Genomic DNA, 60,948 nt, shown 5'->3' on the forward strand with positions numbered 1-60,948 from the left:
CGTTACGGTTGCCATGGTTACAGGGTGACGATCTCTCTCTCTCTCTCTCTCTCTCTGTTTCCTGGGTGAGAGAGCGCCTTTTTGTTGTTGTTGTGCTAAGCTAATAGGCAGAATGCTACAGGCATAGCTCTAAAGAATGTAGCATCATAGGCAGCGTAGTCCGTGCTGCAGGGAGAATGGACTGCCATACCCGTTATGTGTCTGTGAGCGAGGGAGGGAGAAAAAGGAAAAGTACGAGTTGTCATCGAGCAAAAACGGGAGCTGGAAGCATGTAAATATAATAATAACCACTGCAGCCAAGAAGAGTGCCTGACGAGCCCAGTTGTAAGTAAGCTATTAAGACTCGACTGTACACCGTGTTCGTGTTTTCCTCCAAAAACAATAAGTTCCGTTGGAGCAGCCTTTCAACGCCTCTCTCTTTCTCTCGCAAGCAAAGTTGACCCAGACAACAAAGTAAAACTAGTTTTCAGCTACTAGCCCGACACGGAACCCGACGTATTAGTCAGAGGTCCCTTTACTACGGTTCGGAGCCGCGGACCTTCAGTAACAGTAATAAATCACAGCAATAGTACATTCACGTAGTTGTAAACAGCATGATAATATATTGTTAAGAGATATATTCTAAAACACTTCTTCAGTAGAGAATCAGAGAGGAGAAACACACAGAATTTCTTGCTAGCAAGGGCATCTCTCAGAACTCACACCCCAAGAGTGAGTCTCAGAGAGTGGCCCTGAGGACTTGCCCTGGTCCTTTATTTATACACTTCAGTGGGTGCTTGTGTGGTGCGTGTGTGTGTGGTCAGAGTGTGACCCCATAAATGACTTCCCTAAACCTGCTGTTCTGGAAGTCCAGCAGTTCATCTAAACAAAAGCACTTAGACTAAGACAGATATAACTACGTTAATCCTACCGTAAAACAATAAGACAAGGTACGAACTTTCCCATGCTCCTAGGATGTGGGGGTGAAAGCCAGAACACCCTGGAATGTTACAGACTTCCTAGGATGAGACCAACTACATACTTCTAAACACAAATGATTACATGCAGTATTCTACCATATACAAACTTATATCATTAAAAGATTATACTGACTACTAAGTACAATTTTCCATTGACATATATTAAGTAATCCAAAGTATTCAGAATATGTTACTCTCATTGAGTAATGTAACGGAATACATTACAGAATACATTTTGGGGTATGTATTCTGTATTCTGTAATGGAATACATTTTAAAAGTAACCTTCCCAACACTGGTAGTCTCATACTTGCAGCTTTTATATGCTGGTGACCACTTAAATTAAAGGTATTGTAGATGTTCACTGAAAAAAAACCAGACTCCAAAAACAGATATGTTGTCTGAACAAGACAAAGTCCAACACTAGGTTAGTTGTTCATATGTGTTGATTAAAAATATATTTAAATGAACACAATGAAATATATTATAAAGAAATCTTCTTTAAATTAAGTCATTTATACTACAACACAGGTGAACACTTGTTATGTTTATGTATTCATGACAAACCGGCTGTACACGTTCTTATTCAGCTTACCTTTGTATTGATTTTGGCAGTCAGCAGTTTTTCCACATAATGTCAGTAACACAAGCAGGATGCATCCTTGGATCCAAGCTTTTGCTGCCAACATTTTAGTAAACTCTCAAAAACTTTACATAGAAAAGAAAAAAGGGAAATCATTCAAGGAAAATGTTTCTAATCAGATCACAAGTAAATGTTGAACTACACTGAAAATATATGTTGAATAAATCATGCCCCAAATTGGTTGTTTATACAATTAAGCACTGTAGACTTTTTACAGAAACTCTATCAATAAAATCCGTCTTCTATTAAAAGATTTAAAGGTTCTATTTTGAACGTACCTGTGCAAGGACTTTCTCTTGTGTACAGTAAACTGCTGGGTCACTAGAATCTTTAAAAGCAGACAGGACACGCCCACTTTGCATTTCCAAGGAAAACAATACTTAAACCAATGCGGAATGGTCGGCTGTGCAGCACCAGCCAGTGGTGACAAGAGGAATAGCATCATGTTCAAGTGAAAAATGTGTTAGTGTGACGGTACGTCTGCTTTCTCCAGAAAATGAATGCATTGAAACAAAAATAGTTTTGCATATGAAATAAAAAAATATATACAGTCATTTAAAGAAAAACATACGTTGACCTCTATAACTTGATTAATACAGATGTGAAGAGCAGGTTTGTGGTTAATTACTTTTTTTTTCCCCACAAATACCCTTTTAGTTTGTCTCACATAATTGATAGTGACTATAGAACACCAACAAAATAGGCAAGCATTCAGTAGGTAAGTAAATATATAAATTATATTAGAACAAGAAGTCATTAGAAGTAAACTGAAAATCAGCCTTTATTATTTAAACAATGATTTTATTTTTTGCACAATTACACACAGAGAAACTGTTGAATCAAATAAACCCCTGCACCAACAGAGAAAACACCCGCATTTTTATTTTATTTGAATATTAACACACTAGTAATTCAAGTAGTGATTACTGAAAACTTTTTATTAATTTATTCTTAGATCTTTTTTGAGCGTTTAAACTTGTTTCAACCTTAAGAAACAACGTTCAACTTTTTTTTTTTTTTTGAAAACTAGGTCACATTAAAATCCAACATCAGTTCCTCGATTTCAGTGAAGTCATGCTACAAACATGGTTCTATAACTACAGGAAAAAAGTTTAAAATTACATACAAGTATGATTTCAAATTCAGAACCATAAGCCTGACTCCGGAAAACAGATTTGCTGGATGAACGAGGAAAAGTACAACACTAAGCTATTTTTAATGTCTTTTCATGTTCAAGTATTCATGACAAACCAGTTGCACAAGTTTCTGTGCCACTTACCTTTGTATTTATTTTGACAGTGAGCATTTTGTCCGCAGAGTGTGAGTAGGACAAGTAAAATGCATGCTTGGATAAATGTTTGTGCTGCTGTCATTTCAGCAAACTCTCAAAGACTTTACAAAGACAAGACAAGATACGAAAAGTATCAATAAAAAGGTATCAATAAAATACATTTTCTGGTAAAATATTTAACCTGTGCAAGTACTTTCTCGGGCATGCAATAAGTTGTTAGGTCAACAGATTCTTTTCTAAAAGACAGAACACATCCACTGTTACAGTGAAAACAATAACCAATGAGGAATCACCAGCTGAGCAGCCTAAGTAATGAAGAAGCCAGCCAGTGATGAGAATAATAATAATGTTTAAGTGAACACTGTTTTAGTGTGTTTGTATGTGTGCTTTATCCAGAAAACATCAGAAATTCATTAAAACAAAATCATTTTGCTTATTAAATTTAATAAAACAATAATTTAAAGAAAAAATAGGTTGACCTTTTTTAACCTGACTCTTATGGACGTGACAAGCAGGTTGGTGAGTATCTACAAGTTGTTTTAAACATAACAGCTGGTCTTATTTTCTTTCTGCAGGATTTACAAAAAGTTAATAGGGAAATAACAAATTTTAGACACAATAATTCATATATATTCTTATATATAATATAATGTACAAGAAAATCTGAGAAAGCAAAACTCTCTTTCCCAGAATGCCCTGGGCTTTTCTTGTTTTCCAAGGCGGCAAACTGGGAAAGTGGAATGTAGGAGGACAGAACTCAGCCCATGCAGATCAGATGCACCTGTGTCTCCCTCACCAAACAAAGAAAGAGGTTGGCTGTGGGTGAGTGCTTGTACTGTGCCCCTTGGCCATTTTATTAACACTTGCCCCATGTGGCCAAAAGAGACTGCTCGTCAGTAACGGTGGGGATACTGACAGGCAATGAAAAAGATCCTCTCTAAACTGATCCCCTCTAAACTTGATTCCCTTCACCCTCCAAGCACTTATTGATTATGGTTCTGAGTAAAACGTCTTTTATTAAACCCTGGCACAATCGCGCAAAATTCCTCCCAAACCCCTTCCCAAGGTTTTGCAATTCACCACCTTGAATTTAAATAGACTGCCGGATATCACACACAAAGCTCAAACCAGTCTCACTCGCACTCTCACGAAACACGTTGAAAAAATATGATTTGTGTTCCAGCCCCAATTACTCCAGTTATACTCCGTCACCCCGGCTACAAACTCACACCCTATTCCTCGATTGGTAAAAGAATTGTGTGCCAGGGTGAAGTTGGTTTTGTCATGAAAACTGTTTACGATCCGCAGCCCCCAACTTACCTTCCTGTACCTTCACTGTACAAGCACCACCCACCTAATGTCTCATCCACGCCCCCTGTGTACCAGGATTTAGCAGAAGTTTTTCATAAGGATCTTGTCTTGTATTTCCTTCCACACCGACCCTATGACTGTGCTATTGACCTGTTACCTAGCGCACCACTTCCCACATGTAAGCTGTAGAGTTTGTCAAAGCCCAAACGTGAGATGATGAAAAAATACATAACAGACTCTCTGGCCAAAGGTTTCTTTTAGCCGTCTTCCTCTCATCTCTGTGCTGTTTTTTTCTTTGTGGAAAAGAAAAATAAGTCCCTTCAGCACTGCATAGATTTTTGAGGATTAAACATGATTACTGTGAAAAATAAGTACCCTTTGCCACATCTCTCCTATGCTTGAGAGTTGTTACAGGGCGCAACCATTTTCAGCAAAAATGACTAACTAATGCACCTGCTATTTTTCAGGTCCTGGTAACAAAGTCCTGCGAGATTTCAGAAATCATTTTGTGGTTGTGTATCTGGACGACATCCTGATCCTCTCCCAGTCCCTTAGTCATCATGGAGATCATGTAAGGTTGGTTTTGCAAAGATTACTAGAGAACAAGCTGCTCGTGAAGGTTGATGAATGTGAGTTTCATACAGAGAAGGTCTCTTTCCTTGGCGAAAAGGGACATTTCCATTCCAACTAGTCTTAATTACAAGCAGTAATGAACTGGCCTATTCCAGAAAACCACAAACACTTGTAATGGTTCCTTGGCTTTGTTATCTTTTAACACAGATTTATCTGTGACTTCAGTAGAATTGCTTGCCCCTAACCCAACTTATCTCACCCTGGTTTCAGTTCCAGTGCACCACCATGGCACAAGATGCCTATGATAATCTCAAACACCGCTTCTCTCAGCTCCCATTTTGTCTTTACCGGAACTCTCCAAACAATTCTTCATGGAGATGGATGCAACAATCTGAAGGTTAAATGCACCCTTGGACTTTCTTTTCTCATCGTCTCTCATCCACAGAACAGAACAATGATGTTGGGTATCAACCAAGTCCATGCACAAAAATCTTATGAGTTTAAAATATCTAAAAATCGCATAGATTATAGTGAGACACTAAAGGTTTAAGCAGATGTCACATTAAACTCACTACATGTCACATGTTTTTTACACCAAGATCATCTCTTCTTCTGATCATCATCAGCTTTTGTGATCTCATCTTCAATTTTTTTCTGATCTCTTGTAGTCTATTGTCATGCAGCACTTTTCTTTGCAGTCTTCTTTCATTACTTTCTCTCTGGACCATTGGAAATGTATTTTGGCCCCTTGTTGTAAAACATAACAAAAGGTAGCTCATCTGTGTGTTTTTGGCTGGTTAAAAAGCTAGGTATTTCTCCTGATTTTGATTCCATTAAAAACTGACCTTTAAAAAAGAATGCAACTATGTGCACAGCCCTCCCTCTAGTGAGCATTAGAAAGCATTGCAACATATATAGTACCAGGGGTCCAGGTGTCATTTGAAAACTAAAACTGAATTGGAGACAAAGCATGGGGGTGGAGATCCCCCATCCAGATTTATTTTTATTGTTCTACATTATTACACCTCTGTGTGTGTGTGTGTGTGTGTGTGTGTGTGTGTGTGTGTGTGTGTGTGTGTGTGTGTGTGAGAAAGAACAAGAGAGAGATTTTGTTAGCAACAGCTGCTGAATAACTTTCAGAGCACAATAATCTGAGAAGCTAAACCAGAAGAACTGAACAGAGAAGAGAGGCAATGAGTGTCTGTGTGAATGTTTTCGCTTGTTTCAGTGTTAACATTATGTTTCTCTTCCATGTAATTGCGTGACAAGCTGCCAGGCTGTCTCCATCCTTATCTCCACGACATGATCTTGCTTTAGCTGCTGTGAATTAACAGCTGATTAGACTGTTGACAAACACAGTCCCCCATGCATAAGGTGTAGACAGCCTTACATTTCCACCTCATGTCTGATAATAGTGGTTCTTAAGGTCCGAACCCATATAGCTCGTTGTAAATGTAAAATACAATAAAGGACTATTCTATTCTATTCTATTCTAAGGAGAGCAGAAATCATACATTACACGAATATATATGTAAGCTACAAAAGCATAAATGGGCTTTGCAGCCTGCATATTTTTTATTCCTATTCAGGGTTTAGGTGTTGAAGTGCTCAGCAAAACATCAGTGAAATAGAAAAAGATGATTGAAAATACATTCCTATGTTGTGCTGCGAAGCTGAACAAAAAGGAGTATCAGCCCATTTTCCCCATGAGCTACTAACTCAAAGCTTCTCACTTCCAGTTTTAAATTAACCTTAAATTGGCTCTATGCTAATAAAACAACACCTCTCCTTTACTGAGTTACAGTCAGTTCTTTTTTTCAATTTCAATTCAATTCAGTTTTATTCATACAGCACCAAATCAACACAACGGTCACATCAAGGCACTTTATATTGTAAGGTAGACCCTAAAATAATTCTTGCAATAATAATACATTTCCTGTAAAGCTTTTTGGGGGGAATGTAAAAATGTGAGAATAACAAAATGGATCCACATGGTAGAAATGGGGACTTGTGATTGTGAGCTGCCCTGAGTAGAATAACAAATGTGGAGGACAAGGCTGAGTAGAAAAACAGCCTCACGTTTCAGCAGTCCATGCACTTAAGCAAGCCGTTACCTTAAGTGTGTGTGTGCCCATTTGTGTGTCTATGTGTGTGTGTCAGAGAACAGAGACAACAACAGGAACATATGTCAATGCTCCTCACGTGTAGGGACAGGAGCATGTGTTCAGATAAGTGTTTGTGATTGTGCATGTCTTTATGTGTGTAATGATGGCTATACAACAACAAAAAAGTATCACTCCACGTGCAGTAAAGTCACTGGGACCCAAGCAGGAGTGAAAATTGCCAGAGTTTCTTGCAATATGAAGTTCACAGCACGTGACTGCTTCACTGCAAAAATACAACCTGACATTAGAAGCAATCAATCAATGTTAATGAAAGATCATTTCTATATAATGCATTTCTTTTCACAAAATGTTTATTTCACTGACTCACTGGTGTTACATGCTCTCAAAGATATTCTTGCAAAAGTAAAAGATAAGATTTTTATTATCAGTCTATCTTTGAAATGCCCATGTGGTTTAGCATATGCAATTTCTGAACATAAAAGTAATTTCATTTGAGCTGATCATGATGTTGGTTGTCTTTCAAGGCACATACATTTTACCAACTCCTAACAACAGACAAGAGTTTTTCCCCTATTATATATATGATGTAATTTTATGTAAACATTAGGCTTACGGTATTTTCTATCATATACCTTGTGCAGAAATACCAGTGATGTTTTGAATTGTGTGTTGAATAGTGTAATGTTGAGTTTGTGATCAATGTATTTTTTCACTGATGATTCACTTTTTCTTGATGTGGATGTTGTCATTTCCTATAGTGTAGTATAGTGTGTGTGTGTGTGTGTGTGTGTGTGTGTGTGTGTGTGTGTGTGTGTGTGTGTAGATAGATAACCATGGCCTAATCCAGGTGAATTAACATGTGGAGCTATTGGATTATCTTGTCCTGCAGTCATAATACATGATCTGCAGTGACTACTTATCAGCTCAGCAGTAGAGGAGTGTAGGGGCAATGGTGGCCAAGAAGATGTTTGTGTCCACTTAGATCAGAAGTCAGAGAAACATCATTAAAAAATATAATGAGAATTTCAGGTAGTAAATGGTTACCTCTGAAAAAAGTACAAAATAAATAAAATGAAAAGTGGACTGCAGGTTTAGACTACAATCTGCATCCACCCAGTCACACAGCGCTTTATCCTACGCTTTTTACCTGTCATCTTGCCCAAGGACACTTTGACACTTGGGTTGGAAAAGCGGGGGCTCCAACCATTCAGTGCAATACAACCAGCTTTATCTCCTGAGCCACAGCCTCACAACTGCAAAATAAAAGAACAAACAAAAATAAATAAAAACAAGAGTCAGGTCTTAAGCAAACAGTCATTTGTAAATATGACTGTTTATTTACAAATGAACAGTCATATTTGCAGGTTTTAAAAATATATTCATCACCTATATATATATATATATATATATATATATATATTTTTTTTTTTTTTAAATATAGGTAATGAAAATGATACACTATTCTCTGGTGGTAGTTGTGAATGAATACCTTTCAGCAAGCAGTTAAAGAATTTAACTTGCAGCTTCGAAAGCTGTGAAAACGACGACATGCATGTCTCATAAACCTACATTTTACTCACAGTAAACCATATTAAATGATTACACCGAGACATTTTATTATTGCCTGGAAATATTAGCTCATTTTGGACATTTTGAACAAAAAACTGGGAGGGTCAAGAAAAGGTTGGAGACTGAAGAGGCAGTTTTACAGAAGTAAAGATGAGTATTGGTTCATCAATTTGTGTTTATAAATTGTGAAACAATTTCCTTAATGTAACATTGTGAAGACTTTTAATATCTTTCTTTCAGTATTTAATCATCTGCAATACATGATGTCATCAAATTCTCAGATATAGATTCTCAGAATCTGGAGAAATCTCTGTGCGCTAAGGACAAGACCATAAATCACTGTTGGATACCTGTGATCTTCACTCCCTCGGTTAAAAATGTAGTAAAAACAGGGATGATTCTGTCATGGTAATCACTGCATGGTCTCAGCAGCACTTTCATCATCTGTGAAGACAGTTTGACGTGCCATCCACAAATACAGGGTAAAGCTTTAATTGTGAAAAGAAGAAGCAACATGTGAATCTGATTCAGAAAGCCGCAGTCTCTCGCGGCCAAAGCTCATTTTAAATGGACTGAGGCAAAGTGGAAGATGAGGCAAATTGGTCATATGCATCAAAATTTGAAATCCATCTCTAAATTTATGGGGGGGGCATTAATGTCTGTAAGATTGGTCATTCATACATCTAGATGAAAGGTGCTGAAAGGCATTTGCAGGTTTTAGAGCAACATATGCTCACATCTAGATGACATCTTTTTCAGGAAAAGCCGTTTATATTTTAGCAAGACCGCTAAACCACATACTGCCTCTGTTACAACAATATGGGTTTGTATTAGAAGAGTCTGTGTTCTGAACTGGCCTACCTGCAGACCATAACATTCACCACCTGGAAACATTTGATCTGTTTTCTATGCACTGTTGTGAATAAAATGTGGATGGGGGGAACGCAATACATTGCAATAAAACTTTTTGTCACTTGATTATGCATTTCATTAACCCACTGAATCAACATTTTAGCCCATAATAACCTGATTCTCTTTATCTGTTCTATATGTGTTTCTCCCAGATGTGTCAAACCGTCTGTATCTCTTTGGTTCAGACATTGTTCTGAGGCTTTCAGGCATCATGACTCACACACTCACAACACAAATTTCAGAATGGAGCCCAATATTCTTTTTCTTTTTTTTCCTTTTTTTTTTTTTTTTTGGGAGAAAACCGCATACAGAACATTACTGTGATTATCAAGATTAAAAGAAGTTTGAGAGTTCACATTTCAATCACTATTTTTACATGATGTTGTTGGAAGGGTGTTATTAATGCTTTTATCAATGGACATGAAAAGCAGTGTTTTACTTTGCTTGTTACAAATGAGCGCACAGGAAAATAAACCCCTGCAAGGTTAGGATCACCTGAATGTAAAACCTGAGTCATCTGTTAGCTGCAGCTCAATAAACTCAAAAGCAGTGCCCATGGAAACACATATTTCCGGCATGAGAAGTGAAAAGCGTTCTCCGAGTGCACACATAAAGAACCCAGAGATAAATCTTTGCAAGGTTGCTTTCTTATTGGCATCAACCTAGCAAAATATGTCATGTATCGCTTCTTTTAAAAAAACACCTCAGTAGCTTTGGAATCTGTGACTCAAAGCCTGTTGTTTGAAGGGAGACGTCTTCAGCTTCAAAATATAAAAAATGAAGAACAACCATGCAAGTGAAAGCTAAATAGTTGAGTTCATAGAAGCCCTTGAGTGGTAGGCTTATATTAGGAATAATTTATAGGGTATGATGTAGGATGAGGAAAGTGTATGCCAACTGGAAACCTTTAAGCTGGTTGTTTGGGATGTGTGGGATTCAGATTGTGGACTGCTGGCAATCACGAATCCAGTATTACACACAGAGAGACTCACAGGAAGCAAAAACAAGCGTGGGTGAGGAAAAAGAGTTGCCATCTAATAGATTTCTGAACATAGATTATGAAACAGTCATACAATAATCAAATAGTCAAGGTACTGACTCAGCCTCCTCCTACTTTGTCCATACTCAGAAAGAAAAAAAGAACACACTATAATATTAAAAATATTTTATTTCAAAAACATTTCAAGTACATGTAAACCCACAATAAGGCATTATTATTATTTTTAAATAAATATTGGTGCTTTATGAACTGTGTTATTCGCTCTGTGTTTCTTCTCATAGTTTGTGTGTCTCTCACTGAATATAACATTTCTCCAGTCCTTTGCCGGGCTTCCTTGTCGTATGTGGTCCAATAACCTGACGAAGGTCAGTGGTAAAACTCGGTCGCCGGGCCAGTGGGTACAGTGTGCCGCAGGGAACATCTCTATCAGAGACCTGCTTCCCCCTCCCCGCTACACGGCCGCTCCGCATTGCCTGATATGAGCGGAGAGAGACTTTGCGGTGTTGCGACGGGCCAGTTTCGGTCGGAAGCCCACCTCGCTTTGCCAAAGTCTCGAATACTTGTTCGAGATTAGTGCTCTCCTTTGCAGACGTTTCAAAATAGGCGCAGTCATCCCCGAGGGCTTGGAGAATCTCTGCCTTAGTTATTTCTCTCTCGGATTCCTGGAGATCCACCTTGTTGGCGCAGACCACCAGAGGAACCTGTGGCTGTGCGCAATGCTCTGGCACAGTGGATCTGATGAGCTTGGATTTAGCAGCCAGAATTTCCTTTCGCAGTGCGCACACCTCTTCGAAAGAGCTCCGATCATCTAAACTGAATACTAGAAGAAAAATGTCCCCTATAGAAGAAAAACAAAACACAAGTTTTTTTTTAAGACAGAGTTTTACACATTGCGCATACAGTTTCACATCCAAAATCTTTATTCTTATTCAACAAACACATACAGACATTTTTTAATTGTTTATTTTTAGCAGAACAGAGATTATAACCGAGAAAATACGTACCAGTGAGGATAGACAGTCGCCGCTTGGCTGGGAAGTCCCGTTCCCGGGATGCATCCAGGATGTCAATTTGGTAGCTCTCCCCGCGGATGCGAAACAGTTTCCTTAGGAAATCCTCGGAGGTGGGCTTGTACTCCTCCACAAATCCGTCTATCATGTATCTTCTTAGGATTGAGGTCTTTCCGACCCGTGGAGCACCAAGAACTACGATGCGCTTAGAGTTCTGTGGCTTGGTTAAGTAAAGAGGATCTTGTGGGTGCCCCTGACTAATCTGGCGATGCCGGGTTTGACCATGGAGAACCAGAGCTGCCAGCTGATCAAGTGGGGATCTCTTGCAAGGGTGGCTGTTGTTGGCAGCGGACATTTGCCTTACTGCTGCTCCTGAAAGCGTCTTTTTTTCCTGTTTCCATTGGGAGGTAGCGACTTTAAGTATGCCCAAGCCCGCTTTGATTCCAGACGAATTCAAGTGCTGCGATGCGTTTTTGTAAGCCAGTAAAACTTTTGATGAACCAGCGCACTGCCCTTCCATATTACCACGAAACTGAGGGTTTTCTCTTGTAGAGCGTTTGATCTGGTGGGAAACTGTGACGGGGGTGGGTGATGTGGCGGTAGAGATGCTACCCATTTCCATCTTTTTAGGATGGTTCCGGACGCTGACTCCGCGCTGTTGCAGCTAGATAGAATCAACGATCTGCCGTTTTATGGAGCTGCTCAAGCGTGTGTTTGGTTGGGCGGCTGATGTCACTTGTCTTTATATAGATATCACAGCCCCGTGGTTTGATGACGTCATGCTGATTGACAGGAACGCTCGTTGTGTTCTCCAAGAGAACTCCTTGTTTAGAAAGAAGAAGATGAAATAGGATGTGCAACCAAGCAGAGAAAACTCGACCTACTTAATGCATTAGTCTTTTCTACATGATATGGGAGACTACCAAAGAGAAAGAAACGAAAAGAAAAGAAAAGAAAAGAAGAGTTAATTAGCAGCTAATTTGTGTTGTTTGCTGCTAATAGAGCAGTGCAGTGATTTGATTTTAATTAATTACATTTTTAATTAAATCAATTAATATTTTAATTAATCAAAACACAAAATATAGTTAAATAAAATAAGGAATGGGGATACAATAAAAGGTGTAGAGGAAATTAAAAACAATACGTAGGTTAAACATTAAAAAAAAATCTGAATAGATCAGTAAATAATATAGCAAGATAAAGGGAAAAAAACTTTTATTCCCTCCACTAATATTAAATATAACTCTAATAGTTTGCTTTCTCGTGTCTGTGTAGCGACGCGTTGCGCAACGTAAGTTAGGGCGTCTGTTGCCATGGTTACTGTACACCAAACTGGAGCTTTAGCTTTGCTAATGCTGCATTGCCTCTCTAGCGCTACTGTATAAAAGGGAAAATGCGCTGCGGTAAGTTACCGAAGAAAGAGTTAAGAACTTGAAGTTATTCGGGTGACCTACAACCCCTCTGTATCAGTATTCACCTCTGTCTGCTTCTTCCTCTTTTCTATTATGTCAAGCTAAATTTGTGTCGCTGTTTGACTTCTCCACCTGTCAGTGCTTTCACTGGTGATTGTGGATAGTTTATCATATGTATGTAGCTACATGTACCTTTCTGTACTGTGGCGGAGGAAATACGTAGACTTTTTACTTTTGTAAAAATAATACAGATAAACAAAGTCAAGGAAATAGTTTACTGTTCTTCTCGCACATGTCTCTCCTGCATTCCTGTGCAGTTCTGTAAAATCAAAAAAACCTAGCTTCGACACATAGAGAGCAGATCCAAACTAAACTAGGATTACAATTAAGTACACATAAATAATTCTCAACTTCGGTCTGTTAACTTTTTTCGACCTGTTTTTTCCCCTTTTGTTGGTAAGGTTGTGATTTACCAGTGAGATTTCAGCCAGGATAAACATAAACCATAGTATTTCTTTATTATGTCTTATATTTGTGTACTTGATTTTAATCGGATCTAGACTATTGAGAGCTCAAGATATGCATTTGAAATACAAAGGAGCAATATAAAGTCATGTAAAGCTTTAAATTAGAGAGATAAAAACACAAAATCTCAGTCAGAATATGTGTCAGCATCAGTAACTTTTGGTTTCCAAACATGTGTAAAAGCACTGCAGCAGATTCTTTCCTCAAAGGACAAGGCCATCTTTTGGTTCTCATCAAAAGCCATTTGAAAACTGTATTGAACCTGTGATCAGAAGAATTGAAAAAAAGGAAGAAAACACTTACAAAAGCCAGAAACTAATTATTGTTGTGGCCATGGAAACTATAATAAGGAACTGTTGGATAAGGACAAATTAGCAGTGTTGCATAACCATGTCAGTGTTCCAAGGCACTCTTTGTATCAGCATGTGTACATGTGAGCATTGGACTTTATGTACAGTGAAATACAATCTGTTTTTACATTTTAAAGCCTTCAATTGTGGAATCACAATAAAACATGGCACATTTTAATTTGCCTGTTAAATTAGCCAGAAAACACAGTGTCATAACAACTCGTTTTTAATTTCCTCTTCTCAGGGACCAAGAAGCTGCAACGGGGCTCTTACCATGTATCCACAGAAGCTCAATAAAGTAAATTTACTTCATCAATATAGACGGTATTAACAGCTCATTAGCGAAACTTTTGTTTTAATCTAAATTCTCCTTGATGCCACTTAAATGTTTAACTTGGTATATTATGACTACAGCTTTGTATGCTGAAGATACCAAAGAGCCATCAGAAACAAGAGCTTATGGCACATGTAAGTAAAACATCAGCAGATGATGAAGTGAGAGCTAGGAAGCAAGAGAATTTGGATTCTGACTGCCAGCTTCTCGACTTCAGAGGTCAGTTGTTTTCTTTTGCTCTCATGGACAAATAGATTATTATGTTGGATATTAGATGAAACTAAATATATCCTGTTTGTGATATGCAACTTTTCTTTTTTTGTCCCTGTCCTTTCCACTCAGGATCAATGGGGGTTCGGTTTGATGAGCATGGGATGATTCTTCCACACACCATCCTGGGTAGCTTAGAGGATTACAGAAGTTATCTAGAGGCTAAAGGGGAGACAGAGGTATTTTTTAAATGTTCCAGTTTCTGTAGATGAACAAATACAACTGTAATTCTTTGACTTCACTGTGTTACTAACCTTTCCCATTGCCAACCAGTTGGTGAAGCGAATACCAAATTCCCTAGGAAATCCTCTATGTGAGGCCAAAGAAAGGAGTCCCTCGGATGCTGTAGAAACAGAAACTCTTTCAAGCCAAAGAAACATCCAGGGTAATGCCTTACAGAATTGGGACAAACATGTGAGACATCGGAGACAACAGCAGGACGTCTTATCAGGTGAGCTGATTAGAGACTACAACAGCCTGCACCGAAAAGAGATAAACTGTGCATCATTATTAGAGCCTTTACCCACAAATCTCTCATTAGAAGCAAATGCAAATTTCCTAAGTCTGCATTAATGTCTTGTCTCTCTTTCAATGGTGTCAAGATTTGCTCCATAGGCCAGTCGAAAAACTCCTGATGAATCAAGCCAACCATTATAGAGAAACTCAGGAGCAGAGGGAATTTCTAAACCGAGTCATGCCACTCATCCACTCAGGATATGTATGACACATATTTGCTTTTGCCGGTCTACTCTGTCTTTAGTCATCCATCAGATTGTTGGGTTTGTTTTTTTTTGTTTTGTTTTTTTTGGTAGTTCTCCAGTGACTAAAATCTCTAAAGCTGTTCTTTAACTTCTCTAGGGTTATCGTGTGGGCAGTGAGTTTTGGAGTCTCCCACAGCGTTATGGAGATGAAATGAGCGGTATTACAGCCACTCTGACTCAGACCGAGTGGGGCAGACAAAAACCTATCACACAGATGGGACAACCACAGAGGATATGCCAGGAATCAGGTAATCACAGACACCTATGCTATATTCCAATTTTTACCCCTAAGCCCCTGTTTTGATGCAGTTTTTCTCATTGTTTATTCGCATGAAATTGCATTTTCCCAAGTCAAAAAAGGATTTATGAAAGGACAGTTTTCTTGTAATAATTACGATTGGGATAAGAGAAAGAAAGCCCTCACATCATAAAATGTTTGTTAAGTGGTTGCATACAAACAAACAAAACAAGCATGTAAATGCAGAATGATCGTTCAGTTGGGAGAGCAGGAAACTCCTACACATGAGCAAATTCAGTCTGTAAAACTGAAATTCATTTTTTTGTTCCAGGAATCATTTGTGCTGAGACTCTACGGCCAGCTTCACGAACTTGGAGCCAGAGCACGTACCTGCAGCATCAGCGCCAGCTAATTAAGGAGGTTTTACAGGACATGGACATAAACAAACCAGTAATGAAAAATATCAATTAAATCTTTTAACCAATAAGACAAAACACTCCATAGGATAGGGTGGAAGAGGACTTCCCCAGCTATGGGGGAAAAGCTGTTCCTCGCTCATTTAGTGTATGTTCTGATGATCCTGTATCTTTTACCTGATGGGAGGAGGACAATCTGTGTCCAGGGTGCACTGAGTCTTTGATAATGTTGCTAACAGTGCAGCAGTGCTGTCTCTGCAGTGCAGCTGCTGTACCACACTGCGACACAGTAGTGCAGAGTGCTCTCTTTTGTGTACCTGTAGAAATTCACTAATATATGAGGTGGGAGTTCAGCTTTTTAAGCTTTCTCGATAAGAAAAGCCTATGCTGAGCTTTCTTTGCTAGAAGGGAGGTGTTAATGGTCCCCACCAAATCCTTTGTGATGTTGTGACCCAGGCATTTGATGTCACTGAACCTTTCTACCCCCTCACCATTTACATAGTGTGGGGAGAAGTCATTTTCCTGGTTCTCCTGAAGGCAGCAACTATCTCATTCACTTTAGGTGGATTTAGGACTAGTTACTCTACAAACACAACCCGCCTGGTTGTTGAACTCTTTTCTCTATAAATATTTCCTCAAAATTCCAGTAGTCTTAATTAGATATACCACATTTCCACATTAAAATGTTTTATGACAAATCACTCTGTCATCATCTTATAGCTTTCTTTATTAAATCAAACAGCTCCTTTATGATAGTAGCATAGTGTATAGTATATGTAGTATATAGGATCTTGTGCAGCACCCTTAGTTGCCTCCAACATATTTTCCAGTATAATATTGTGCACCAATACCGATGTTGTAGAACCCACTCCTGAAAACCTCTGATTATATCTAAAATCTAAACCACAATCCAAGTCACAGTAAACACTGTGCAAGAAAAAGCTGAAAAGTTGGACTTGGACAGTAATATCACTATGCGCTGTGTAGGAAACTAATTTGATATGCATAGTACAGTTTATCATTGCATTTAGTTTTTTGTTTTTTTGTAAGAAAGCTTCATTATTGGACAACTCTATCCTCAGAAAAGCTGCTCACTCCCTCAGGACACTCTGTCTCAAGCTACAGGTGCTGCTAGCTCATCATAATCAGTCTCTATCTTCACAAACAGCTTGTGATCATCCAGCATTGGGCACACTGTCCTTGTTTTCTGAACAAGGAACAAACTGCAGTATGTGAACGAGGCTGACAAGCACATGTACTCATACATCCACTCAAATCCACATAAGCCTGCAGCTTCGAGGGCATAAGCACACCTACACGCAAAAACTGTTCTCGTATTGCAAATATACAGTGAAACATTTTATATAAGTACATATTCAGTGCACTCGTGTAATAAGATTAATTAAGCTGGGTGGCCCTTCCATAAACCCTAACAGTTGTTGACATATATGCAAACACAGAAAAGGTACGATTATGAAATCTGAAGCGTGTCCTGTCATAGGGTAGAACTATTGAGACCTGTGAACTAACAGAACCCAAGAAAAGGGACTGAACATGCCTTACCTCTCTCTCTGCATTATAATTACTTCATCAGTGCAGGCTGGAGGTTCTGGGGTAAACACCTAAATAAAAATGTGCTTCTCTTCACAGCCAGTTCCCATTTAATCTTATTAGCTTAAAGTAGCAGGTGCTGAATATTGGAAGGTTTATTCAAATGACATCTTTTTAATTATTTATTTATTTATTGGTGGTCTCAGCTGGTACATTCCCCCTATGTTTTATTGTCCTCCCCCATCTTTCGCACGCACACCAATTGTGCAACGATAAAATTAGAGAAAATGGTTGCACTGTGTTCTGTCAGGCTGGTGGCTAATGTGATGCTCAGGTGATTTAGGGTCTGGAGTACCTTGTGGCAAACAGAAACTGCTTGTTCTGAAAGCATGAAAAAAAAATCGAGATGTGGGTAAGAGAGTGAAAGAAACGCCAAGCCTATGGAAAAAAATTAACCAGGATGAAAACAATACATTAGCAATTTTTGTTTGTCCTCTGCCCTTTCTGTGTGGGTCAGAAAGTAGCAGACCAATAGCAAAATAATTATATATCCTTCAGTATGGTCAATGACAACGGACATTGTGCTCCACAAAACCTGATATTCTAAAGCTGAAGGGTTTGTCACCACCTGACTGTCACCTTTCTGCCTGACAGGACATAATTGGCCATATCTGTTGGAGTGAAACGAACTTAGGGTGTCAGTAACAAGAACCAGAACGTTAGTTATCGTACATAATTAACCCCTACCTTCCAAAGTACCACTCTGTTGTCTATCTGTCTATTACAGGACATCAGTGAACTGGTAGTGATTGGCTCTGGCAAACCATCCTACAGTCCTTCATTAGAGAACGAAGAAGAAGAGATGGAGAGCAAGCAGAACCTGTAAGAAATAACTGCTTTTTGCTGCTTGATGATTAATTAAATGTTTTCCATACGTTTTCCATACCATGCCAGATTTTTCTACTGTTAATATCAAAATTAGGCAAAATGCTATCCCTATGTGCAGAGCACTAAGAGTTCATTGTGTCTAAAATGTAATTGAGTCACTGTTAAATGAAGTGTTAAGCCTTGATGTAAATAATGGAACCACTTCATTATTAGAACCTTCATTAGAACCATGGTTGGTTCTTGGATAGTTGATATCAGCCTGGGTATTGTTATTGTCACAGTGTTGCAGAAAAGCAATTATACAGTATTGTAACATGACTCATTTGTCCAGAGTGTGTTGAAGTTACATAACATGTATTAAAAACACACATTGTGTAATTGGCTTTTCAATACTGTATGTTGTCAGATTTGTTTTGCTGCAAAGCTACATTTCATGATTGAGAAGAAGAGTATGAGTGTGGCTTCTTAGGGAATGGCCCCTATAGTTTACACGGGGAACGACTCAAGGACTGAGAGTATATCCTTTCATAAGCTGCCCACTGAAGGTCAGGGCTGTGTCGGTGAAGGTGCATCACATTATTTGAAGTTATTAAGAAACCCAACTCAGTTGGTGTCAGCCAGACTACATTTACACCGAACAGTTGTCAGTAATATGTAATTATGTTGTATATTGTTTTCAGTTTTTGGTTGTGATGCAATTTCCTGTTTGCTAGCTGGACAAAAAAGAAAAGGTCATGTTGTTTAGATCCTTGGCTGTAAATACACAGCTCTCCACTCACTAGAACCTAGGACCAGGTGACATATCGTGCACAGATATGCACAAAAATGAAGTAAAGTGTTTATGAAATAAGAATCTGTTGTGAGAGTATGCATAGCTAATACATACATCAGACTATGTATCCACACAGTTTTTAGTCAGTCTTCATAATGTGAAGTGAGGTGACTATTAAGGCAAGACAGAACTGAACATAAAACAGTGTTTCACAAAGGTTGTATTTTGTATCATCTCTATTTTATATTTACGAGTTCACAAATATTAAGAAGTAAATTGTATAATTAAAAAAAAACTGCCCTCTAAATAATTTAGTGTACTACATTTTATGAGGCCTTTATGATTGATCAGTATTTTCTAATTATGTAATTATTGCTGCATTAAATAGCTCCCCCATACCTCCTTTCATTATGTGAACAGAAGAGCTTTTTTTGCGTCTCGCTTCTGATCCAACCATTCTTTTCTTTTTTTAATCTCTGCCAGCGTCTTTTACAAAATTACAGTGTTTATAACATCTGCTACACTTCCTATTTTGTCAAAGTGTAATTCTTTTTTGCTCTGTCTAAAAATAATTTTACAGTATAGCCAAACAATGTAAGGAGGAAATATCTTCACCTTTTAATGGCTAATGGTGGGACTGAATATCAAGTGTATATGCACATAATGCTGGTCTGGAATTAAGCTGTCCTCAAACAAAATATTTTTTAGCAATAACTGACTTACATTAAATGTAGTCTTAGTTATTCTGCTTTGTGATTGTCTTATACAGTGATCCACTGGCACAGCATGAAGATGTTCACTTAGATGTGCCTACCTTGAGATTCTGTGGTCAGGTTGCTACCTGGACTGGAAACTCTCTCTCAAAGCAGGTACAGAATAAATTCCTTACCTTAGAGAGAGCGAGAGAGAGGAACAGGTGCCTATTCAGTTTTTTCTGAAAAGTCTGTATATTATATTGATAAATTCAACAGAATAAGCCACTTTTCTTGCTTCTCCAAATACTGATAGGATGGAAACAGTTTATGTAGAGTACTTGCATTAAGGGTCTTGTAGTCCTCCCTATACAGTTAGACTTTAATGAGAAAAACAGCAGTTTTGTTGACAATTGTCCCTTAATAACCACTTTTTTATATGGGTTGTTACATGAGTTTTGACTTTTAAAAACCATGTTTAATTAATAATGCAGTTTGTATGATAATGCATGGGCTGCAGGCGACTTTGGCACAAATCTGATTGTATCTTCAGCACACAAATAACACATGCACAGGTATATAAAAACACGCAATGTAATGACATATTCTGTTTGATACCTTTGACATTTAACACTTAATTGCTTTTCTTTCTCCAATGCTCACTTATCAGGGAGAAGTAGGAATTAGTGCTACAATATTCTTTGAAGCCCTGACTGGAGAAATAGTCACATCCCACCTGGACCTACATAATGAGGGCAGCACTGTCATCTTCTACAGCTGGCAGCAGCTTCCCAAGCCATACAATTTTCCTAATCTGGGTTTGCAAACACAGAAAGTGCACTTCTACTTTAATGCCTCCTCTGGTAACCACACAAACATGATCCGAACACCTGCCGCCAACATTTGTACGTCATACACCGCTTGTCTATTGAACCATCACTCAACCGAGCTTTCTGTTTTCTCTGTTGCTTTCTGTTCCCTGTAGGTGTCATTCTTCCAGGTGAGACCCAGCGAGTGGAGTTTCTATTTAAGTCAGAGAAGCCAGTCATCAAAACAGAAATTTGGCAGCTCAGCACACATCCTGTGCTGCTGCAAGGAGCCTCCATGCAAGTTGTCTTAAGGGGAATATCTCTGTACCAAGACAGAACTGCAGATGAGAGGCTTTTCATAGAGGTAGTTTTACTATTCAGCTGAGTCCACGAAAGTGAGATAAAAACACAAATAAAGAGATAGCACTGGTATTTCTCTTAACACAAATAATCTTTCCTCTTTTTTCTGTGTTTGTTTGTGGACAAACAGACAAAACTGGAAAAGGTAGTTCAGGAAAAGATCTGCCGGTCGATTGTCTATGAGGTGCTCTACCAGGTCCACAGTCCAGAAAGACCAAGCTCACCTGCAGAGCTCTACATCACTACAGAGCAACTGTTTCTGAGCAGAAACCCAAAGGTGGAACATATGCGCAGAAAGAAGCTATATTTTTAGTGTATCTCAGTTAAACTTTTTTTAATTATAATTTTTTTTAGTTCAAATCAATATTAGGACCTCAGCATAGGCCATAGAGAGTAGATGACTTTGACATTTTTAACTCTTTCCTTTTTTTGATACATAGTGGGAAAAACATTGCTCATTGTGCAGCAGGGTGGCCCAGTTTCATGTAGCACTAATGCATGACACATTTTTCTTTTAGAGTGTTTTTGTTCGTATTGTTCAGTCTCAATCTTAGTCACGCCACCTGATTCAGTGTGAGCTGACCCGCTAATGTGTTCTTCTATTTGAAAATTCACTGTGTGTGCAACAGTATGATTAGCTTGTTATGACTTCCCCTCCTCATCCTATATTCTGTCTTTGTCCCTATTCATTCAGCACCAAGTAATTGCATTATTTATGGCAGGTCATTAACTAATAATATATCATAACCACTAATATATAGAACCATCCACTGTTGCCTCTGTACTATGCAATATGGTTTGTCTTCCCCGAGCACTACAATAGAAACCAAGCTTTAACTGGGCTAATTAGGAGGCTGATTAGACTTTCCAGTAAATATAGAGCATGATGGCCTCCTAAAATAATTCTCAATGGACATGGGACATTATGTTTAATAACAGACAGTAAGCTGTAAGCAGTCATTTGGATAAAAATGTTTACTTTTAAAGATTATTCTAATTTGAAATATTAGAAGACTTTTCTCATTAAGTCATGTCAGTTATTACCAGATGGTGATTGTTCTTCTTAGGGCCTTTCACATGGCCATGTTTTATATTGATCTCTTTCCTTTGCCATAAGAATAAATAAAAATGATGACATCCATCATTTTTAAGGGTGACTGTTGATGGTGATAACCTTCAGGTTTTGTGGCAGTAATTTCTTTTGTGTGCACAGGCGCATACACCTCACATAAACTGCTTCAGACTGGTGAACACGTTCTATGATTTTAGTTGCAGTACCGGGATGTGCCAGTGGAGGGCCTGAAGGCACTGTGGCAAAAACTGGATCAAGGAAGCACCTGGGACTACTCTGTTGATACTCTCCGACAGGTATACACATTATCTAGTAGTGACATGAAACCTGACACTACAATGAAAAGCAGTAAATTTAGTCTTTTTATAATACATATAGGTGAGATTTCATATGGTGTTGATGATAAAAGACATCATATTAGTGTGTTTGTTTTTCTTACCACATATTTAAGACTGTGTTGTCTCTACCTGATGAAGAGTCATCCCAGGGCTCCCTCACAAGAGAAGAAGGCCTGGCCCAACTCAACTCTCTGTATTTGCAGCTTTCTGAACCTTCTGGACTGAATCATCCCCTAACAGCTGGCACCTTAGGGTGAATTCATTAACTTCTGAGTAGTAATCTAGGAGTAGTTTCTTAATGTGTTTCTCTGTTGTACACATACCAATGTTCTATACTCTGCCTCTGTGCAACAACCCTTCAGCTTATGTTGGTGTGTGGTGCCCCCTGCAGGCGGCAGCTGTGGAGAAAACTGCTGGACAGAATGACTGCTGAGGCCATGTGGCTGCAGAACCTGCTGGGCCTTCCAGAGAAAGAAGCATGGACTGATAAAGAGGATAAACTTATAATCACTGATGCTGGGGAAATACAAGTACTTTGGCAGGACCACAGACATGTATATGTATATATTTATTTTTGTTTTGCATACTAGTGTGCCATTAAGCATAGATTTCACTAACTTTTATATCAAGAGTGATATAAAGGTCAGTGAAGCTGCTATTGAGGAAACTAATGGAGCGAGATCCAAATTTAAAAAAAGACAAGATGCCAACAACTAACAAAAAAGTAGAGGTGAGAAAAAATTGTATTTCAGCAGGAGAATGCAAAAGTGAGAGGTATTGTGCAGGAGTGTGTGTGTGTGTGTGTGTGTGTGTGTGTGTGTGTGTGTGTGTGTGTGTGTGTGTGTGTGTGTGTGTGTGTGTGTGGCTGAACCTTTATTCAAAGGTTTTTGTTTGTGATCATGAATAAAGTGTCATTTTGTAAGATATGACACATTACTTGAGCTGATACACACATGAGTCACCTTCACCACTTCAGACAAGCTGTCAGCTCTTCATTCATTCATCAGTCATGCAACAGATGCCTGTTTTGTTGTTACTACTGACTGCTTGTTGTCAGTAATACAGACACCTGCAGTTTTCTGTTCTATAGGGTAATTTCCTAAAAATACTTTTTATATGTGTCATAGTATGTGTGTTTGGTTTACAGTGCTTTATTTTAAGTAAGGAAAACATTTTAACCATTTCTATAGTTGCCTGCTGGAAGCATCTTTATGGTACATTCATTTTGTCTCCATCCACATTCTGTCTTACCACTAAAAAACTAGTAATACAGAATGTGAAATGGCTCTATTTAGTGTTTTGCTTCCTAGAGAGATTATTATAATGGATAAGCAAAACATGGTACTGGCCATTCGTGCTTTGGCAAATTGGTTAATATATTCAGCAAAAATTTTATTCAGTACTAATTCTAATGCATTTGATAGTTTTTTTTTGTTGTTGTTGTTGTTTTTGCATCTATCCACAATGCATCCTACCTCATTATAACCAGTCCTATTCACAAATTATGAGCTTGAGTGATGAAGTATTAGATTAGAAGCACGGCTTTGTCTGTGTGACTACATATTTTGCTGAGTGATTTTCTGCTCTGTATGACGGTTGAGTCATAGGTAAGGTGCAGCGTATTACTCGCAGGGTACCATGGTAACAGAACACTGTGTGAAAATGTGCACCTGCTCACCAACTGTGTGCCCAGGGTGTGAGTCCAAGCCATCTGTGGCAGCTATACATTAACTCAAAAAGGACAGGGCATCCAGTGTACAACATGACATGAAATCGTTCTTGTCAGTCGTTCTGAACTGGACAAGCCGTTTCAACTCATTGCATGGCCTCATTTCCACAGGTCTGCAAAACAGAATGCAGTGACTCTCGAGCCGTTTAAATCCTCTGTTAAAAGTACTTCAAAGACAACATGTCAGATTCTGAAATTCAGCAATTTGACTTAAACATATATATATGAAAATGTACTGTCTTTTATTATGTCACTTTTTAATATATATGTACAATTCATAAAAGTAGGACGTGGCTGTTTTTACTGCAGCATTCAGAAACAAAATAGATAAGTCACTGTGTTTGTCAAGTGTTTTCCCATTGTTGCTTCTTGTTTCATCCAGACTCTTCTACTGTCTGGTTTTGCCTTGCAGCACTTTCCCTGACAAAGACTCCTGTATAAAATATGCATTTTCGGTTCAGCATAAGTGGAGCCTGCATGAACATCCCAATATATAGTGGATTGTATTTTTTAATCGTGTGCCACATGTATGTTTGTGGATGTAGAAACGGGATGAAGAGTATTCACTGGCAATAGTTTGATGTCCCCAAACCCATGCAGAGATTTTCACGATAGAATTGTATTTGCTTTTAACACAGTGCTTCCTTGAAGAACACGCCCATGCAGTGCTGGTTTTAAGCCTTGTGCCTTGCGTGTAAAGAATTATTTTGATAGCTGCCTAGATATATTATGATGCTTAGATAGGAAAATTCCTCGTAAGTTTATGTCCAGAAACATTACAGAAACAATTTTTAAATTCTTAAATTATTTGCTAACAATATTATTTCTCTGTAAGCAATACTGATATCTTTCGCTTATTAATTTTAACTCTATCTTTCCGCAGGACAAGAAGGGGGAAAGAGAAAAGGAAACAGGAAAAGGGCATCAGGGAAAAACAACAAAGATAAAGGGAACCTTGGAAAACCAAGAAAATGAGTCAGAGAGCATCCTTCAACCGCCTCCTAAACAAACAAATGTAGTGAAGATGATGCCTGTTTACACGAGGCTTCTGCACAGCAAGGCATGTAATTTAATTGACTTCAAATACTCCACACTGATGTTTAAATTCAGTACTTGACAAGAGTTTCCATAGTTTGAGAAAATTACCATGATGACCTCATCATATATCTGGAACACTTTGGGAGTTTTAGACGGCATTAGAAACTGCCTGTGTTTCTTAATAGTGGGGATTTCGATAGGTAGAGTCTGCTGAAAAGACTAAACTGTTGTGTGATTAGAAATTGTGTGAGTCTGCATTTTTAAGCACTCTTGAGTCATACCCAGGAAATGTAGTTAGGTTAGAATTTATGCCATTGCTTTAATCTGTTTGGTCTTCCTCATACCAAATATGTGTCTCTACCTATCTGACAGGTTTATGCTCTGATGGAGGATCTAGTGGACAACCTGTGTGACCTGATGGATGAGCTTAATATGGAAGATGTGAAAGACACACATTATTAATAAGAAGTGAGAGGGGAGTCACAGCATTCTGGAGAATATTTGCAAACATATATAATAAAACCTGTTATAGAGGATGTATGCTATATTTTGTTGTGGAATTAATACACTTTATTCCTCTGACACAGTGAATTTGAAGTATTTTATGTATGTATTGTATGTATTTACCTGCCTCATTCACTCTTTGTAACTCCCATCAGTGGATGATAGTAAGGTAACCGTACCACTGAGTATGCAAACGAGGCGCCCCCGTCCCCGCCTCTTTTTTTACGCTCACCCACGTGACCGCTGTGTGTGCTATGCGTCCCTGGCCTTGCCGGTGCTGTATGAGTGTGTGGACGGTGCTGCCTGAAGTGAGAGAGACTGTGAGAGAGCCGTGTGCTGTGGCTTATCCTTGTCCTATGCGGATTTTACCACTGACTGTCAGGCCGAGCGGCTCGCGTCATCTAGGGCAGGCCCCCCGTTCAGACACCCCCTTTCAAAGATTCCTCAAAACGCGCACCGCTGGAGGATAATTGTGGTTGCCCTGCTTAGTCAGTTTTATTTCGGGGGAATATTATCGACGCTGAGGACTTGGGAGAGGAGAAAAGCGGAGAGGCGAGGATGCTCAGTGGGCAAGGCGAGAGATGAGCAGTGGGCATGGTAAGCTGCATGCTGTAGGGGTGATGATGGAGAGGGATATAGTTTCCCGAGGTTCTTGGAAAATTACTTTCCTCTTAAGTGAGTCCAAAAATTGATGCTATATGTAATGCTATATATAATGTTGCGTTTCTGATAGAAGACAACTCCAGCAGCAGTTGGCTTTCCTCAGGAAGCTGCCTCACATGGCAGCCCGCACAGGGTTTCCACCGCAAGAGGGGGTGTGTTTGAGAGTGTGTGTTTGAGTGTGTGTGTGGGTGGGGGGCATCATGCAGACCAACCACGGGCCCCTCTCCTTTGCCCCCTGAAAAAAATGTTGATTGCAGTGCTCGGGACTTTTCTGGGGGAAATGATGCCCGTTTCCGCTTACATAAATCTGAAGCTGTCTTTATCCCTAATCCACGCGATCATGCTTAATCTGACCTCCAATCTCAGCCTTGCTTTAAGGAGTTTTCGCCGTTTATTCCCAAACCTTGGACTCTAATATTCAGCCACAAAAACACAGACGTTTTCACCTGTTTCAACAGCACGCATGCGCATCTACAGACGTGGTCGACGGAGTGACGTTCGTGTCTGAGCAATTTGACGCGTCAGATGGTCAAAGTTAATCATCCTTGATTTTCTTTCTCCACGAGATAATTGTTCATTTTAATTGACATTTTAAAAATCGCTGATACATGCAGCTCTCGCCTCCAGGAGCTGAACATCACAAATTCACTTTATGATGTAATCAAGTGAATACTCTGGGTACTGGTTCCAATTTAAGAGGCTTAAGGGAGAGGCTCAGGGAACTTTTGTTTGAGTTGTACCTGCAGATGAGTCATTAGGATATCGTGTATACTGTATGGATATGGATCTAATAATGGACCAAACCTCCAAAGTGCTGTTATTCATAGATTGTCCCTGTGCTGAGACTTAATCAGATATGTGCATTAGAAGTGAGCTGTACAGACTTATCTGGGAAATACTAAACTATACAAATCCCCTGCTCTTTGAAAATTGGGATTCATATATAAATCAAATGGTGTATGTTATAGCAGAGTTAGAAATGGGTAAATGTATTTGTTAGACTCATGAAAGCTCCTCTCACTCGGCTCATCCTTTTGTCCAGGATTCCTTCCACTTACATGCTCTGAGAATACACACAGAGATATAATATTACTTCTACAATGTGAAGTTTCTGCTCTCAAATCTCCAGATAAGTTGATTTAAAGAGCTGTGGTCTAAAACATCTCATGTAAGTAGAAAGCACCAGACTGCAATAACCTGTGCTTGTTGGTGCATATGTGTGTTTGTGGATGTGAGCTGAAGATGATTGTGCAGAAAGATGATACTGGTAAAGTTGCTGAGCATCACTTTCTTCTTTGTGCCCTTCGTTCTCACTCACTCCCTCTCTTCCTCTTGCGCGTCCCTCTCAGACTCATCATCCTCTCAGAGTTTTGCTCTCTGTGTCCCTGCTGTGTGCATCTCATGTCCTCTGTGCTTCTGCTGATGTTGGCTTTTCAACAGGAAAAGGCATCCTGTGACTTGTTTCAGTCTTTGTGTACTGCTGTGCTACAGCAAAAGTTCAAATTAAACACAGCAGATTTGTGGATGGATTACTGAATGGTACTTACAGGTGCATGTCCAGCTGCCCAGTAGGTCAGTGTCCATATCAGTCCTTGTACTGGGAGTTCCAACTTACTATGTAATTTTTTTTTTTTTATTTAATAGAATTATTAAATATAAGAATATGTTGGAATCGAAGTACATTTCTACTTAGGGAAGACATGATCTAAATTATATAATCTTGTTTTATTTTCAAATTATGTGTCACCCTATTTTTGAAATATTTTTAACCTCCAAAATGATACAGAAAGAGATACTAGAAATATTAAAAATGTTTAATACCACCCAACTATTATTAAAAAATGTTTCAAAAATGTTTCAATATCTTTCAATATCTATCTAGATTTGGCAGAGTTATACAGTTTTGCTCTGGATACCCTTACTGTCGCGACCCCAAAGGGGATTTGTGTCTTCACTTGGAAGCAATCCAAATATCTTTGGCGTGCCAAGCAAATGTGTTAACCACTACATCGTTATCCTCGTGTGCTATTGCTCACTATCATTACCTCAGAATCAAATAATAAAACGTCCAGCTGTGTATATATTTATTTAAACAGTGTTTTACTTATATAACACCTTGTTATTGCATTGCTCAGCAATCTGTTATAAAAAATAGTTTTTCATCATAGTATTAGAAGAAAATGTGTGTGCTTTGTCTAGTATGTATTACATTATAGTCTGACAATTAATAATAAATAATACATTTTATTTAAAAGTGCCTTTCAAAACACCCAAGGACACTGTACAGAGCAAATAAGACAGGCATAAAAACAGGAAATAAACACAATAATAAAAGAAAGTTTAAGAGCATGGAGAAGTTATATAGAGTATGCTATCTTGAACAGGTGGGTTTTGAGGGTGGACTTAAAAAGAGGGATTGAAGTGATGTTTCAGAGGTCAGAGGGTATGGAATTCCAAAGTCGAGGGGCAGAGCAACTAAAAGCCCTGCCCCCCGTGGTAATAAGACGAGAACAAGGAACAGAAAGGAAAAGAGAAGAGAAGGATCTGAGGCACCGGGATGGGATGGAGATCTGTACCAAATCAGAAAGGTATGGTAGGGAAAGAGAATTGATAGCCTTAAATGTATAAAGGAGTATTTTAAAATTAATGTAAATTGTTTTTCTGAATTGCTTATTACCAGTGTTTATGGTAATATGTTTCTGGTAAGTTTTTATGTAACTTTTATGTCAGAAAATGCATTTCGGTTAGATCTATAATCTCTTTTATGAGAGTTACCAGGCCAAAATATAGATAGCAGCACAATTAACAGGGTTGATGAGATTGCAGTCATAGATAGAATAATTTACATAATATTCTAAATAAATTACAAAATTATGAAGCCTGAATATTAGTCATTAAATATTTGCCACAAGGGGGATAATAAACTTGGAGGCACACACATCTGGCTATGTGTTCTGTGGTTTTTTTGGCTGCTTTTATAAGAGCCAAAAAACCTATTGTAAGGTGAAGACCCCACTGTATTCAGGAGAAAACCCCAATAATCAGATGACCTCCTATGAGCAAGCAGTTTGCAACAGTGGGAAGGAAAAAGTCCCTTTTCAGCAGAACCAGGCTGAGACAGGGGCAGTCCTCTGCTGTGACCGGTAGGAGGATGACGGCAAAGAAAAAAGTAAAAGTGAGCATAGTGAGACAGAACAAAATACAGAATAAATGTGAGTAGAGACAAACATTTAATGACATGCCTCGGTGGTATGTAAACATAATAAAAGTGGTGAGTGTAGAAAAAGAGCTCAGTGCATCCACTGAAGTCCTACGGCAGTCAAAACCTTTAACATGGTTCCTGGTCACCTGATCAAGCCCTAGCTATAATCTTGGTCCAAAATGGTAAGTGGCCTGTATTTGTATAGCGCTTCACTAATCCCTAAGGACCCCAAAGCGCTTTACACAACCAGTCATCCACCCATTCACGCACACATTCACACACTGGCGATGGCAAGCTACATTGTAGCCACAGCCACCCTGGGGCGCACTGACAGAGGCGAGGCTGCCGGACACCGGGCCCTCTGACCACCACCAGTAGGCAACGGGTGAAGTGTCTTGCCCAAGGACACAACGACCGAGACTGTCCAAGCTCGAACCGCCAACCTTCCGATTACAAGGCGAACTCCCAACTCTTGAGCCACGATCGCCCCTAATCAAAGTTTTAATTCTAGTCTTAAAAACAGAGAGAGGCCTGAAACCTGAAGGCTCTGCCTCCTATCCTACTTTTAGAAACTGTAGGAACTACAAGTAGCCTACAGTCTGAAAGCATTGGGATAACATGATACTATGAGGTCTTTAAAATATGATGGGCTCTGATTTTTCAAGACTATAAAGGTTTCAACCCTTTAAAGTCTGAACCTTGAATTTAAAAGAAGAAAATTATTGTGATGTATTTCAGACGTGCCTTTAATTTAACTATTGTAGTTTATTCATCTGGCCTCATAGATACATATAGTTGGGTATCAACTACATAGGAATAAAAATGTCTGTAGTGTTTTCTAATAATTATTTCTAAAGAAAATGTGTAATGTATGAATGTATGTCAACAGTTGTCACTGACAGAAATGTATTACAATCCATACTGTTATGACAACTCATTTAAATAGAAAAAAAACACACACACAGGTAAAGGCAGGTTGCGGTTTTTTTTTCTGACTTATATTCTTAAGATAATTATCATAAACACAGAAATAGGTGATCATATGTGAAGTTTGCTGACAACCCTCTGGCGATCTTCTTACCAGCACTGAACTGGGATGGACACTCATCTGTATTGTGGAGAGTTTTCGTCTCTCTCTGCCAGTTATGGATCTTTGATCAGCACGTTTCTTTATGGCACAAAGACAAAGGATACATATTTGATTGCCACATCTGGCCAATGTATTCAAACACTAAGAAACTCAAAGGTTTACCTTGTCATGAGAGGGATTTTTTTTAAAGTATATTTTCTGTCATCTGACAATTTAGTGAGTTGAAGACAGATGAAAAGAGATTTAATTTAGGGGGGTCACCCTAGCTCAGCTTTCGTTTAGTAGGTTAATTACGTTCTGTGTCAGTGGAAGCTTATAGTCGCTGGCAGAGGGAAATGTATCACAGGAACCCTTAATGATCAATTCCCCCATGTCCTTTGTGAAATACGAATTTGGAAGAGAAAATTGGGTTGCAAGTGTGTGTCTACGCGCACACAGACCGTGCACGGTGGCCTGAATAATATAAGCTACCAAGTAGCTTCATCAAACACCTGAGTGCCAGAGTTTTAGTATGACCTACTTCTCCATAACGGGGCACAAACTAGAAACCGCTCTGTCAGTCATTGTTTACATTGTCATTTCACTGTTCTCTAATTGATGCAGACAACAAAGAAATTGCTTTTAAGTTAGCTTGTTGATTTAGTGGTGATGGTCAAGTTAGAGGGCAGCGTCAGTCTGTTGATGGTTTTCTTGATACATTATTGGTGATTTCTGATTGAGTCAGCACATATGAAACAGTCAAATCACTGACTATGGAAGTACAGTGGAAACAGCACACAAATGCAACAATAGCAGCAACTGCTCCACTAGCTTTACAAATGTCCAGCCACTGTGTGCAACATATAAACTGGATCTGGTCTGGAAATCACTCAAAGTCATCATCTATCATCATGAAAGGTCCACTGAATGTGTGGAGAGAAGCACACCACCAGGAGAGTGGGTAGCGCCACTATACACACAATACAGCAGGCATCAGTGACAACAAACAGAGCATTACGTAAATTAGAGAGAGCATCAAGGGAGGAGCTTGGCGGGTTGCAAAGCAGCTTGCATATGTGGGAAGGCAGCTAAAATAACATAACATATTTGAGATTTGATGATTGGATGTGTACAAGCCCAAGACGAGGGCTGCATTATGTTTCTGCATCAACCAGGGCAGATCGAGAAAGACATAAAAGTACTTCATAAAAGTCATACCGTTCATACTTTTTATATATCATCTTCATTTCTTTCTTACAGGGGCATCTTACAACTCCCGACAGAAAAGAGGAGCCTTCACTGGCATAGCTACCTCCCCACTCTTCCCCTCCTCCCATCCACATTTCCCTCTTCTCCCCCATTCTTAAACCGTTGACCGTTTGTTTATCGCCTTCTCTCCCTCCATATTTCCCCATCATCTGTCACCATGACAACCTCAGCCCTGCGCAGGCAGGTGAAGAATATTGTACACAACTATTCAGAAGCAGAGATCAAGGTATTGTGTTAAATGTGCTATCTTCTTCGAGTGTCACTGTTTATTAGTCATACAGATGCTGACCATCATACAGATAAGCACTTGAGATCTCTCAGACGTAAAACATAAATGGATGTTATTCCTGTGCTGCCAACGTGCAGGTTCGCGAGGCCACCTCAAACGATCCATGGGGGCCATCCTCGTCTCTCATGTCAGAGATTGCTGACTTAACCTTCAATGTGGTGGCGTTTGCAGAGGTCATGGGTATGGTGTGGAAGCGCCTCAATGACAGCGGCAAGAACTGGAGACATGTCTACAAGGTGATTTCATGAAAAGACATGAGTGTTGAGTCTCGTGCTTAATCTGACTTTGTAAACTGTAGCTTCTCTCTACTTGTTGGCCATCCACTGACACTCACTAGCTCCACTGAATAACAGTCATGCATCTTTAAATTTTGTTCTTCTGGATGAAAATGTCAGTTGTAATGTGCACAATATGTGGACTACAAAAATATTTGGGAATAAATGTGCTAATCGTGATTTGACTCCAGGCCCTGACACTGTTGGATTACTTGCTGAAGACAGGATCAGAAAGGGTGGCCCAGCAGTGCCGTGAGAACGCGTTCACTATTCAGGTATTGGAGTGAAACAAAAAGAGCTGATTGATCATTGTTTATTGATCACATCATGTTAACCACAACCCTGCGTCTGTTCAGCTAGCTACATTTTATACTTAAAAAAACTCACTGTGATGTCTTTTGTGTGTGGTTCAGACCCTGCGCGACTTTCAGTATGTGGATCGTGATGGCAGAGACCAGGGGGCCAACGTAAGGGAAAAAGCACGCCAACTGGTCTGCCTCCTTCGGGACGAGGAGCGGCTGCGCCAGGAGAGGAGTCAAGCCCTTAAGACCAAGGAGCGAATGGCTGGTGGAGGCAGTGGAGGGGGTGGAGGTGTTTATGGAGGTATACCCCCAGCGTATCACCCAGGCAGACGCACAAGTCAGCCCAGCATGGCTGTGCTATACGGGGAGGAATTCAGTCGCTCCAGAGGCTCTCCATCTTCCTTTAACTGTGAGTATTGTGAGTAAACTTATCTGGAACACTGACCGCCTTCTATTGTATGATAGCAAGTTGTGAATAAATAGATCAAGACTTAAAAATACACATTTAAATTCAGGATCATTGCCGCATCCCTAATTAAATGTTTTTTGCGCTGTCACCCAGCACTTTGGACAACCACATGGATTATCAATACTGCAGCGTAGGCCTGAAAATATTCAAATGAGCCCCATACTTTGTGTGCTTCTTGTCTTTCTGGAACTGCTCGTTCATCCCCACATCAATCGTTTCTCCTAACTCAGTCTTATTCCATTCTCCCAAAATCCCTCCGCAGCCTCGTCCTCATCTCCTCGAGCCGCTTCAGACCTGGAGCAGGCTCGACCTCAGACCAGCGGGGAAGAGGAGTTACAGCTCCAGCTGGCTTTAGCCATGAGCAGGGAGGAGAGTCAGAAGGTAAAACAACACACAACAATACACATACACACACACGCACGGTATGATAATGTGGATGTCCTCAGGTGTAGCTCCTGTCCACATATACACACAAATAAGTCCTCGGTATTCAGTGCCTCTTGATGATTCCAGTAATGAAAATGAAAATGTTGCAAACATTTTGAACATTCGCCCACCTTCAGCTAGCCCTTCCTTCCCCTGTTACCATAGAGACAGATGGAGACACAGAACTACAGACTGCTCAAAGCCTTAGCCTAACGGAGCATATGCAGGTACACACAGAAACACACCTCAGAGCTTAAAGTAAGCAATTATTAAATATTGTGTGTCTTTTTGTGTATTTGACGACATGGCTCATATGCTTTTACTGAGATTTTCCTGGTATTTTTAAAATGTAACATTAATTTGATATTTCTTTTGTCGTTTGCATTTTTTTAGTTATTCGTCTTTGTTCTAATGTATACATTTTCTTGGTCATTAAAGGTACAAACTGAGAGCATGATTTTCAGCTACATTAGCTAAGCACCTCCAGTCTCTTTGACTAGAGGCTGTCATTTGTGCTGTGCACCTGGTGCCAGGCACAAACAACAGGCACAAACTTTACATTTTACATGACAGCTCCCTCATTTGGAGAATAAAGAATAAGCACATTATCCAAAAATAAAACACAGAAAATTAAGTGGAACGTAATTGACTTGACAAGATGCGGGGAATGAAATTAATAAATGGGAAATTTAAAGGGAAAATAGAGTTAGGACGCATTACTGTGATGTAAATAAATATGGAAGCAAATTTAAACAGAAATGCAATTAAGTTGCATTTTATAAATTAATTAACGCTTGCATTTATTTTTAACACTGTTTTCGCACATTTAGTGTATTTTGAGTCATTCATTCATTCGTGCGTTTCTTTATTTTGGATTTTTGGCAGTTACAGTCCTGAATAATGGCGATCTCACTAACCCTTTACTTCCTTTTCTCCAGCTTTTACCACCCGTCGCCTTATCAGGAACTCCGTTGTGCAGATTTCTCATACGATTTTTCATACAAGTACTGCTTCAACTCTCATGTGTAATTTTGGAAGATTTTCTCTCTGCTTTGTGCTTACCCAGCTTCTGCTCTTTGTAAACTAAATATTTCAACAGTGCAAAACAGCCACCAGTGCCGCGTTCGGTCTGCTGGGCCAAGCAGCAGAAAAGTGTTTAACCAATGCCAGTTTTTGTGTGCGGGTCTGCACTCATTGCCACGATGGTAATGCTGATGATGTCACAATACCGCCCCTGCAGGAGCAGCGCTGTCGCCAAGGAGACGAGTCACTGTTACAGAAGGCCCTGGATGAGAGCAGGAGAGAGAGCCAGTCAGGGACGCACGAGGTGAGTTCAAAAATGTGTGTGCATGCGATGGATGCCATGTGTGTGGGTACACGCATGGAACATGAGTGTGAATTTGTATGAAAAGGTGGGCGGATGCATTTGTAGGTGGTTGCTGGCAGGCATTTGGAGAAAGAAATTGAATATAGGCTGCAGACTACGAGGCAGGGATGGACAACAAGCCTAAAAATAAAATAAAATAAACAACAAAACAGCCTAATGATCGTGTGTTGAGAGAGAGACAATAGAAAGCTGAGAGAAGAGAAAGAGGTGCTTGCTGAATGATAATGACTCTGTCGTGTCTAACCTTGAGCTCAGCATGACATTTCCCTGAAAGCATACTTCTTATCTTGTAGCACATCAGCTCCTTTACTCATTGGCCTGTCAACAAGCCAATCAGAGTCAGCTGCAGTCTTATGTAAAGGTTCCCAAGCCTTGTAACTGGTCGTGTAATGTCGAAATCATTGCTATGCCATCACATAAAGCCAGATAAAACATGAAAAATAGAGGGAAAAGGGGAAAAGTTAACCTCTAAATGGCTCTTTCACTGACAAAATCTTAAGATTTTGTGTTTAGCATAAAAGGTACTAAATATAAGTGTACTTTATTAGAAAAGACAGTTTGTTTTAACTACCTCCTTAAAAAAATTAAAACTTACATAAGTTTTCTCTTAAGCCTGTTTTCAGTGTGATTGCACTGGGGCCCTGTCTGCACTTTGTGACCGATTATGTTGAATATTGAGCTCTATAGAACAGATTTACGTGATTCACTTCTTTGTGTGGAGCAGAAATTTAAACACATAAACCTGACATTTCTGTCTGCTACCTTTCAATTTTCACATGCAACAAGCTGATATGAACATATTTGAAATAATTAAAACTGAAAACTGGTAAATCAAAACTAAGAGTAGTGAGAAAATAAGCTTGACTGAATTACAAAGTCAGGAATCATAGTTCAAGCGGTAGATCATATGTTGTCATATTTGTGTGAAATGGCAGTGATGACTTGTGTTTTTTATGCCATTTCAGTTTTTTAAATTAAAAACAAAGTAGGTGTTTGTTTCCATGTTCTAACTCACATTTCCACTTAACATAACATTACAATGCAGGTTCAGCCCAATATGATATAGTTTTACCACATGGGTAGGGTCTGAAAGATAACATAGAAGCTTCATTTGATGCTTTTCTGTGAGTAGAAATAGAAATTTCTCTGTAGGTAGATATCTTCCTGTTTACTGTCCTGTAGGATTCTCTTCTGCAACTGCTGCGCTGCAGAGTGGTCTCTAAACAGTACAACCTGAGAAATTTATGAAACGATGACACCGTTTCTGAATGACCTCAAGCAATTTTCATTTCATTATATAATGTATGCTCATTACAACATACATAAAGCCACAAACACCAGATGCAAGATGCAGATGCTGTGGTGGATCTTATTAATAAATTATACTCTACAGTAATAGAGCAATGGACTGCGTAACTCAGAAGGGCGCCAGAAATTATCATAGCAATTGTAAATGTGTGTTTTCAGCAGCAGCAGCAGTGAAACATAACTGCAAAGAAACATTTTCAAGTGAGCTACAGTAAGCTCTTTATTGGTAAGGGAATAAACAGAGCAGCAGATTCAGTCTGACTTTAGAAAGTCGCCATTGTTCTGTGAATACCATGGATCTTTTCTTTTCATGAGTTAATACCAAAAAGCAGATCTGTGTTTGTCTTTTTTTGGAACACTGAATAGATTTCTCTTCCCAGAAAAAACATTATATTTCAGTAGAGCTGAAAATTGCCACAGATCAATAACTCTTAACTGGAACACCAGCAAGTGCACATTTCTGTACTTTCAGTGTACAATAGTTTCTTACTCAGTTTGACTCTCAGATATTTACATAACACAGTTTTACTCAGACAATTCATTTAACTTCATTTAAATACAAAGTGAAATCATTAGTGTTAATACAGTTGTCAATGGATTTTACAGTCACACTGACTCTGTGAGTTCTCCGGCTGTCCTCAGTAGGATTGGGTGCTTGAATGTTTCTCATTAAGTTACACAAACCTGGAAACAAATAAGACAATGTTTGATCCTGAGATGTTTTCCTTTCCTTGTAGTCTGCCATGTTGGATCTAGTGGACATATTTGGATCCTCATCTGAGCCCCCTCTGCCACCTAGTGACCCTTGGAACTCTGCTAAACCCACCAGTAACGTCTCTTCTGACCCGTGGGACTCTGTAGGTAGGTGGATCATCACAGACGCATCACACAAACATCAGTGTGATGCAAGAGTGCATTCAAAACAGCAGCTTCAAAGTGAATCTTTTCTCTCCCTAACAGCAGTCCACTCAAGCACTCCTGTGATTGGTAGCCCCTGGACAGCCCCTCCCTCCTCCAACAACACATCCAATCCTTGGGCTCCTTGTACCAACTCACGCACAGACCCATGGGAAGCAGCGCCTGCTTCCTGCAGTCCTGTCAATCATGCGTGGGACAGCCCAACAGATGGAGGTGCTTTCATTAGGACACACACACACACACAGTCGTGTTTTCATATCTTTGTGGGGACATCTAATTGACATAATGCTTTCCCTAGCCGCTTACCCTAACCATAACCTAATTGTAACCCTGACACTAAAACCACATTTTCACTCTCACAAATGCCTTCAAACTCGTGGGGACGGGTTTTTGTCCCCATAAGGGCTGTTGGTCCCCACAAGTATAGTAAAGTTCCAAGTTTTGGTCCCCACAAAGATATGTAAACCTAGTACACACACGCACACACACATATATATATTGATTGTTTTAATCCAAAAACATAAGCACTTCTTCTGTTTTCATCGATTCTCATTTTTCCATGCAGATGCTGATGGGACGGATCCATTCGCTGCACATGAAGAAGAGAAACCTAAACAGGAGATTCCCGCAGTGTCCTCACCTCAACCTGCAAGTCCCACAGGTACTATTGTACATAAAAGAGAGAACTGTGGGCTTTACTGTAAGACTTAATCCTGACAGTACCACGGGTGGTTGTAGTAACAATAACATCATACAATATGATCTTTGTTATACCTGCGATACCTGTGATATTTTGTACTTTTAGAGGTACTATGGCTTGTCACTGGGGTGGTACCGTTCAAAGTAATGCCATGGCACTTTTTTCTGCTCTTGTAGTTTATTACCTACAAGAGATTGGTTTTGAACTTCTCGTGACAATTTTGTAGCTCTGAAAGTTTAAATCTCACTGAAACTCCTCGTTTTGTTTTGCTTTGTTTTCATTTGTACAACATTTAACATTATGTTATATTATCGTTCATCAAAATCTAATTTTAAAATCCTTTTTTCTCCCTTGTGTAGATGCAGAGTTGTTTGGGACAAAACCAGAGTCTGACCCATTTTCTGGTCTAGACTCCAAGCAGGACCCATTTGGAACGGAGCCACCAGTGAAACCCCTGGTAAACGGACGAGATTCAGCCAGCCCGGAGATGTTTGACCTGTCACGGCTAGCACCCCCGCTCAGTGCCCCGGCTACACGTGTGTGTCGAACTCCAGAGGCTTTTCTGGGACCTACGGGGGCCTCATTGGTGAATTTAGACACTCTGATACCCCCCAACCCCCCTACAAAGACGCACAATAACCCTTTCCTCTCAGGTAAAACACAACTTTAAATTTACATACAGAAATATTACTGTGATATTGTTAGTTTTAAGTTTTTCAGTGGCACAATTCTGTCTTCACAGGTCTGAGCGCACCATCTCCTAACAACCCTTTTCACTGCGACCAGCCTCGCCTCACCCTCAACCAAATGCGACCGTCCTCCACGTCCCCACTGCCCCCCCACATGCTGTCCTACAGCCCGTCGCTGCCCCTTCCACTGCTCCACCAGCCTCCCATCCTCCCCTCTTCTTTCACACAACCTCCTGCTGGACTCCTGGACCTTCCCTCTAACCTCCCGCAGCCCCTGCTTCCCCTTTCTCCACGACCAGCACCCCGCACTCAGTCACAAACACACAGTCACAACCCTTTCCTCTGAGACTCTAACATCTTGCAAGCTCTGGTCTGCAGAGGGAGACAGAACTGACTCTTTTTGGGTTAATCTATGCTAACTGCAAGTTTAAGCGAGCCTGAACTGGGTCCTGGTCTGATGTCATTGTGCACACTTGAAGTGGACTCGGATGGGATGTATTTGTGTCTGTGTAAGGACACAACAGCTGCTACTTAACCTGAACTCTTGAAGAAAAGCTCGCTCACGCACACACACACCTATACATGCACTCAGGCGCACTTTAGGGTGCACAGACACAAACATGTACACTGCACCAAACTAACAGGGTGTATCTCAACAGTCCCTCTAATGCCTTTTCCCCATCAAAAGAGACAACTCCAAGTATCTTTTCAATCCTGAACTTTTCCTTTAAAAGCCTGGGATGAAGCCACACTCTTTGATTGTCTACGAAGCTTCACCAGGATCCTTACCACTGCTGCTTCACCGACAAAAGCATGAATGCCTTCCCCACCCAGGATTCCAAACTACGCTACTCTCCTGAGCACCTGAGATGAGCTCTTCAAATAGATCCTATTTTTTCAAGAGCTTTCTGTCACTTGAGAAAGTCCAAAAGTGTGGTACTGTAAGATTTAAGAAAGCATAGACAAGAACTAATCAATTCCTTCCCACCTTTACATTATAATATATATTTTGCATTGCCTTGCAACCTTGCAATCTCAATAGCATCTGATCCTAAGTTAGCTTGGTTATTTATCTTTCAAGATAAGAAGCCTCAACATGATCCTGATGGATTCAAAACTAGCCTAGCCTAAGTTCAATTGTACAATCTGTCACTAAAGTGATCACTTATTTAACCCCCACCCCCCGTGCCTGTCTCTACATCTTACCCACCATGCATTCTTAACCAGTGCATGCTAGCACCAGTTAGGGGAGGGGTGTACAACTAATTTTCCCCACAGGCCACATGAGAAACTGAGACTGTTTGGAGGGCTGTACCGATAAGCCAAACTCAGTTCTGCTGGGAAATAATGTCAACTCTGTATACGCTTATGGGGCGCAGCCCTTCACAACAGTCCCAGTTACTCATGTGGCCCTTTGGGAAAATGAATTGGCCACCCTGAATTAGGAGGACCTCAGGGAGACTGCCCCTCTTTCAATGCGATTCAACCTCACTAAATAGAAAAGTATTTGACTTTAAAAATAAACAGGAGAATAGGTGATTTTATTTTTTTCTGATTAAAAAACGATGGGAGGATGCGAATGTATACAAGGAAGAAAGGAGACGTGACGGAACAGATCTAAATGAAGTTATTACAGATTATAGAACAATTTATTGAGCTGTAGCTCCTCTTCTCCTCTGCTCCTTGTTCATGTCAGTGTTAGGAACAAGAGAATCTGAGATGAATCAGAGATGTTTGGTCATTACTGCACTGAACCTGGACTTGAATGTGAAATGCCTGCCTATAGATACACACAGGCTTAGTACATATGTATTTAACAGAATGATAATGCTGTATTATTAAGTATTATACCAATAAATTGATGGTGTTTGCATTATAATTTCTGAAGTATTGTCTTTTTTTGTTGTTGTATAACCCCTTTTTTGAACTATGACCACTAGATGGCAGTGCTGTGTAAGACGGTTTTAATGCCCTGCATGTTTTGCAGCAATGCAGTCTGGGCAACATCACCCCTGGGATATAAGACAGATAGGGTTACTTGTCTGGTAGTCAGCACACTTGAAGTTCCAAGAAGCAGTTCAAACATTTCACGGTAATCACCATGTTGATTGTTGCACCATAGCAGCTGATCTCTAGCCATGTGCAAACAAGCTTTTAATCCAACCAAACATCTTACTTGTTGCACATAAATTTATGTAAGGAACTGATTAACTCTATTAATCATCTAGCTTTCAGATGATGTTTGCAAAGATCTTTTCATATGTACAATTTAATATACACATGCATCAAGAAGAAACTGTAAAGAAATTCGATTCCTCACACTGTAGTTTGTTAACATTTTTAAAACAAGACATCAGAACCCTGAAAATTAGACTTTTAGTTTCACAGACAGGTCTTTGGACTGCCTTTGCTCTGAGAAAAATCTGAGGGGTGTTATGAAATGAGAGGGAAAGTTATATTTCCATATTAAGGTTCTGCTATCATTAGATATTTTCCATTTATTACCCATTCATAATGGTATTTGTCAGCTTCCTATCTGCATGGCTCCTGTACAAGATCAATTAAAACAACTAAAAGGGCTTTCTTGCAAACTCTCAAAAGGTCAAATATCTGGGTTTCCAAAAGTGAAACTAAATGAATCGAGAAAATCCAATCATGCCTGTACACCCAGAAACACTCGCACACTTCCCTTTCTCTTTAATGTCTGGCATTTCTGTCCAAATAAAATCAAGTGGAGTCTGATCACAGATCTAAACAGCTGCAGTCTCAACCTTCTGATACAGTAAATCAACTGGTGTGCACATTTGATATACAACATTGCCATGTGGTGTTGATTTGGCGAAGGCACGGGTGGGGGTAAACAGGCAGCAGTGAGTGATTGTGGGAACAGTTGCAAGTGTGAGTGAAGACTGTGTTCTAATGCAAAAGTACCGATTAGGTTCTTAGAGACCTTGTGGGCCTGCATTGCAAGGAAATAGATAAACTTCACTTCCAGCCAGTACATAACCTCTGCTTGAACCTCTAATTGTGTTTTAGTTAATCTTGCATGACTCACTACGACTATCTATCTCTATCAGTCAGAAATTAATATCTGCCTTGCTTCAAAACCTCCAGCGCAACAGTCTAGTGAAGATAAATAAGACTGCCATTTGCAGAGAGAAATAAGAGACTGATTACACATACAGGCACACATCCATAAGAGCAAACGGTCATTGTCGCAGGTGTGGGCCAATGAATCTGTGCATTGAGTCTAAATGTTATCTAAATTCCACTTATCATACATTAAAAAAAATAATTCCTGGTTTGGACCTCATCTGATGACACTAGCTGTTGTTCCTGGCCTGCAGTAAGGCAGCTGTCCAATTAAAGGATCATTCAGAGTTATAGATTAAGCTAAGCCTGACTGAGATGTTACGGTAACATGGGAACAATTAGTCTCAGCACGTGCACATAAACACAGTGTGTATTCACTTAAAACAGTTTTTTAAACGACATCCTGTCCATGCAATGCCCTGATTAAGGAGGACCGTGTGTGTGCAATAAAATTCAGAACTTCATTAAAAATTATCTCAGGACATTAACCAGAAGAGGAAGGCAGTTTATGTCTTCATAAAGTGGATAATATACAAGCAGCTTGGTTCCTCTAGGCTTTTCTCTTTTTATTGCTCATGAATGGTTTTATCAGTGCACAAAAAGAACAAATGAGGATTAGTTTGAGAATAACAAGGGGGTTTAGCAATCTATACAGTGGAAGTAAAGCTAATGTGTAACAGAGTTTAGATATCATGACTTCAGCATCACTAATTCCTACACACACAGACAATCCCTGTAATTCTGTTACTTTTGAAAATAAAAACTATGATATAAAACAATGGCCCATCCTGTTTTTCTGTCTGCTCACCAAGACAAACATCCCATGCTATGGCTGCCAACATTAACATGAAAAACACACTGATCTGGTCCCTATTCAACATGAGAGCTAAGAGCTGCACAGTTGTATGTCATCAGTGCTGAGTCTGACCAAACAACACAAAGAAGCCAGAACGACACACCCAGCTGTTTACTTTAGTGAGTTTTGAGATAAATCTTTTTCCATTTACTTGAAAATAAAATTTTAAGATACTAAGATACTACAAACAACGCATCGGTGACATTAGCACAATGTATGACTTAGTCTTTTATTGTGCCAAGAACAAATCAAGCATGAGGCACGGTTGTGCTTATGGAAGAACGTATTAAAACGATGATGAAATTTGTTTTTATAAACATTTAAAGTCATTTTAATTACTTGATAATGTATGTATTATTAGTCGATTTAAAGGATTGGGTCCTGATAGATAGATAGATAGATAGATAGATAGATAGATAGATAGATAGATAGATAGATAGATAGATAGATAGATAGATAGATAGATAGATAGATAGATAGATAGATAGATGAACTAAATTAAAAATTGAATTTTTTAAAATTTATTTTGACTAATATTCAAATTCAAAAAGAAAATGGGCAAATACTTTTCACATCACTGTAGATAGATAGGTCGATCAATTAAAATAAGTAAATAAGACAATAACCATAGATAACTAGAATAACTATTAATAAACTTATTGTACGAGTCACTTATTTATTTATCCATTGTCCATTATATATATATATAATTTATAATTATATATATATATATATATATATATATATATATATATATATATATATATATATATATAACAAGCACAGCAAAATATATCCCAATAATATCCCAATAGCTTGAATTAGACAGTTTATTTAATAATTAAGCCTCATCCTACACGTTACCGGTGCCATGTTTTCAGAAACGCGGTATCTTCAAACCATTGACTGTAGAAAACAGTCAATGCTTCAAACAAACAGCAGCACATACGCTTTGTCTACGTCACCGCTACAGATGATTGACAGTGAATCGCAGCGAATCCGGTGTCTGTCCGTGTTTTGCATGAGCCAATGAGCGTCCGGGAGTCATTATTTGCGGAAGTTATTAAACTGCTAGCAACACTGTGGGTTTGAGCTACATCTTTAGGATAAATTGTCACGATGTCCGCTGTTAAAATTCACAGGAGACCTTTTAGGTGATGTTTGTAGTAGAAATGGGTCCACTTCATGTTGAGAAGTGTCCTAAAATGGCTTTGCTTTAATCCACGTGGATTTCGCGTGTCTGCCTGCCTTTCTGTACATGTACACACATTTGCAACCATTTCTTATAGCTTATATTCGATACCCTCGAGTTAGCGGTCGCTTGGCTACTTTTTATATTGACCCCATGAGAAGTAGCGAGGACACGGAGCAGCAGGTCAGGGAGTCAGAGGTCGACATGAACCCGCCTAAGCGGCTACGCACCACGGAAACACTGACAGGAGGCAAAGAGCGGGAGGTGGAGAAGAGCACTGTGGATGTGGTGGGTGATGATGACTCAATTTAATGTCGATATTGACATTAAGGAGAGTAAAAGTTATAAAAAGTGATATGGCCAGTATTACCACCCTAAATAGTTTGTTTACTGAGCATACAGGCTTATCCTCGTCTCTATTTCGGTGGTGTGGCATTTACTTGCGGTTTTAATTTGTTAAGAGCAAACTAATAGAGTAACAGGCTTGACTTCTAGAGATACAGGGCTTGAAACGTAAATATTCGCTATAGTTATTTTAGGGAAACCATTACAGATCCTAATAATGAAAGTGGCATCTGTTGGGCTACACCAGTCAGCCACAGTATTTAAACAGTGGATGGACAGATGAATAAAATAACCACATATGTGTAATGCACTCGGAAACATTGAGTGCTGGTATTTATGTGACTCTCACTTTGACACCCACACAAATGTTGTTGCAAACCAAGCACTCCCCAACACCAACTGCCTCCAATTCAGCACAGGACACCTAATGACAAGATGGAAAAAGCAAAACAAAACTGTTCCATTAAAAATGAAAAAGTCCCTAAATTATTTGCCCAGTTTCTTACCCCATGAAGGATTGACATGAAGTCTGTAAAACAAGCCAGATTGATGGAGATCACACCCCAGAAATCCAGGACCCACTGCCAAATTATCAGCACCAAGTACCACTGAATACCCCCACATGTCCCAAGTCTATTCCTTAGTTGTGTCAGTTATTTTGGCAGCTGTAACAGGTTCAGTATAATATTAGACAGCTGCTTGATTGGTCTGAACCAAGTTGTGCCTAATATACTGTAAACGTTGTACATATAGACACTGGCAATTTCAACTTACTTACTATATAGGAGTTTGACTTTTGTTATTTCCATGCCCTTTTGATTAAAGAAGTGCTACAGTTGCAATTTTACTCATTTTCAAGATCACTTCCCTCCTGCACTTCCAGTTTATACCATCCTGCTTGATTGTTGTTTTTGTGGTTGCCAAAGCAGCAGTTGAACTGAGTGTAAACTTTCTATTTGTGTCTTCTTTGCTCAGAGTATTGTCATGCCAGTGTATAATGCATCATGCTGGCTGGATGAATGTCTGCAGGCCATATTGGTCCAAGATTTCACTGGATCCATGGAGCTGTCGGTGTTTGATGACGCAAGCACCGTAGGTTTTGTAGGCATATTTACACAAGTGAAAGAATACATTGTCTCATAGTTTGAGACATCACTTAACTCTTATGCATGTGCGTGTCTTTTAGGATGACTCGAAAAAAGTGGTGGAAGGTTGGAGGGAGAGGCTAGAGGCAAAGGGCATCTCAGTGGTGATCTCTGGTCACAACTCTGAACAACCTAAAGGAGGTCAGTAACTTTTGGGATATGATCAGCAGTCAGTCCACACTCCCAATCAAATTATGTGACCTTTATTTTGTAGTTGAACGTGAAGGCCTTAATGCTAGTGGATGCTCATAATTCCCGTAACATCTTCCCAGTTGTTCCTATCACCATTTGTGGCAGCTAACGATATCAAATGAAAGCCATTGTTACATTCCCCAGAATAAACTATGTCTGAGGTGAGTACTGACAAGTTTCTGGGGAGAAATGGAAAGTATGTGAAAGAATGGGGATTTATTTACATGTAAAATCAGTTTATATGAACATGGTTGACATAAAGACCAGCCATGCAGCAGCCCTTATGCTGAAACAACCAAAAACAAAGGCAAAAGTTCAACCAAGCACAATCTCCAAAGAACAGTGAAAGCTACTGAGCTCATTAACAAGAAGGCAGCTTGAATGCTGCCAAATTGGCCTACTGGCAGTTAATGAGCCATTTCTAACAGTCTTTATACTCTGGGCCCAGCTGATCAGTAGTGGGATCAGCTGCACTGAATCTGCACATTCAGCATTTCATGAGGGTTACTGGGTTGAACAAAATGTTTCATTGAAATTGTGTCCAACAGGCTTTGAAGTACTTTTACTTTGTTTGGTGACTGTCAGAAGTGTTACACAGTTAGTAGCGAGGTCTGTATACAGCCCACTGTCAGTTTCCATTGGTGCAACAGCTTATCAGGGGCCGTTTAAGATCTGGTCCTTAAAATCTTCCAGTGTTGGACTTACTCTTGTGAATGCTTAATTAAGGAGAAGTGCAGAAATACAGTGCAACCTTTAAGAGACTTTTTTTTCCGTGACTGAAACAGGAACTGGTACTCTGCAGCAATTTATACTGATTTCAGATGGATGTGTTAAGTTCATGTCTCTTACTTATTTGCAGAATGTGCATTGTAACGTTGTGCAACACATTTCAATGCGCTACAATTTGCAGTACATTTGAACATTTCTGCTAGCCCTCAAGCTAGCAGAAATGTAATAAATGAGCCTTTACTTAAGCGCTTACACACCGGCAGCGCTTTTTCATGTTGTCTGGTTTGACGGTTCATTAAGAATCCGAGCACACATTTAACTGTCTCACAAAGACATATTTAAAACCGTAAGAACAAATAAGCATGAAATGTTCTTTTGTCTTTCAGTGGGATATGCAAAGAATAAGGCCATATGTCAGAGTCGTGGGCAATACTTGTGCTTTCAGGATGCGGTGGGTGTGACCAAGTGTGCTTCATATCTTTCATAACACATACAATAGTGTGTCCAAAATAATGAAATCATATCGGGATGTTGAGTTATGCAGAAAATACATGCAAACACAGATCTCAGCAGTCAAGTTACTGACTGATGGGCTAAATGAGCTCCAAACATGAAAGAGAAGTTAAAGTTGGATTAGAATAGCTCTGTTTTTGACACAGTGCTTTGTAGCTGCTTATCTGAAACACTCATCTGACACAGCCAAAAATGAAAGCTACAAACATCTGACAATCTTCCAACCTCTGATCGCCTCTGGCTATATTTGCTCTTATCTTTCGGAGTTGCATCCTATCAACTTGGCTGTTTTCTGCTAACTTTTCACAGAAAACACCGAGTGCCTATAAGATTGGTTTATCTGAAAGCAGTCAACTAGTTCTGTTTATTCTTGTGACTCTTTTTCTGGTAATGCTGATATACTGATATATTTTACCCTCTTAAACTTTAAATACAGCCTTTATCTCAACCACGCTATGAAGACAAACTCTTATTCTCTGTGCACATCAAGTTTTTTGCCTATTTTCTATCTATCACTGCAGTTAGACAGTCCCCTCCAAGATTATTAAAAAATTGTTTTTTATGTTAAAATGCTAAAATTGTCAAAACTAACAATAGAAAATCCAACCTAAACCATTTTGACCAAGCTCTAATATAGTTCATTAAGTGCAAATGAAAAAGAATTGTGTGTATTGTGCATTTGTTGTCACATGTTATTGGCATAGACATTTAAAATAATTATTTCCTTAACTTTAGGATGACATTATGTTGCCCCAAAGAATTCGTCTGCAGTATGACGCGTCCGTCTTGCACAAAAACTCTGTAAGTTCTCTCTTAAGCGTTTGCTTAATCACTTCCTTCCCTGTCTTTTCTTCTCACTTCTCTTCCTCCTCCTCTCTACCTTTCCCTTTGACTATCAGTGTTAAAATGAAAACAACAACAACAAAAAAGATATTGTTTGTGAGAGTGAGCACGTGCATGCGTGTGCGTGCTGCTGTACAGTTGGCATGTAGAGCAGAGTGAGTATCCGGTGTTGATGCTTTCTTTGACCTGGCAGGTCAGGGGTTATAGGTCATGTGTGTGTGGAAAATAAGGGCGACAGCATAGAGACAGCAGGCTTGCTGTCCTCCATAAACAGCTTGCCTGGTTCTGTTCCAACTGTAATTTTTTTATAGTTGTAGGTGAAAAAATGGGACCCGTATTTTGTTTTTCAGTTTTCTATAACCTCTCTCTTTATGTAAGACCTCCTCTGATTCTGATGTAATTCTTTCTTTCCTTTTTTTGCTTGAATATGTCTCACAGGAACACGATATGAAGCAGTAGTTTGCATTATTTGGGTGAAATGTATTAGAACTTTTAGATGAATTATTAGTTATTCTGCCAATAATATCTTAGTTTTTTTATTATCTGAAATAAAAAAAATATGTTAAACAATTCTATTAAACTTCAAAATCAAGTTAATATTTGAAACTCAGCCTTCAGTCTGAAGGATAATTACTCAAATCGTTGGAAGTTTGTGCAGCTCGATTTACAAAAAACAAACAAACACAGAAGCTCTCTGATACAGAATTTTGTCTAAAATGACTGAAAATGTTTTGGGTGGTTTTTGGAGTGAAAATTTTTATTTTACTCACAAAGTTGTGTATGTGTGTTTCCATGATAGCTGATTGGCTGCAGAGTCCAGCGGGTACCAGAAGGATCTACAAAGCGTTACACTCGCTGGATCAACACACTCAGTCAGGACCAGCTCATCACACAGGTAAATGAATGCAGCTTAGCAGAGCATGTTTTGATTGCCGACTAATGTGTTTTCGCATGCATATGTGAATGCGTGAGGTCACGTGACAGGCAGCTACTAGGTCAGTTTGAAACAGGATACATACCTGCTGTACGCAGTTTCCACGGAAATGTGTTTGTGTAGTGGAGAGAGGATGCTGCATCACTCCTGACCTCTCTGTCTATCACAATCCCAGCAGAGGAAACAGACCCCAGTGCCAGCTGTCTGCTGAGGGCAGCCTGTAATGGAAGCTGGTTTTGAGCTTTGTGTAGAAAGCCTTGTGCAGCTACTAAATCATCCAAATCATCATACACAAGCACTTTAGTTTTATTATACTGTAAAGCTGTCTGAAAAATTGAGTACATCATTTTAAAAAAATAAGAAAAACTAAGAAAACAGGTAGCTCACTACTCAATAAACCTACAAGCTTCAAACTGTTTCTATGCTCCTTGTTATATTTCATACATTGACGGCATCTGCAGTCATGCCAAAGGACTCTTTATATATATAAACCCTGTAATTCAGTAGCTTGTAGAGCCACCTTTTTAAGCAATATCTTGAAGAAATTGGTTTCTGTATGACTTCATCGTTTTCTCACATCATTGTGGAGGAGTTTTGGTCCACTTGCCATTACAGCGTTGCTTCAGTTCATTGAGGTTTGTGGGCATTTGCTTATGCACGGCTCTCTTGAGGTCTTGCCACAGCATTTCAATCAAGCTGAGGTTGGGACTTTGACTGCGCCATTGCAGCACGTTGCTTCTTCTTGGCTGCTGTGTTTGGGATCATTGTCCTGTTGCGTGACCCAGTTTGGGCCAAGCTTTAGCTGTTGGATGGATAGTCTTACATTCAGCTCTAGAATACTTTGGTATACAAAGACTTTATGGTCTACTCAAGGTGCCCGCGCACTGTGGTTGCAAAACAAGCCCAGGTCATCATCCCTCCACCAGCATGTCAGTAGGTATGAGATGTTTGTGCAGATATACTATATTAGGTTTTCATCAAATCTGACACTGTACATTATGGACAAAATCTCCATTATTCTATTAGTATTGTGGACTCTTCTACCGTGCTCTTTTTAGAGGGATATAAGCCATGTTTCTTCAGTCTTTTTCTAATTGTCCTATGATGAACTGTAACATATAAGTTCCAAATTTATTGGTAAAGGGCTCCATAAAGACATAAAAGGTAATAGTGTTAAACATTCTTGACCTAAGTGAACACTTTAATGAAATTATGATTTCTGTCATAGATGGGAAGCCATAAGGTAACCAGTGAATACACCCTGACAGATGCATAACAGATGCACAAGCTGTTGGTCCTGGCAGGAGGAACTATGAACTAATCATGAACCTTGCTAATCACTCAAAGCCATGAAAGCATTTGGTCACTTGACCAGCTTGGCCACGTTTTTGCTGTAATTTATGACTTTATGCTTGTACTCATAATCAAATATAGTGGGCAAGATTTGAGAGTTGTGTCCACTTGTGTTTGCCATACAAGCGCTCTAAATAGGCAAATTCCAATACTTATTCACACTATAAGTATTGGAACATTTTTTTAGAATTTCTTTGACAATGTGATCACGTGAAAATATTTACCCAGTGTGTTTTTAAAAAGTTACATTATTCACGAAGTAATGAAAAAAACAGTGATATAAAAGTAAAACCCCTGGAAATATGTCTGTTTTTGAAAAGATGGAAGTCTGCTGTTTCTGACTTAACAAAACACGCTGTCACTAAGGATACAAGACAACCTGGACTGGCTCACTCTCCCTAACACACACACACACACACACACACACACACACACACACAAGGTCTGCATAACTCCTTAGCAGACATTCCAGGATATTTATATGATATTAAGTTTCATGGAGCATGAGAATGAGATCATACATTGATTCTGCAGGCTTAAAAGCCGCTCCTTTTCCTTTTCCTTCCCCTTCTCTTTCTTGACTCTATCTGCCTTTGCTTTTACTTTCTTGACAAAGAAACTGGATTTAATCGAGTTAAACTTTAAAATTGACATTGAGCACTGCTTCTTTTACTCTAACATTCATCTGTAGGGCATTAGATATGGTTGTCTAAAATGTTCTCTACCCCTCTGATTATTCACGTTCACCCTAATGCTCTCAGTCTTTCCCAGAACTTGGTCTCTTATTCATGCTTTTGGCCACAGCTTACATCTGCAAAATGTTGCAATATTACTACAGAAAGGCAAAGAGATGCACGTAGGCGGACACACACACACATGCACACACACTCATACGCTCTAGATTCTGTCCAGCTGTTCAACTGCCTGAATCCAGATGTTTTGCACAATTATTTTCATCTGTGATGCATTTCTGTTACGCAGTAGTATTTCCACTTCAACCATGAACAATCACACAAATACAAATGCATATGCACACAGTGTGTTGTAGTGGGAGAGGGAAGTAGGACCACCTGAAATGACCTTTAGATTCAATATGCAAAAATATTACTGTTACAAAATACACACAGAGATGAGGAACAAGCAGGGGTGGGGAACTGAGAGGGGGCTGGGTGCTGGTGTAACAAATGAGTTGGGGGCCTGCATCTGTAAAAAGAGAAAGAAATATAGTGGACATAATCCGATCCTGATGTATTGAAAGAGTTTTGCGGTCAGAGAAACGAGGAGAAGCCAAAACAAACTCATTAGTCAAAGAATCATATGCGAGAGGATGGAAATGTGTATCCTTCCCCTGCACACTTCAGGAAGCACACACACTGCTTTAAGAAAGCACATGTGGCTGCACTCTAACCCATTTTGTTTTCAGGAATAGAACTAAACTTCTCCTGAGTGCAGCTTGTTGCTTAAATACTATTGCGAAATTTTTCAGAGCCAGTAGCTTCAAAATCCATCCAGTAAAGTTCGCACAATGTGAAATAACAGAAATAGTATAACAAAATAAAAACATGGTAATTAATAACCTTTATTTACTGAAAGTGGCACAAGAAAAAGCTTTTTTTTAAATGTGTTGACGTTGCCTGTGCTCCTCCTGGCACCCTGTGAGCTAAAGGTAAAAACGTGTAAAAACAGATGCATTAGATACATTAATTCTTGAATAAAAATGTGCATGAAACCTTTTTCAAATGAATCTCAAAGCACAGCAACACAAACAATTAATTTAAGTTGGATAGTGTGTAGCTAATATGACACTGTATATTATCTCTTTATTAGGTTATTGACCAGAATATACTCCTACAGATCTGCCACAAACTGAAAATTTATGAAATTCTAACAGTTTGTCGGTTTCAGGTGTACACCTCCCATGGGCCCAGTGTTGTCATGCCAACATGGTTCTGCTCACGGGAATGGTATCAGAAAGTTGGGCCGTTTGATGAGGGAGGCAAGGTAAGCATTCCTATTCCTCAAACTGACTCTCTGAGGCTACGTCCACACGTACACGGGTATTTTTGAAAATGGAGATTTTCCGTTTTCGTTTTAAAAAATAATCCCGTCCACACGTAAAGGCAGAAATAAAGGAAAACGCTGCTAGGAACATGCCAAAGTAACAGGTGGTGATATATTCCTAACCGTGCAGAAATGTTGGCCAATCAGAAGTCTAGAAGCCTCGGTGGGAAAAAGTAAACAAAGATGGGGCATAGAAGCAGAACCGAGTCGTATGTGTGGAGGGACAGTAACTGTGTGTGTATATGTAAGCATTTAAACACTGCAGAGAGTACAATTAACAGTAATAGTATTGTAGAAATTCATTTCACCGAAACAATAATGTGGCGCACAGTGTGACGTCAAAAAAGGCGCACACCTTTGACGCTGCGTTTTCTCCGTTTTTCTCGTCCACACGTAAATGCAAAAACGGAGTTTTCAAAAATATCCACCCTGACCGGAGTTTTTAAAAACCTCCGTTTTCAGTGACCAAAAACGCCGTTTACGTGTGGGCAAAAGGTGCAAACGCATAGAAAAATCTGCGTTTTCAAAAATACCCGGGTACGTGTGGACGTAGCCTGAAGTGTTCACAAACCCACTTTGTTGCTCTTGTCGACTCACCAAATGTATATATATGTATATAGAAATAATAGTGATCGTCACCTCTATACACCTGACCAGTCACTTCTTGAATGTATGAATTGGTTGTGAATGTCAGAAAGAATTACCCAGATGGAAAGGTGTGGAAACGGAGGAATTTTCAGACACTGTTCGAGCAACTGATAAGAACATCCTTTAAAGCATTCGACTTCTCACCCCTACTCATATCAGCTGTTTTCACACATGAAAACTAGGAAATTCTGTGAAAATCCAACTGAAACCTTGCCTGACATTTTCCTTTCTCACATCTAGCACACTGCTAAAAAAATAATTGTTAAATGTTCTCACTAAAAATACATTTGATATCTGATATATAAGCCCAAATCCAAGAAAGCTGGGACGCTGTGGAAAATGCTAATAAAAACAGATGGGAATGATTTGCAAATCCCATAAATCCATATTTTATTCATTATAGAACACTGAAAATATATCATGTCATTTTACTGTTCCATGAAAAAGTGAGCACAACAACACAAAAGGTTAGGACAGGGTTTACGAAAGGCTTGAAAAGTAAGTGTTGCTAAAAATCACGAAACTACAAACAGGACAGACAACACCCAGGACTGTTAACCAGCTGGAGTCTTATATCAGATAAGAGTGCAACACGTTAATCTCCCAAACATCCAGCAGCTGGTCTACTCCTTATTTGTGGACTGTTGTTAAAAGAAGAAAAGAACCCTTAATGTTAGCATTTAAATGTTGCTATATTGGATTTTTGGAATCAGAATTTACAAGATTTAGACTAGAAGATAGTGTGGCAAGTTATCAGCTAGCACTTCCAACGTGGACTAGCAAACTGAATCCATACGCTGTATGGTTGGGATGCACAGACATAGATGGTCTTTATTTAGCCGCATACCAAGTCATCTTATTTGTCAGACAATTCAGTTTAAAAAGCACCAAATATTCAAGAGGTTCAGTTCAGTGACTCGGATTAGTGGAGGTAAGGCCTAGCTGCAGCTCTCTGTGTTTGGGCATATGTCATATCATACCGTAATTCTTCTTCTCTGTCTCCAGGGAGTCCCAGAGGATCTTCTCTTTTTTTACCAGAGTCTTCGTCATGGTGGGGGTCTGTTCCAGGTTGACCAGTGCCTGCTGATATATCGTTATCATGAGAAAGCAGCCACTCACTCCGTAACTGAGTCAGTCCAACCATCATTCCTCTTCAGCTGCATTCACACACACATACTTGGACATGGTGTTGATCCTCCACCTACTCACAGCTGCCCACTGGCATCCCAGATTTTCTCAGAGCTCACACACAGATATACTCACACACATACACAGACACATGTTTTAGTAAGCTTGAGTTTGTGGAATTTCAGTCACTTTCCCAGCGTATGAATCAGGAATTTCTATGCGTTTTCTTCTCTCTGTGGAATGCTCAGTATCTGTCCAGTGGTGCTGGGAGGGAATCGGATCGTGTTGTGAAAAGAAATGTTTGACATATTGCGTAGCGTTGTGTGTGTGCGCGTGCACGCGTGTGTGTGAGCACGTGTGCATTCCTGCTGTTGCCTGTGCATCAGCATGCAGTCTCTGCAGGTGTGTGGGTCTGTCTCTAAATCTAAAACACACCAAAGAAAAAGGTCTTTCCTGCCTTCTCTCCACTCACACTGCCTAACCTTTCATCCCTTCTTTCCTGTTATCCCACCTTCCTTCCCTCTTTCCTTCCTTTCTCCCTTGCGTCTAACCAGTGCTCGTATATCTGCCCGTGTTGACGCACTCCTTCACCAATCATCCTCCTCTGTCTTCATCTATCATCTATTTTTGGAGATCTATTTCAAGCTAGACTGCCTTCCACTCTCCCCTACTTCTTATAACCCCTTCCCATGTACTGCCTACTTACTTCCTCTCTTTAGTGAAATGAAACCATTATCTTATTTTTGTCTATTTACGTCGATCTTGCTCATGCATGTAATTGTAGATGTGCTAAATGTGAGGTGTGAAGTCCTTTAAAAGATACTGCCAAACAGTAACTGAGTTGAGAGGCTTACTTACACAGAAATGCAGTGTTTGTAAATGAGATGAAAAGGTTTGTGTGTAGTTAATCTCTACCATATTGCTGCCCTGCCTTAGAATCAAAGCCTGTATAGAGAAGGCATAATAACCAAGGAATCTGGAGACCACCCGAGCTCCACGATGATGGTGGAATCGGGTTTGCTTGCCATATGAGGCCCAGTGCTTAAAAAAGTAAGAAGTTCACATCAAGAGATGAGAGTGAAGCACTTTCTGAGAATGTTTGCTTGATTTCTCATTATTAGTGCCTTTGTTTTAAAATGTGAGTAGAAGGCGGTTAAGCTTGTAAACATAGACAGATTTAATCTTGAGGGTGTGTGTGTGTGTGAGAGAGAGAACCCTGTACACAGTTGTGCAGAGGTTACAGGAAGTCCAACTAATTTACATACATAAAATTTTCCATCTACTTAAAGCAACAGATCACAACTTAATAATTGTAGTACTTGCCGCTTTGTAGAGGTATGACACCGAAAGGATGGTTTAAATTTGTAGTTTTAGCTTTCATTTGTATTCACTGATAATTTACAATAGAGCACAACTAAGTTAGGCTGTCTCAATCAGACCGGTTGTAAACAAACTGACCAACATTTCATCAGCTGCTTTTTTTCGATCGGTCATTGGAAGCTCTGTTTTGTACCCTTACACTTGCTCCTCCTCTAATCCCAGAGCTTTTGCAGTCAGTGTAAATGACAACTGCTCAACTTAAATCTAATTTTTGAGGAAGTGGATGAAGGGATTCAGATCTGGCGAGAAGGGTAGGTGATAAGAGAAGAGGGAAAAAAGTGGTTTTGATGTATTTTGACTACAGCACATGTTACAGTTCACCAATGGTAAATATTCTTCCTCAGCCACTTTAAGGAGTTACAGTAGAAGTCTTTGGTTTTTTTTGTGGGAGATTAATTGAATCTAGGAAAGTCAAATACACAACAAACATACTCGTAGAGTCTTTTACTGAAAGCTGTTGTTTGGTCCTTAGCTCATAGCCTAAGAGCCAGCTCATGTCACTAGTAGTGACTCATAACGTGAAGGTATGCTCATTTTGACTCAGTAGGTGCTCTTTGAGCCCCAGTGTGAAATCGCAAGTACAAGTGGTCAGAGTGGGACTTCCAGAGAGAAATCTCTAAAAAACAAACAAAAAAACCCCAGCAACTGTTAAATGGGTTCAGAGGGGAGCTTCTCCCAAGACCTTCAGCTTCCTTGAAAGTGTTCAACCTGCTGCTTAGATTCAACTGCTTCTTTCCCCACACTAAATAAAAAGAATCTCGGAGTTGTACCAGTGACCGTCTGATTAATTTAGACTTCTCTGGCCACTCTGTTCACAGAGAGACTATTTGGAAGCTGCGAGTAGACTTCCTGCAGGAGAGAGTTCTCAGCCAGTGGGAGAGCTTCACCATATGGAACGCTGGTAAACAAGGCCGAAAGCTGTACCGATCGCTTAGCCCAGCCAATCAGAAGAAAGTATGTTGCCTTCAGATGGAAATAACCAGCCAAATCAACCTGCTTTCTGTGTCTCCGTAGATACAGATAATGAAAAAAGTTGTGAAATGCGTGTTTGAAATTAGTGTCATTCTGTTATTTTAGGTCAAGGCTTTCTGTGATGTGGATGAGAACAAGATCCAGAAAGGCTTCTATACATACGAGGAGTCCGAGGTGAGATCATATTTGTTACATTAAACAGGTCTCCAAGATGGCTTTATTCCAGTGATTTATTTTGTTTTATAAACCTCTCTCGTGTTCCCGTATCTTTCTAGGAAAGGCCTAAGCCAAAGATTCAAGTTCTGCATTACAAAAACGCCTCCGCTCCTTTCATCATATGTGTCAAACTGGTGAGCAAAAAGCATGTTTGTGTGTTGTATGTTTGCTGTTTCTGACCATCTGTTCCTCAGGTCTGTAATCTATGTTAACAACATAATGATGAAGGGCGTGTGCCCACTGCACGACATAACACACACAAACACAGGAGAGGCTGTCAGGAAATGGGTAGAGACAGCAGCCTGATCTTTGATCACACGATGCTTGTACAAACATTACATGTTTTTGCCACTATTGTGTTTGCATATAACACATATCATGGTTTGCATTTTATGCTCCAGATCGTGGCAGTACACATAGGCTTTACCTAGAACAATGGCAGTTTTTTTATTCATTGGTTTTCAGTATGTAATGACATACACATCCATTGTAGCAGTTAAATCACGCAATATCTATTTATCACACAGCCAAATTCAGATTCAAATCTATGGTGACCCCCACCCCACCTCAGGGGTCTACTAATTGCTCAATTATGGGAATTGGGAGAAGTAATCAGAGTCGGAGGAGATGGAGACCAGGACCCAATCATGCTCTCTCTTGTTCTCTATGACATCCACACAAACAAACACCTGGACTCAATCACACTGGGTTTACACCCAGGTGTCAAATATTTATTATCAGCAAATATATTGATTTCAACTTTTCTCAAAGACTCTGGTTCAACCTAAATTCCTTTAGTTTAGTCAAACATTTATTGTTGTATTTCTTTTCGCTTAAAGCCGAGGGAGTCTATCATGTTTTTCTATCATTGGTCAAATTCCATAAGGACCTTTTAGCATTTTGTAATTCAAGTAGCCTCAAAAACAAGACTTCTGCTACTCCTCTTGGATCTGTTCAGGATTTTGCAAATTTGGCCCTTGATAGGAGAGTTTGGTATTCACAAGAGGCGGGATGTTCCAAAAAACTGTTGTTCAAATCAGGCATTCCTTCATATAAAGGAATGCCTGATTGAGTGGCAGAAAATCCTGCAGGAAAATTTGATATTCCAACATTAGCAACAGCTGCCTGCACTGGAAAACAAAAGAAAAAAAAAGGGGGCAAATCTATCAAGACCAGAGTGTCAAAGATGGTCTGATAAGTGCAATAAATGTGCAAACATCAGCATTTCAGAAACATTTCTACTGTATCAGCTTCAAAATGCACATCGAGCATGTCATTCTTTTCTTGCATAGTTAGTCTGTTAACCTTACTTTCACATGCAATCAAAGGTAACAGCCCCCCCCCCCCCCCCCCCCCCCCCCAGTTTAAAGACAAAGCTGCAGGAAAAGGTTGTTTTCTCACTATTTATTTTCTTTTCCTTCTTGCTTGTTGCTGCTTTAAGTAAGAAATACCAAGTTAAAAGAATTCTGAAGTCCACAAACCCTGATGGCTGATTTCAGCCTTGAAAGAAAATGATGTTGTTTGTTACATCCGTTAGGTTGTAGAAACTGTGGCCTGCCATGATGTTTTCTGTTAATGTTCTTTCTCTCGTGGCATCTTTTCATTCGTAGGACATGACTGGAGGCAACCTGGAGGAAAATCTAAATTCTTTGCAGCTGAAGGAAGGAATAGATTATTACCACTTCAACTGACTGTTCAGGGAGATGGGGAAGACTGGAGGAGGCTTGCAGGTTAACAGGCAGTGGAATGTAGTTTCACTTTGATATATCGGCTAATAAAGTCACAACAGGATATCCCAGCTCTGACTTTTTCTGACCCTCTCCTTAAGCATAGCACAAAGATTTGTAATTCCACATTTCTTGCTGAGTGATGAGTAAAGGTTGATACCAGACTCGTATATTACATAAAAGAAAATATAAAACAAAGTGAAATTTAACATAGCTTAATTTAACAACAATTACAGCCTAACACCTTTGAGTCTCCTCATCTTTAATACATACAAAAATGTACATAACAGGTCAAATGGAAACAAAACAATTTAGTGTCTTACAAAGGTCTCACTTTTTGTACAGATTAAATTAACCCCTAACCCAGGGGTCTGCAACATTTTACACCCAAAGAGCCATTTGGACTCGGTTTCCACGCAAAAGAAAACACTGGGAGCCGCAAATACTTTTTGACATCTAAAATGAAGATAACACTGTATATATTGTTTTTTACCTTTATGCTTTGTGTGAACAACTAAGGTGTGTTGCTTATGAAATCCATGAAGTGCTACAGAGAAAATTACATTTTATTTATGTAATTAACACATTTTGAACTCTTAAAGAAATATAACAAAAGCAAAGACACCCAGCTGAACTAAAATGATCCATGTAGCAAACAAAAACTGTTGTCAGCCACCACCCTTATATTGCCTTTGGGCTGTTGGAGCCTTGACCTGACTTTTAAAAAATAATTGGTAAAAAAGCACAATGCTGATGAAAAATTAAAAATAGATATTAAAATTCTGCCTAAATATGTATTTTACCAGGTTAATGCGTGCGGCGGGGCGTGGTCTGCAGCGCCGCTGCATGGGAGGCGGACGCACCTGAGCCACACCCGCAATCATGCCTCGCTGCCTTTACGTCTGCGCTATCTCTGCTGTTGTGTTGTTGGTGGTATGTGTCGGGCTGTGAGCTGAAAAGCTACAGCCGGCTGTATGCGTACAGCAACCGTGTGTGAAAAGTGGTCAATAAAGAGATGCTGAAAAGCATGTTCATGCAAACATCGTCGGTCTGCCGTGATATGTTTACAATAAGACTTCTGCTCTTGAACCTCTGTGCACAGCGTCTGCTAATCGGGGCTGTACGAAGTCAGTTTACGCAGGACTGTAAGCTGTCGTCTGTCAGGCGTGAGCGGTGTTTGTCTTTAACATAGTTCACGGTGGAGAATAGCTGCTGACATAATGTGGATCTTCGGATCCACAATTGGCCTACCTGGGGTTGAAAGTCTCGATAAATGCAGGCGTTTCGGCGGGTATACCGGCTTCCGCGACTGTGACTATTATTTTGAGCGATGAAAAAATAATAGAATATAATTTTATTTTTATATTTCAATATCACAATAATCTTCCAATTTAGAACTACAAGTTAAAAAGAACTAACATAAATAAAATACACTTCAGCTAAATACTAATTTATTTTCCCAAACCACGCGGAGCCGCAGTATAAGGACTAAAGAGCCGCATGCGGCTCTGGAGCCGCAGGTTGCCGACCCCTGCCCTAACCCATGACAGAGTCAGACCAGCTCTTCCTCAAAGACTGTTTATAAAACATGGAAGTGAAGTCAGAGCTTAAGTTCCTTTAACCTGCATTTTTTCTAATAGTCAGCAAAGTGTGACAACTCTGCTTGAAAAAAATGAGTTCTGTTATATTGCAGAGTTTAAAAAAAAGATGCTTTCTCTCTAAGACCACAGGATGGTGATTGTGGTTGCAAAAACAGTTGGAGAAAAAGGCTTGACCGTTAGGGTTAACACTTTCCTGCTGACTTTATTGGCTCAGCCACTTGTTTTCGATCATATTGAAATAAAATTTTATGTGTTTTGTAATATCTTGGTAATAGTGTTTTTCAGGGTTATCTGTTGTATGAATCCCATTCTATGCTCATTGATTAACAAGTTGTCAGTCATAAGTCATTAGCCAATGAGCTTATGATTTCACAGTAAGACCCGCCTCTCACTGTACATCCTTGTCTTTTTAAACCATTTCCAACAATGACAGAAATGTGAGGCCTTAAAACAGAACTTCAGAAACTGACAGGGGACACCACGATAGCAACGATTATAATGTTTGTGGTTTTTGGGGACAGATTTACTAAACAGGCCAAGGTGTGGTTATTTTATTGATTTACAAAAAAGACGCTGTTTTCTAAACACTGGAGCACTAAGTTCATTTCAATATCAAGTGCAAAAAATAAGACTAAGATTTTTTTCAGAATTAAATAGCTGCGCAATTAGCAGCTACTGACATGTCGTAAACATTACTAAAATAGTTTGGATGCTTGATTGAAATATTCTCCTCCCTATATTTTGCGCCTTGAGAAAGGAACTCCCTGAAATACGTATGCAACAGGTTTAGCTGTGATAATACACTAAGCTAAGCTGACCGACTGCTGACACGTTTATTATTTTTTTAAAATTAAAAAGCGTGTGTATTTCCCAAAATGTTAAACTGACACTTTTAAAAGCAAAAAGTAACGATGAACTGAACCACAGCTGAAAGAGGCAGCACAAGGGAAGATATGAAATGATAGAAACAAATGTGAAGATCTGAAACCCTTGTATTTTACAGATGACTGTTGTATATCATGCAAGAGGACATTGCCAATGTTCGTTACTGAAGGAATAAAATGTCACTATGTTTTCTAAGTCTGTGTGAAGCCATTTCGATAATTGCCAACCTGTATACTTGAACTTGTAACTGAAGTTAAAGGGAAGTGCAGTCATGACAGAAAGTACAATTTATAAAGGGTGGGATGTTTTATGACCACGTTTCTTAACAATTGTTCCCTGATGCAACTGTGTAAAATCAGATGCACGCACACATCTGCAAAGAATGTGCAAACACAGATTCAACTCACATTTGTTTCTCTTTCCCTGGGTCTCTTATGAAATCTAAAGAACAATAACCTCTTTAAGAGGGCACAATTTTGATACGTAAACACATAAAAAAAAACATTTATGTTACCTCACAGAGTGAGGAGTTTTTCTGCCCAAAGGTAAACAGACCTATCCACACAAAATATCCCCCAGTGTTTGCTGGTTTGGCGTCGTGGTTTGCATTACTGTAAGTTTGGCCACAACAGTTTAAAGGGCAGCGATGGTTAAAAAAACGGTCGTCATCCCTACCAACGTTTTATTTTCGCTACCTTTGTTATCATAGGCACAAAG

General features: G+C 39.5%; 5 protein-coding genes across 8 annotated transcripts in view; 3 read left to right on the plus strand and 2 right to left on the minus strand.

Annotated features, from left to right (window-relative positions):
• Positions 1 to 1,929, minus strand: part of LOC148102575 (GTPase IMAP family member 9-like) — a 4,836-nt gene extending 2,907 nt beyond the window's left edge. Inside the window, exons 1-2 of the mRNA XM_087841945.1 lie at positions 1,880 to 1,929; positions 1,554 to 1,666 (exon numbers count right to left, since the gene is read on the minus strand). Of these exons, the coding sequence (XP_087698071.1) occupies positions 1,554 to 1,647 (94 nt within the window). The 5' untranslated portion in view covers positions 1,648 to 1,666; positions 1,880 to 1,929. The remainder of the gene's footprint in view (positions 1 to 1,553; positions 1,667 to 1,879) is intronic.
• Positions 1,930 to 10,596: 8,667 nt separating this feature from the next.
• rasd2b (RASD family member 2b) lies at positions 10,597 to 12,096 on the minus strand. The gene is made up of 2 exons (XM_006790757.2): positions 11,388 to 12,096; positions 10,597 to 11,221 (listed from the first exon to the last, which is right to left on the minus strand). The coding sequence occupies exons 1-2, from the start codon at positions 12,013 to 12,015 to the stop codon at positions 10,677 to 10,679; spliced, it is 1,173 nt and encodes a 390-aa protein (XP_006790820.2). The 5' UTR covers positions 12,016 to 12,096; the 3' UTR covers positions 10,597 to 10,676.
• Positions 12,097 to 12,698: 602 nt separating this feature from the next.
• On the plus strand, positions 12,699 to 25,530 carry mycbpap (mycbp associated protein). 4 transcript variants are annotated; one of them, XM_087841946.1, is made up of 18 exons: positions 12,699 to 12,796; positions 13,925 to 13,978; positions 14,095 to 14,233; positions 14,357 to 14,463; positions 14,558 to 14,735; positions 14,887 to 15,002; positions 15,143 to 15,293; positions 15,615 to 15,733; positions 18,038 to 18,132; positions 19,680 to 19,779; positions 20,273 to 20,465; positions 20,588 to 20,775; positions 20,902 to 21,048; positions 22,041 to 22,139; positions 22,295 to 22,434; positions 22,573 to 22,741; positions 24,794 to 24,970; positions 25,321 to 25,530. In XM_087841946.1, exons 2-18 carry the CDS (start codon positions 13,955 to 13,957, stop codon positions 25,408 to 25,410), a joined length of 2,232 nt encoding a protein of 743 aa, XP_087698072.1. In that variant the 5' UTR covers positions 12,699 to 12,796; positions 13,925 to 13,954; the 3' UTR covers positions 25,411 to 25,530. The 4 variants fall into 4 exon arrangements, with proteins under 4 accessions (XP_087698072.1, XP_087698073.1, XP_006790818.2 ...); XM_087841947.1 differs by having other exon boundaries at positions 22,573 to 22,735; XM_006790755.3 differs by having other exon boundaries at positions 22,573 to 22,711.
• A 193-nt stretch (positions 25,531 to 25,723) lies between these two features.
• Positions 25,724 to 40,232, plus strand: epn3b (epsin 3b). Its single transcript, XM_087841949.1, has 12 exons — positions 25,724 to 26,049; positions 31,647 to 31,881; positions 32,022 to 32,180; positions 32,411 to 32,494; positions 32,633 to 32,930; positions 33,253 to 33,371; positions 34,657 to 34,743; positions 36,849 to 36,972; positions 37,072 to 37,242; positions 37,595 to 37,690; positions 38,089 to 38,382; positions 38,472 to 40,232. The coding sequence occupies exons 2-12, from the start codon at positions 31,813 to 31,815 to the stop codon at positions 38,762 to 38,764; spliced, it is 1,794 nt and encodes a 597-aa protein (XP_087698075.1). The 5' UTR covers positions 25,724 to 26,049; positions 31,647 to 31,812; the 3' UTR covers positions 38,765 to 40,232.
• A 3,203-nt stretch (positions 40,233 to 43,435) lies between these two features.
• qtgal (queuosine-tRNA galactosyltransferase) lies at positions 43,436 to 57,809 on the plus strand. The gene is made up of 12 exons (XM_006790751.3): positions 43,436 to 43,847; positions 44,880 to 44,996; positions 45,091 to 45,190; positions 46,357 to 46,421; positions 47,219 to 47,284; positions 48,126 to 48,221; positions 51,519 to 51,614; positions 53,328 to 53,452; positions 55,649 to 55,784; positions 55,908 to 55,976; positions 56,078 to 56,152; positions 57,629 to 57,809. Exons 1-12 carry the CDS (start codon positions 43,626 to 43,628, stop codon positions 57,707 to 57,709), a joined length of 1,248 nt encoding a protein of 415 aa, XP_006790814.2. The 5' UTR covers positions 43,436 to 43,625; the 3' UTR covers positions 57,710 to 57,809.
• Positions 57,810 to 60,948: the final 3,139 nt, after the last annotated feature.

The sequence above is a fragment of the Neolamprologus brichardi genome, chromosome 6, assembly GCF_056152115.1.
Source record: "Neolamprologus brichardi isolate AB-2024 chromosome 6, ASM5615211v1, whole genome shotgun sequence".
Classification (NCBI taxonomy): Eukaryota; Metazoa; Chordata; class Actinopteri; order Cichliformes; family Cichlidae; genus Neolamprologus; species Neolamprologus brichardi.

What these genes read in the sequence shown, in the direction of transcription:
- rasd2b (XM_006790757.2), bottom strand. Translation starts at nt 12,015, where the DNA reads ATGGAAATGGGTAGCATCTCTACCGCCACATCACCCACCCCCGTCACA. An exon ending in GCGACTGTCTATCCTCACTG is followed by an intron (nt 11,222 to 11,387) that starts GTACGTATTTTC and finishes TTTCTTCTATAG; the next exon opens with GGGACATTTTTCTTCTAGTA.
- mycbpap (XM_087841946.1), top strand. Translation starts at nt 13,955, where the DNA reads ATGTATCCACAGAAGCTCAATAAA. An exon ending in GAAACTCTCTCTCAAAGCAG is followed by an intron (nt 19,780 to 20,272) that starts GTACAGAATAAA and finishes CTCACTTATCAG; the next exon opens with GGAGAAGTAGGAATTAGTGC. An exon ending in CTACTTTAATGCCTCCTCTG is followed by an intron (nt 20,466 to 20,587) that starts GTAACCACACAA and finishes TGTTCCCTGTAG; the next exon opens with GTGTCATTCTTCCAGGTGAG.
- epn3b (XM_087841949.1), top strand. Translation starts at nt 31,813, where the DNA reads ATGACAACCTCAGCCCTGCGCAGGCAGGTGAAGAATATTGTACACAAC. An exon ending in ATTCAGAAGCAGAGATCAAG is followed by an intron (nt 31,882 to 32,021) that starts GTATTGTGTTAA and finishes GCCAACGTGCAG; the next exon opens with GTTCGCGAGGCCACCTCAAA. An exon ending in CTCTCCATCTTCCTTTAACT is followed by an intron (nt 32,931 to 33,252) that starts GTGAGTATTGTG and finishes ATCCCTCCGCAG; the next exon opens with CCTCGTCCTCATCTCCTCGA.
- qtgal (XM_006790751.3), top strand. Translation starts at nt 43,626, where the DNA reads ATGTACACACATTTGCAACCATTTCTTATAGCTTATATTCGATACCCT. An exon ending in AGGACCAGCTCATCACACAG is followed by an intron (nt 48,222 to 51,518) that starts GTAAATGAATGC and finishes TGTCGGTTTCAG; the next exon opens with GTGTACACCTCCCATGGGCC. An exon ending in ATACATACGAGGAGTCCGAG is followed by an intron (nt 55,977 to 56,077) that starts GTGAGATCATAT and finishes GTATCTTTCTAG; the next exon opens with GAAAGGCCTAAGCCAAAGAT.